Source organism: Peromyscus leucopus, chromosome 3 (genome assembly GCF_004664715.2).
Source record: "Peromyscus leucopus breed LL Stock chromosome 3, UCI_PerLeu_2.1, whole genome shotgun sequence".
Taxonomy (NCBI): Eukaryota; Metazoa; Chordata; class Mammalia; order Rodentia; family Cricetidae; genus Peromyscus; species Peromyscus leucopus.
The window spans coordinates 138,464,056-138,535,773 of NC_051065.1; the positions used below are offsets into that span (position 1 = coordinate 138,464,056).

At 47.4% G+C, this 71,718-nt stretch overlaps 1 protein-coding gene across 1 annotated transcript; it reads right to left on the reverse strand.

Moving 5' to 3' along the window:
• Positions 1-21,744: 21,744 nt before the first annotated feature.
• On the reverse strand, positions 21,745-56,208 carry Gprc5a (G protein-coupled receptor class C group 5 member A). The gene is made up of 7 exons (XM_028894478.2): positions 56,150-56,208; positions 41,182-41,251; positions 40,572-40,767; positions 40,227-40,367; positions 25,731-26,657; positions 22,959-23,017; positions 21,745-22,704 (listed from the first exon to the last, which is right to left on the reverse strand). The coding sequence occupies exons 1-7, from the start codon at positions 56,206-56,208 to the stop codon at positions 22,612-22,614; spliced, it is 1,545 nt and encodes a 514-aa protein (XP_028750311.2). The 3' UTR covers positions 21,745-22,611.
• Between the last annotated feature and the right edge of the window lie 15,510 nt (positions 56,209-71,718).

Consider the following 71,718-nt stretch of genomic DNA (forward strand, 5'->3'; position numbering starts at 1 on the left):
TACCCATTTGCCACTCTTCAAAGATAAAATATTTTAAAATTAAGTTGTGTTTTATGTGAGATACTTCAGAACTGACATATTTAGAGGGCATCAAGGTGGCTCTCTCAGGAGCACAAAGATGCTCTGTAGCTGGAGGTTTTCTTGTGTCCCGCCCAATCTGCAGCCACTCCGTCCCAAGTAAATACACAGAGGCTTATTATATTGATTACAAGCTGTATGGCCTATGGCTCAGGCTCATTATTAGCTAGCTCTTATAACTTAATTCAACCCATTTCTATTAATCTGTGTTTTGCCACATGGCTTCATGGCATTACCTCTTCTCTCACATCTCACTTCTGGCAGCAACTCACAGCGTCTGCCTGACTCCACCCCTCTTCATCTCTGTCTTCAGTTTGAATGTACCGCCTAACCTTATTCTGCCTCACCATTGGTCAAATGGCTCTATTTATCAACCAATGAGAGCAACACATATTCACAGCTTACAGAAAGACATCCCACAGCACTTCCCCTTTTCTGTCTAATCAAAAAGGAAGGTTTTAACTTTAACATAGTAAGATTACATATAACAAAACAGTTATCAAGCAAGAATTATAGTTGTAACACCTAGTCTATTTGTATTTGGCAAAATTAAAGAAAATATTCTATTATCTATCCTATTTTTGTGAGTCTAAAGTTTCATATCTAATTTGCCTCTTGTCATGACTAAGGAAAACTATAATTATAACTATATAGTCTTCAACTCCATCAAAGACCCAGAAGGATATTACCTAAGTAAACAGGAAGTTCATTGTAAGCAACTTCCAAAATATTGTGCCAGGGGCCAGCCACATAGCCTATAAAGCTGTGCTACTTTGCCTGCCTAAAACACCTGATTGGTCTAATAAATAGCTAAATGACCAATAGCTAGGCAGGAGAGGGATAGGTGAGGCTGGGTGGGCAGAGAGAATAAATAGGAGGAGAAATCTAGGGAAAAGGTCGAGAGGAGAGAGGACCAAGAATGCTCAGTTGCTCCACACAAGGCAGCATTTGAGAGATGATGGGGTAGCTCTGGAGTTAAAGGTGCTTGCTGCCAAGCCCAACCTGAGTTCAATCCCCAGGACCCGCATGGTAGAAGGAGAAAACCAATTCCCACTAGGTATTCTTCTACTTCAAATGTGCACTGTGGCACACACAGAGATCATACACATATACACAAAATAAATAAAATACAGAAATATTATTTTAATCAGCACTTGAATATTCTTCGCAGGACTGATTCCTGAGATATCTTAAGATATTCAGCCAGGCGTTGGTGGTGCACACCTTTAATCCCAGCACTCGGGAGGCAGAGGCAGGCGGATCTCTATGAGTTCGAAGCCAGCCTGGGCTACAGAGTGAGTTCCAGGACAGGATCCAAAGCAACACAGAGAAACCCTGTCTCGAAAAACCAAAAGAAAAAGAAAGAAAGAAAGAAAGAAAGAAAGAAAGAAAGAAAGAAAGAAAGAAAGAAAGAAAGAAAGAAAGAAAGTGTGATTGGATTGCTTATGATGTCACATAAAAATTTCCTTTCTTTTCTCCATTTTATCTCTTTTTAAGTGTTTTCATTTATTCTTTGTCTATGTGTGCATCCATCCATATGACATATTGTTATCATCCTTCACTCCATTCTCTCATCTTCTTCCCACTCCTCCCTCAATGAGTTCTCTTCTACTTTTCCTTCTTTTTCTTCTTTGACAACCCGCTGGACTTAACTGATGTTGTTGGCATGAGCACCAGGGTGAGGCTATTTACCGGATCAAGGGTAACTCATGAGTAGACGCACCCCTGAAGAAAGTGACTCTCCCTTCCCCTGTAGCCATTAACTGCCAATAGCTCCTCAGCTGGGGATAGGGCCACATCTTCCCTACCCATGCTGGACTATTGATCTTTGTAGGTCGTTAACAGTAACAACAGCTGCTGTGAGTTCCTGAGGGCGACAACCATGTCGTGTCCAGAAGAGAGCATTCCACAGCACTTCTTTCCATCCTCTTTCAGTTCCTCATCCACAATATTCCCTGACGTGGTGATACATTTTTCTGAAAATATCTCTTAATGACAAGAACAGAAATTTTGCCAGACCTTGCAGCCAAGTTAATAGTATGCCATGAGATCATCTAAGATTATGTACTTAACCTGCTGTCCTACCATGTGTTTAACCTGTTTAACACGCCTTTAAGGACAACACATGAACCTCACTATGCCTTGAATTTCCCATGCAATCAGCTTTTGCAACCTAAACTAATCCTAGCTTGAATCTTAAATTAGGAATTCTTGCATGCCACTGACCCAGAATAATGCATGTGTGTGTGTCTTAGCATCATTTGCTAAAAGCAGCCAACAGACTAAAGCAACCTTAAGTGATAAATATCCCAGAAATATTGGGAGCAACATGCAGATATAAGTTCATGATGTGAATATGATGATAACTAATGTCTATTCACAGTTCTGAGTGCTATTCTGGGTCAGTTGGGGATCAGCTCTTCCCCTGTAAAACTCTGGTAATGAGTTCTGTAAAGAGCCCCTGATTTCTCTCCTATGCCATGTTTTCTAAACTGTTCAATAAATGTAGAACAAACCCCAGGCCACGAGGACAGACAGATCAGACACATACAACAGACAGGCAAGCTCCAAACAGACCCATACTCACAAGCTGCAGATAGATGAGAAGAAAGCACGGGGAGATGAGTGGAATTCAGTCTTGGGCTCCCACTCACGGTCACATTAGTCCAAGAAGACTGTGTTCTCAATCCTGAAACATCAACCCATCTGTGTAACTCTTGAGATTTCCTAAATGAGTTAACCAGTGTACCCTGAGCCTTGTGGGGAGATAGCATCAAAACAGAAGTTCTAAAATCGATTAGATTCACCCCTTAAAGGCCTTCTGAGTGCATTTCAGAAATATCATTGATATCACCATGAGGATTTCTAAAGACTGTGGCACTATTAGAACCTATACTATGTTTACAGTAGTTCAGACCTGTAACTCCAGCACTTGGTGAGGCAGAGACGGGAGAATCAGAAGTTCAAGGACAGCCTTAGCTACATAATGAGTTCAAGGTTAGTCTGGGCTATATGCATGACGTTGGCTCAACTGCCTCAAGCAGATACTCTCCCAGAGAACAGGATAGAAGTGCAGCTCGGGCCTGAGGGTAGGGTAGGGCCTGTTAGGCCACAAGTGGTTTCTTGCCACAATCATTGGTGCACCAATTGTAGACAAATTGCTAAATGGTCTTATTAATAAAAAACCTGGAGCCAGATATAGGGATGAAAACCTGAGAGATCAGAGGAATAGGAGAAGCCACAAGCTAACCTCATACCTACGTGCCTTTCTGTTCTGCTCCCTCACTTGTTCTCTCTGCCCAGCTACATTACTTCCTCTTCCTGCCCAGCTCTGTCACTTCCTGTCTGTCTGTACAGACCTCCAGACCTCTATGGTTAGTGCTGGGATTAAAGGCATGTATCACCGTGCCTGGCTCTGTTCCCAATGTGGCCTTGAACTCATAGAGATCCAGACAGATCTCTGCCTCCCAAGTGATAGGATTAAAGGCGTGTGCTACCATTGCCTGACTTCTATGTTTACTATAGTGGCTGGCTTTTTCCTCTGATCCTCAAATAAATTTTGTTGGGGGACATAGTTTATTGGGAGACATCATACATCCCCACAGGAGAAGGTTCTAGACACCAGCTAAGTGTGCATACAAGGCTGCCATCCTGAAAGGGATCATATGAACATGGCAGAGGATCAGGTCCTCTAGAGCAGCCACAGTCCAAACATAGGAAATTGTAACCTCTTTGTTCACAACTCAAAACTTCCCAGGTTTGGTCCCAAGAGGAAAAATTAACTAAAAGACTCCAATTGATGGGCATAATGGCTCATGCTTATAATCCCAGAATGTGGCAGACTGAGGCAGAAGGTTCAAGTCTGAAGCCAGACTAGGAAACATTATGGACTCCAGGCCAGCCAAGGCTGCAGTATGAGACCATGTTAAAAAAAAAAAAAAAAAAAAAAGTGCCGGGCGTGGTGGCGCACGCCTTTAATCCCAGCACTTGGGAGGCAGAGGCAGGCGGATCTTTGTGAGTTCGAGGCCAGCCTGGTCTACCAAGTGAGCTCCAGGAAAGGCGCAAAGCTACACAGAGAAACCCTGTCTCAAAAAAAAAAAAAAAACAAAAAAAAAAACAAACAAAGCTAGTGAGATGACTCAGAGACTACTTGCTAGAGTGGGGAGGGTGCCTGAGCTGGTCTACCCCGGCAATCAGATCAGTGAATACCCTAACTGTCATCATAGAGCCTTCATCCAGTAACTGGTGGAAGCAGATCCAGAGATCTGGCAAGCATCAAGCCAAGCTCCAGGAGTTCAGTCGAAGAGAAGAACTCCTGAACTTTAGACGACAGCTGTAGAGCCCACATGGGACCGGACGAGACGGTCTGCATATGGTGCAGGGGGGAGGGACGTGGTCCTGCCTCAACTGAATGTACCAGGCTTTGCTGACTCCCCATGGGAACCCTTACCCTTTTGGAGGCAGGGATGGGGAGTTGGCTTGGGGGAGAGGCTGTGGGGGGGGAGCGGGAGGAGAGATGAGAGGGGGATCTGTGATTGGTATGTAAAATAGATAAAAAAAATTCTTAAATGAAAAAAAAAGAATTGGAGTTAAGAAACACACACACACTCACACAAAGAGCGCTTGATGCACAATCATGAAGACCAGAGTTCATCTCACAGCTCCCAGAAAACAACTACAAACCGGGCATGGCACAAAAGAGGGTCACTCCAAGGGAGCCAACACTCTCCTCTGGCCTGTGTGTGAGCAGATGTGCCCGCCCACACTCGTGTGCATGCATTTACAAAGACACACACATAAAATAAAACACACCTTCAAAACATGTCCAAAAGAAAAAAATACAAATCCCTCCTTGCTCGGTTTGCACACAACTGTCAGGCCTCATAAACCCATAAGAGGGACCCAGAGAGACACAGGCACACACCGGCTGGAAAGTGAGCTTAATTGGTTCTCTTGTGCAATAGCATGGAATCTGAAGGCAGCCAAACCACAAAAGCCTGTTTTTATTAAAATTTGACGTGCTATTCATTATGGACTCTTTTTCAGCGACTGTAACTTTAAAAATATGGCATCGAATATTTTTCTCAATGCCTGATTTGTGTGTGTGTGTCATGGGCCCCTGAGTCCTGTGGCTGAGGTGTGTGCCTCCCCACCCCAGCCCCACTAATTGGCTTCACGGGAAGAGTGTGACTAGGGTGCCCAGGACCTCTGGCTTTGAGTGTGTGACTGGGAAAGCTTAGTGCTGTCCTTGTCCTGGCCCCACACTGGCCAGTTACATCAGATTCCTGGGAGTGGAGCCCAGTGTGTGTGTTTGGAAATCTCTCCAGGTGACTTTGTTTTGCCAAGCTGCACACCACTGCCTTAAAGAGATATTTAGCATCCTGGGTAGGGGATGAGAGAGAAGACATCGACATCTCGGAGGAGCTAGGTGTGGTGACACACTCCTGCAATCAATCCCTGAATGTAGGAGACGGACACAGGAGGATTGCTGTGTGTTCTAAGCCAGTCTGGCTATACTGTAAATTCTAGGAGACTGTAAAGCAATATCAATAATAACAAAATGGAAGGAGGAGATAGCTAATACCCAGAAATCTGAGGCAAGAGGATTGCTACAAGTATGAGACCTTCTCGAGCCACATAATAAGACCATGTCTTTAAAACCAAATAAAATATTAAAAGAAGAAGGGCTTAGGGGAAGAAATGAGTTTGGAGATGGAAAGGACAGCTAGTGTATTCAGCTCTGACAGGTTCTGTCTGGAAGAGGCAGTATGCATAAGTACATGACTGCAAGGGTCCCATAGATCCACGGGTTGAGAGCCAGCGTGCATGTACAGTCAGAGGACCACCTTCTCTTCCCACCGTAGGATCCAGGGATTGAATGTGGGTTGTCAGATTTGTATGCCCATCACTTTTACCCACTGAGCCAACTCTCTGACCCAGCATACTAATTTTTAATTGTCATATACTGCGAGGTATAGTGGCACCTGACTATAATACAGAACTTGGAAGGTAGAAGTAGACGGGTCAGGAGCTCAAGGTCATTTTCAGTTACACAGAGGATGGGAAGCCAGCCTGGGCTACATGCGATCCTGCCTTAAACAAAAGAAACACCCAAAATCAAGAAACAAGAAGATACATAGTAACTGGGCATCTTTACACAGTACTGCATGGCACTTCAGACATGCATATTGACCAGATCAGAGCAATGGAATCCTATGGCGCACATTCAAAGATTCTGTGTTTAATCAAGGTCCCACTGGTTTCTCAGACTGTGTTGGGAGGCTGTCCTGCATCCACCAGAAGAGGCTTCTGCACTGTTTTGTAGCACAGATGCACCTGACCTTATCCAGTTTGACTCAAGAAAGCAGAAAGAGGTTGACATAATCAATGGGGAGAGATCATGACTGTAGCATGTCCTGGGGGACATGCAGCCTCAGAGCTGCATCTCTTCCTGATCCCTTCTGGTGTGTCCTTGTTCACTACACCAGGGTTCACACCACCCTGGACCTATGACACACTCTGTAGTGGTATTGTGTTCCCCAAAATATTATACACCCTAATAAACTTATCTGGGATCAGAGAACAGAACAGCTACTAGATACAGAGGCTAGAAAATGGTGGCACTCACACCTTTAACCCTAGCCTTCTGGAGGCATGGATCTCTATGAGTTCAAGACCACATTGGAAACAGCCAGGCATGGTGACTCACGCCTTTAATCCCAGAAAGCAACCCTTTAATCCCAGGGAGTGAGGGCAGAAAGCAGAAAGGTGTATAAGGTGTGAGAACCAGAAACTAGAGGCATTTGGCTGGTTAAGCTTTCAGACTTTCGAGCAGCAGTTCAGCTGAGATTCATTTTGGATGAGGACACAGAGGCTTCCAGTCTGAGGAAACAGGGTCAGCTGAGAAGTTGGCCAGGTGAGGTTAGCTGTGGCTTGTTCTGTCTCTCTGATATTCCAGTGTTCACCCCAATACCTGGCTCAGGATTGATTTTATTAATAAGACTCTTTAAGATTCAAGCTGCAACACTCAGCCAGGGTTTAAACGGAGCAGCTCAGGCCTTGACAGCTTGGAAAGGTAAATCCTCTCTGAGCCTGTCTGCAGGCTCCCCCATCCACTCCCAGTTCTGTTTACAGAATCTGGTGGGTCCTTGTTCAACTCTACTAGAAACCTACTTGAGGGAGATGTGGTTGGTGTCCATGGGCTCAGACCCTGCCACTTCTCTGAGTTTATGCCTGGGGAAGTACATCTCTTTTTCTTCGTATTTCAGATGTGGTCTTCTGTAGTTTTCCTTGGAAACAGTGCTTTCCCAAGTGCAATAAAGCAAAACCTTTGGGAAATAAATAATCCAGGACGTGATAAAATGCTTTCAACCAGAGGTCTGAATGATTTCCTCTCCTCCCTCAAGTCATAGGCTTGAGAATTGCTTTTGTCGTGTTGGACTGGTGTTCTTGTTTAGAGGGGAAAAAAATCTGCTGACTGATCAGCTGAAGCCATGGGAAAGCATTTGAGGACTAGTTAGCACTTGTGGCACCCAAGCAGACATGAGGGAAACCTGAGCACTGTGTTCTTGGAGTAATACCACCATAATTCTAATTTGTCAAGGGTGTGTGCGTGTGTGTGTGTGTAAAACAAACTTTTTCTCAAGAAGTTCACATTGAAAACCAGATTTGGTGGCTCATGCCTTTAATTCCCCCACACTGGTGAAGCTGAGGCAGGAGGATTGCCATGAGTTTTAGAGCAGACTGTACTTACATAGTGAATTCCAGGCCAGTCTGAACTGAGACCCTGGGCTGTGATTTGAATGTGAAATGTTCCACACACACTTGACTCCCAGCTAGTGGTGATGTTTTGGATGGGTTTGGAACACTCAGGAGGTAAAGCCTCCATGGTATTTCACAGTTCAACCCACTGATAAACCAGCCTGCCTCCATCTTGGGCTTAAAAGCCATCTTATAGTAAAGACACACTAGGTTCATTCCTGTTTATGACTAAATCTGTTTCTCAAGGATGGCGCTCTGTCCCAATCTAGCCTTAACTACAAATGATTCTTTACTGCCTGTTCCAGGAAACAGCCAACTGTGCCTTCATTTCAGAAGATTGTTTATGGCCAGCTTGTTACACTTATGCTTTTGTAACCCCTGCTCATTTGCCCGCCAAATCCCCCATTTGGAAACCCCTTACTCCTGAGACATACAAACCTTATGTTCCCCGTGTCCAGGGCTAATCTCTTGAACCCTGCCTCGGGGGAGACAGACAGCCTGTGTGCATGAATAAAGCTGGCTTTAATCAATTTAGCTATGATTTGGGCCGATGGCTTTTCTCACCGCACTATGGGATTAACACCACCCACCCACTTTCACAGACAAAACTCTGGAAACTGTAATTTAATATCTTCCCGAAACTCTTCTCTTGAGTTGAACCTCATCCTAAAATACTTTGTCTTGATGACTTTGCCAGGCCGCTGGTTTCAGGGCTCTCCCTGCTGCTGAGCAGCTAACACAACCCCACCCCTCCTACTCTGCCACCCCCCCCCCCCCCCCCCCCCCCACCCCCCCCCCCCCCCACCCCCGCCCCCCCGCCGCCCTCCCACTTCCACTCCCACAGTCTGCCATCCTCGGACAGTCTCGAGTCCCATCCTCCCTCGCCCAGCGAGTGCAGTCAAACTGGACTCCCGTTTTAGCTTCCCAGTACGCAGAGCTCGTGGGCCTGTGAAGATGACTAAACTCCTGCTACACAAATTCAGCCCACGGCCCCTTTTGATTTTGCTTCCTAACACAAATCACAGGGTTTCTTCTTATGCAATTAGTCACCCTCAGAGAACAGCATGGTGTAGCCTTTTATTCTATTTTATTTTATGTATGTTGTCTTGGTCAGGGTTTCTATTGCTGTGATGAAACACCATGACCAAGAAAACTCGGGGAGAAAAGTGTTTATGTGGTTTACACTTCCAGGTGACAGTCCATCACTGAAGGAAGTCAGGACAGGAACTCAGGCAGGGCAGGAACCTGAGGCAGGAGCTGATGCAGAGCCCATGGAGGGGTGCTGCTTACTGGCTTTCTCGTAGAACTCAGGACCACCAGCCCAGGGATGGCACCAATTTTGATGGGCTGGGCCCCATTGCTGTGGGATGGTCTGTATGTCAAATTGCTGTGATTGGTCAATAAATAAAACACTGATTGGCCAGTGGCCAGGCAGGAAGTAGGTGGGACAAGGAGAGAGGAGAATTCTGAGAAGCGGAAGGCTGAGGCAGAGAGACACTGCCAGCTGCCGCCATGACCAGCAGCATGTGAAGACACCGGTAAGCTACCAGCCACGTGGCAAGGTATAGATTTATAAAAATGGGTTAATTTAAGATATAAGAACAGTTAGCAAGAAGCCTGCCACAGCCATACAGTTTGTATGCAATATAAGTCTCTGTGTTTACTTGGTTTGGTCTGAGCGGCTGTGGGACTGGCGGGTGACAAAGATTTGTCCTGACTGTGGGCAAGGCAGGAAAACTCTAGCTACACCCCATCAATCACTAATTAAGAAAATGCCCTACGGACTTGTCCACAGCTGATCTTATGGGGGCATTTCCCTCCTCTCAAATGGCTTTAGTTTGTGTCAAGTTGACCCCTGGGTCCTTGCTCCCTTGTCCCCCCACCTCACATGTTCCTGTCACCATGATGTTCCCAAGTACATGGGGCCAAGTGACCACACACTGACCCCTCCAAAACCATGAGCATTACTGATCTTTGCTCCCTTATGTCTTTCTGCCAGATGTTTGGTCACAGCTGTGAACATAGCAACCAAAACACAAAGCTAGGAAGAGGAGAATTATTCTGAAAAACACAAGTTTCAGCCAGAGGGTGGACTGCCATATCACACTAAAAGGGTGGGGGGGTACATCCAAAAACACAGAGAAAAGCGTCTCCATCCTCATGGGAAGGCCTGAGGAAGTACTTGTGTTGCTGGTGGAGGGAAGGGAAACAGCACTTTAAAACTGTCAGGCAGCCGGGCGGTGGTGGCCCATGTCTTTAGTCCTAACACTCGAGAGGCAGAGGCAGGCAAATCTCTGTGAGTTCGAGGCCATCCTGGTTTATAGAGTTCCAAGATAGGCTCCAAAGCTACACAAAGAACTCTGTCTCGAAAAACAAAAACAAACAAACAACAAAAAAAAAATCTGTCGGCCTTGGGAGATGGCTCTGTCAGTAAAGTGTTGGACGTACAAGTATAAGGACCTGAGTTCAAACCCCAGGACCCATGTTAGGGGGGAAAATGGTGGTGCATGCTTGCATTCCAGCACCACTGAGGCAGAGATAGGTGGACCCCTGAAGCTCTTTAGTCAGCCAAGCAGTGGATGAACTCTAGGTCAACAAGAGACCTGTCTCAAAAAAATTCAAAAAATAATCTGGGCCAGTGAGGGGATGCCAAGTCTAATGATCTAAGTTTGATCCCTGAGACTCACATGGTTAAGGAGAGAGCAGGCTTCAATAAGTTGTCCTCTGACCTCTGTCCTCTGACCTCCACACATGCGCCATGACACACACATGACCACACACGCAAAGTACTAAAAATGTTTTCAATATAAGGTGGATGACATTTGAGGAACAACACTCAAGGTTGTCCTCTGGTTTCCACATGGATGTGCACACATTTGCACGCACACACACACACAAATAAAACATAATCACACCAGATAAGCCCTCCATGAACAACCTAGGAGAAATCTGGATGAGCCCTCCAGCTGAGCCTGCTGTTAGTCACTTGACTTCAGTAGACTTTAATAATCATGGACTGAATAATGGTGGTCACACACCCGACAATGTACCATATGTCTCCCATCAGCCACGCTGTAGTTGATGCCTCTGACACCAGGTTTGTGATGGTATCATTGCCTTGGTTGCCTTTTAGGGATTCCAAGGCTGTTTTTGTTGAAAACTTCCTTTGGGCTGAGTGAGTGTGGGTTGGATGACATCAACAGACCAAGAATATCGGTGTTTTGTTTTACTTTGTTTTGGTTTGGTTTTTTGACAATATTACTATGTAGCTCTGTCTGATCTAGAACTCACTCTGTAGACCAGGCTGGCCTTGCACTCACAGAGACCCACCTTCCTCTTCCTCCTGAGAGCTGGGATCAAAGGTGTGCACCATCACACTCAGCAATACTGCCATGTTCTAAGCATGCGTTCTGTGAAGAGCCGTGAAATCTGGACACATACCTACATACTGCCAGCTGCCTTACCTCTGACCCCTCAACACCTTTCCCCACACCTCAGACCACTGTGTGTGTGTGTGTGTGTGTGTGTGTCTGTGTGTGTGTGTCTGTGTGTCTGTGATCTCTGCCTCCCGAGCGATAGGATTAAAGATGGGTGCCACCACTGCCTGACCTCTATGTCTAATCTAGTGGCTGGCTCTGTCCTCTGATCCTCAGGCAAGTTTATTAGGGTACACAATATATCACCACATAAAAATTCCTGGAACCTGAATTACAAGTGGCTGTGAGCCACCATGTGGGTGCTGGGAAACAAGGTCCTCTGGAAGAGTAGCCAGGGCTCTTTCCAACTGAGGCATCTCTCCAGTCCCTGAATAAACTTTCTCTTTTAAAAAAGAAAAAAACCCCATTCTTGTGTTTTAATTGGGATACTACAATAGGTAAAAGTGGGTCTGATTTGGTAACATGTGGCATTTATCTTCAAATACTAGAAATAGTGCTAGGCATAGTAGTGTGCACAGAAATCCCAACAGTTAGGATGTTGAGGCAGGAGGCCCTTGAGTTGCAGGCCAGCATAATGTTTCTGGGCTGCATAATGTCTGTGTCTTAGCTGAGTCTAGATCCTGTTAGTTGGCAATCAATATTAACCACCATAGCTTCCCAGAGCCTCAAACTCTAAGAGCTCCAAGACCCTTGGAGCTTACCTAGTCCATCATTGCACCAAACACAGAACCCCACGACAGCCCCAACAGAGCATCGCTGGACTTGAACACCCCTAGCAAGAGAAGCTCAGCTTCACAAGGAGCTGCTTTCGATTTAGCTCCCTAAAGTGCCTAGCCACTGGGCACCACCTCAGCAGTGATTTTCAGACATCCAGGAGGCAGCACACTGCTGTCAATCTCAGATCTGAGACAGCCCACCCAGCCTGACTGCCAGCCCCACTGCCCGGGGGGACAATACCCAGTCTCCTGGTGTTTCAGGTCTGCGGGCACTAATACAAGGGGTGTGTGTGTGTACAACAATAATAATAATAATCCCTAAAGTGTTCCTATGAATTTATTTATACAACTATCGTGCTTTAAGCCTGTGATGATGATGGTGCCCATGGCATTCTCTCCTCGCCTGTCCTCTCTGGATGAAATGTCTCCAGACCCATCTGCCAGTCTGTGTACCTCAGAATTCTAAAAACAGCTCCCACAGGCAAGTGAGATGCAGATAAATGGATTCAATATTCGGTGTAGGGTAATGTGCCCGCCTCCAGTTCAGAGGGACCAGCACAGGCCTTGGCCTAGACTTCCTCATGGTACCAGGGCTGCCCGGGCTGCAGTCTCAGCACTGGTTCACAGCAGGCTCATAGACATCTAAAAGCATCAGAGTTGGTTTTTTTTTTTTTTTTTTTTCATCAAAGCTGCTGTCAACCAATGTTTTTCTAGCATATGTTTATGTAACTATTGGAGACCATGAATACATTTACATATATTAAACTAACATCTAACTTCATTGCATCATGTTAGTGTTCTGGTTTTATCTTTTCTAATTCGGTTGTCATGTTGGAAGTGTGGTGTGTGTTTTATTTTGGGCCGAGTGATTGATAAGGCGTTAGCCCAGCATCCCCACAGACGATCCATTAGAGATGTCTGACAAAGGAACTCCTTCATTTTTTCACATTGGTCTTGTGTTGCATAATGTGTACCTGAGCCTGTGTGCCATGGACACATGTGGGGGTCAGAAGACAGCATGCTGGAGTCAGGTCTCTCCTTCCATCATGTGGGTTCCAGAAAGAGAACTCAGGTCATCAGGCTTAACAGCAAGCACCTTCGCCTGCTGAGCCATCTCGCCGGCCCACAGCCCACGAATGTTTAACTTGTGGCTCTGTCTTCTTCTCAACACTATCTCTGTCTTTTTCTATGCTGATCTTACAGACACCACACTGGGATCAATACGTGCCTTTTCTATTTCAACTCCTTGTGGGTAAAAACATCTAAAAATCATCCTTCCTTCTTCCTTCCTTCCTTCCTTCCTTCCTTCCTTCCTCCCTCCCTCTCTTCCACTGAGGCATTTTCATTTTATTTTTTTCTAGCTACGTTTGACATTGATAGAAGAATCATCTAGGATTTTCTGTCCTGTGTGGGTTTTTTATTTTCATTTTATTTTGTGTGTGGGTATTTTGCCTGCATGTATGTGTGTGCAGCATCTGTACGCAGTGTCCAAGGAGACCAGAAGAGAATATCGGATCCCCTAGAGCTGGAGTTAACAGACAATTGTGAGCCATGTGTGAGTGCTAGCAATCAAACTCAGGTCCTTTGGAAGATCAACCAGTGCTCTTAATCACTGGGCCACTTCTCCAGCCATCTTCCTGTGTGTTTTTATCTTGTTTCTTCATGGTCCTTGATGTCCACAAAGGTTGTCAGTACCACAAAATCAAGCCGAGAGGATGAGAAGAGATTATTCTGTCATTTTCTAGGTCTTTGAGCTGCACATCGAATCTGGGGCCACTCATCCACGTTTGTTTAGCGTGCCCACGAGGCTGGCAGTGCTCCCGGATGTGCTCGTCAGTGATCTCAGACTAACCAGCGTAACTAACTGGGTTTGTCTTCATAGTTAGAAGAGGAACTGTGGCTTTGAGTGTGACCTGTAAGACCCTGCCATTTGTCTCTTTTCAGCCTTATTGATGCTCTTGAGAGGACCAGGCAAGGGCATTCATGTGAGCCATTATGGCAACACAGACAGACGGCAGCACAGCACAGCTATTCTTTCTTAAAGAGGAAAGGGCTGTGGCACAGCTCTATGTAGATACGGGGGAGACATGGTGCTAGCCTCCAACATGGTGTCTCTGAGCTCACAAATAACTACACTGAGTCACCAGAGAGGTGCTTTGAGTTGAGTTGAAACAAATCCAGCAGAACAGCAGAACCAGTGTATCATCACATGGAAGAGGCCAGAGGGGGAGGCAGGGACGGGGCGGGGGACGGGGCGGGGGGCGGGGGGGGGGGTGCGTGTGTGGTAATGGATCCCATTAAAGTGTCCTCTTATTTTTTTTTCCGCTTACTTATGTAAATACAATTTCTCACGTAGTCCAGGCTGCTCTTATGCTAAGTAGGTGAAGATGACCTTGAACTCTTGATCCTTCTGTCTCCTAGGTACTACGATTACAGGTGCACACCACCATACCCACTAAAGCTTTGTTTTCTTTCATTGCTTCTTCTTTTGGGGGATGTGGGAAAAGGGGTCTTGTATAACCCAGGCTGGCCTTGAACTCCTGATCACCATGCCTCTACCTCCCAAGTGCAGAGATCGTCCCATCTGTCTCTCTTGTGAGGGTGGGGAAGGAGTCTTCTGTATCCCAAATAGCCTCAGAGACTGGTGGCTACCTTCTGGCTTGAGTCTCCTGCGTGCTGGGATTATAAGCATGCGCCACATGCCCAGCTGAAACAAGTTCGTCTTACTGTCTGGCTGGACCTGGGAGTTGGAAACGCATGCTACAGCACCAGCACCCCGGGACAAGTCATTGCAAACCCCATAGTGACATGTAAGGTGGCTTTTTGTTTTGTTTTGTTTTGTTTTGTTTTTTGTTTTTGTTTTTTGTTTGTTTGTTTTTATGAGACAAGGTTTCTCTGTGTAGCTTTGGAGTCTGTCCTGGAACACAATCTGTAGACCAGGCTGGCCTCGAACTCACAGAGATCCACCTGCCTCGGCCTCCCGTGTACTAGAATTAAAGGCGTGCGCCACGGCCAGGCACTTGTAAGGGTTTTCCCGTGATAGTCTCTGTATCAACTCTCTTAGGGGACACAAGCCCCCAGGGATGCTTGTGACCCCAGCACTTGAGATGCTGAGGCAGGAGGATCATTAGTTTCAATCCAGTGTGTCTACACCGCGGGTTCCAGACCAGCCTGAGTTACATAGAATAATCTTGTCAATAAATAACAAAATTCCCAGTTCAAGGTGAATTTCTTCAAAAGGAGCCAAAGTGAGCTTACACTCCACAGGGGATTGAGGCCAGCGGGAGCTCTGTCGTCTGTGGGCACCCCCCGCACCCCCCACCCGCCAAAACCCGCCCCCACCCGCCGCCCCCACCCGCGGCTCCCCTTCCCCCCGCCCCCACCCGCCGCCCCCTTCCCCCCGCCCCACCCGCCGCCCCCTTCCCCCCGCCCCCACCCGCGGCTCCCTTCCCCCCGCCCCCACCCGCGGCTCCCTTCCCCCCGCCCCCACCCGCGGCTCCCCTTCTCCCCTCCCCCCTCCCCGCCCCGCCGCCGCCTCCCCGCGCGCGTGCGCATTGTCCCCCAGCTGGTATCTTGAGAAGCTCTTCTCCTGGTTTAGAGCGCCCTCTCCTGACAGCTGCCTCAAGGCCAGGAGGAAGAAATGGTCGGCAAATCAGACCTGCCCGTGCCCACCAATCTCCTCCCTGTGGCTGCCAAGCCGACTGGGAGAAAGAACCAGAAGAGAGACCCGGAGACAGCTCCCAGTCAGAAGAAGGAAAACCAGAGGGATCCTGGAAATATGAGGTGATCGTGCACAGGCTTGGAGTTTTAGCCTCTTGGTAGTGTCACAAGCCTTCAATCCCAGCTGACAGAGGCCAGCCTGATCTACTGAGCGAGTTCCAGGACAGCCAGGGCTACATAGAGAAACAAGCCTCACAAAGAAGGAGGAGAGAAGGAAGGAAAGGAGAGGAGGGGAGGGGAGGGGAGGGGAAGGGAAGGGAGGGGAGAGGAAAGGGTTCTAGAATGGATCAGGCCTTGACAGCAGAGAGAATGAAGAACCAGCGATCTGGTCCTTACCGTGTCTGCTCCCCCAGACTCCCCCACTCCCCAGTTTCCTGTTAATGACAGCTACAGGAACACCAAGCAGAGGGTCTCTGTGACCTCCTTAAACTACCCAGGTCTGAGCCCGGAGATGACCCTCTCTACGGAATCGGCAGCACTGTCAGCATTGGGGAGTTGCACCGTCAGGATCAGGAACCACTGCGTTGCCACCCAGACCCAACCATCTGTGGACATCAGCAGAATCCAGGGAGGGCAAATCTGCCCAGCACAGAAGGAGCTCTAGAGCCAGACATGCTGATGCAGGCCTGTGATCCCAGCGCCTGGAAGGCTGAGGCAGGAGGCCTGAGAGTGAAAAGCCAGCCTGGGAGAGAGAGTGAGTACCAGGCCAGCCTGGGCTACACAGTGAAACCCTGTCTCACAACTAGCTCAGCAAGAGTGTTTGCTGTGCAAGCCTGAGAGCCTGTGCTCAATACCAAAACCCCACGTGAAAAACTGTGATTGAACATGTCCCTGCAACCCCAGCACCACGAGGGAAAGGTGGGCAGAGACAGGAAAGTCGCTGCGGCCTGCCAGCCATCAGCCTAGCTCCAGCTCCAGCGAGAGACCGTCTCCAAGGAGCAAGGCGGAGATACAGAGCAGGGCATTCAGTGTCTTCTTCCAGCCTCCATGCATGCACACAGGTGTAGGTACCCACCGACCCTGACACACACACACACACACACACACACACACACACACACACACACTCCAAAAGCAAGCCAGGCATGGTGATATACACCTGTAGTCCTAGCACTTGGGAGGTGGAGGTAGGATCAGGGGGTTCAAGGCCAACCTTGCCTACAAAGTGACTTTGAGGCTAACCTAAGCTACATAAGATCCTGTCCCCCAAAAAGCTAAGAACTGGGGCTGGAGAGATGACTCAAGGGTTAAGAGCACTAGCTGCTCTTGCAGAGGACCAGAGTTGAGTTCCCAACATCCACACGGCAGCTCACAACCAGTTGCAGCTCCAGCTCTAAAGCACTGGACCCCTTCTTCTGACCTCAGAGGGCACCAGGCACACATGTGATACACATATGTTGATAAAAACACTCATAAATATATATATATATTTTTCATATATATATATATATATATATATATATATATATATATATATATGAAAAAAAACACACAGGCGAGTGAAATGCCTCAGGAAGTAGAAATGCTCACCACCAAGTCTGACCTGGGTTCTGTCTCTAGAGCCCACGTGGTGGAAGGAAAGAACTGAGTTCTACAAGTTGTCCACTGACCTCACACACATGCACACACACAAACACACACACACACACACACAAATGAATAATAAACAGATAATAGATAGATAGATAGATAGATAGATAGATAGATAGATAGATAGACAAATGCAATTAACAATTTTAACACACACGGATTTCCAAAGACAGCAACCTACACACTGAGGCCAGTTTCCCCGGGTGCTCAGTGGTCAGCAGCGGATTTGCTGAAGCGGCTGAAGCAGGGCTGCATCTGAGGCTGGGACATCAGTGAACCTGCCAGCCCTGCTAGCAACAGAAAGAGGTGCGCAGGAAAGCGAAAGCCCAACAGGGTATTCAGTGCTCAGCAGCAGTAAGTCTAGAACGGAAGGAAACTCGGAACATGTGGGAGGAAGGAGGGGGCGGGGGAGGAGGGGCTGGATCTCCAGGACCAGCCTGTACTTTTTTGTTTTGGCACACTTTTCCTGACCAGAAGCCAATGTTCTCACCACATAAATACCAGACGACATTAATAAGATCCGTCTATGAGACATTACCTGTCGTGATGCCAGGTTGCAAGCAAACGGGCTGGAAAACCTCAGAGAGCTTCATAAAAATAAAAGCAAGGGATATGGGAAGCGGCTTTAAAAGCTGAGGGGTGGGGAAGAGACAGCTCAGAGGCACGCTTGCCTCCAGCCTGTTTACCATCTACCTGCTCGGTGCCCTCAATCAGAAGGCAGCTATGGGATTCAGAGTTTCGGCTCGCGAGGGTTGAACACCGAGGCTTCACTGCCATCTAGTGGAGATTCAGGGTATGGCAACTAAAGCTGTAATTACAGGAAGGAAGGTGGAACCCTAAGTCTATTTCATAGGTTTAAAAAAAAAAAAAGGAGAAGACTGTTGGGCTTGATCCTCACCCACTTAGTTCGAAGGAGATGGCACTCTGCTTCCAGACCTCAATCAACTGACACTGCTCAAGGGCCAGCCTGGACTAAATCTTCACATTCCACTTTCCTCCAGGAGGAGATGGAGACTGGAAGACCTCTTCCATAGAATTCTCACCAGGTGGTGGTGGCACACACCTTCAATCCAGCACTCAGGAGGCAGAGGCAGGCGGATCTCTGTGAGTTCAAGGCCAGCCTGGGCTACAGAGCAAGTTCCAGGACAGCCAGGGCTACACAAAAAAGCCCTGACTTGAGAACCAAAATAAATTATTATTATTATTATTATTATTATTATTATTATTATTATTATTACTCTCAAACACTGAACCTCTAGCCCTGGAGAGGTCTCTCCTTGACCCAAAGAGCTTATGTGTGAACAGAAGTGACAATGAACTACCTACCAGCCATGGGCAGCGACCAGTGCTGCTCACAGAGTGTCCTTCTGCTTCCTGAAAGGGCACGGACTCAGAACATAGTGACCACTTGTTCAGACTCTGGAGACCACTTTATCTCTTGAACAAAGACAACTCCAGAGACGGAGATGGTGCCATTCCCAGGTCCTCTTCGATGTCTCAATGGCCAAGGGGATAGAAACTTTCCTTTCCCTGATGACAAAAGGGACCAGAGCATTCTGTGCCATACTATTCTCAGCTGGGGTTGGAGGTCAGCCTCGGCCACATGAAACTTTGTCACGAAAGATACACCTTTAATCCCAGCATTCGGGAAGCAGAGAGAGAGGCAGGCAGATCCCTGAGAGTTTGAGGCCTCTGGGGGGTGGGGAGCGGGAAGAAAGGAATTTTCCAACTGACTTTTCAGTCTTAAGACTCTTTATCCAGGGATATCCTGCCCCATACCTTTCAATGAGGCACGTTAGACCTAAGAGCCAGAGGAAGCTGGGCATGCTGCCCATTATTCCCACACTGAGCAGACTGAGGCAGGATTGCCACAAGTCACCTTGGGCTACATAGTGAACTCCAAGCCATCTCTGGCAGTACACTGATTGAGACCCTGTCTGGAGGGCAGGGAGGGGAGATCTGAATACACAAAGCCTTGCAGCCACGCCCCCTCCCCACCTGTCTATCTGCAGACCTGCTGGGCAATACCAACTCCATACAAACTCAGGACACAGTCCCAGAAAGCTTCAGGCGGCTGCATGCTTGGCCAGTCTTGCTGAGTGGCGCACAAAGAGGCAGGAAGGTCCAGGCAGCCCCTCCCATGCCTCGTCCGTTCATCTCTTCGTCTGTATCCTCGGCAGCAGCCTTGATAACAAACCCAGAAACATGCTCTCAACTCCTGGGAGCCACTTGAGCGAATCAGTCCTGAACAGGGAAGCGTGAGAAGCCCAGTTTACAGCAGATAAGTCAGAACCACAGATCAGACACCCAGGGCCCAGACTGGCAACTAAAGTGGACATCAGTTTTGGACTCTGGGCCCTCTCAACCTATGAGAAGTGATAACGTCTCCAGGTAGATACAGAAAGAACGGAGTTAAATTAGAGGTCACTTAGCGGGTGTCCAGTGTAATACCGTTGGTTCCCTGGCGAGGAGGAAGCCTTACACCTTCTGAGGTCAGAACACTTCTCTGTGAGTTCTTGTGTCGTGAGAACAAAAAGGAATACACATTTAGTGGGGAGTCAAGACACATGATCCTACATGGTAGCCCAAGCTGGTCTTAAAATCATGGCAGTCTGGCTAGGTGGTGGTGGCGGCGGCGGCGGCGGCAGCGGCGGCGGCGGACGCCTTTAATCCCAGCACTCAGGATGCAGAGGCAGGTACATCTCTGTGAGTTCAAGGCCAGCCTGGTCTACAGAGTGAGTTCCAGGACAGCCAGGGCTACCCAGAGAAATTCTGTCACACAAAAAAACAAAAAATCAACAATCATGGCAGTCCCCCTGCCTCAGCTTCCAGAGTGTTAGGATTACAGGTGTAAGCCACATGACGGGCTGGGACTGTATATCATTTGTTTATCTGCACAGGTGTGTTTATCTGCACACGCATAGTCTGTGCAGGGAAGTCAGAGGACAACCTGTGGGAGCCGGTTCTCTCCTTCCACCGTGCACGTCCCGGGGGTAGAACTCAATTCAGCAGGCTTGGCAGCAAACGCCATTTCCCTGTGAGCACCCTGTGAGCACGTGCCAGCCCAGGGATACACATTTACTGAGTGTGTGACAGAGAATAATGGCAAAACCATGTTATTTTCTCCTTGCAGCGAACTCCACTGGGGGATGGCTTCTCGAGAGAAACCAGTCTAGCAGGATTCACACTGTGAGGTGCTGTCTTCCCACACGGCTTTTCTAAGAGCACATTTATTTACTGTGCGTGTCCACGTGTCTGAGTGCACACAGCGTGTGCGTGTGCGTGTGCGTGTGCGTGTGCGTGTGTGTGTGTGTGTGTGTGTAGGTCAGAAGACTGTGCTCAGGAATTGGCTCTTGTCCCACCATATGGATTCCAGAGGTTGAACTCAGGTCGTCAGACCTGGCAACAGGCATCTTGATTCACGGAATCATCTTACCAGCTTGGTCATTCTCCTTTTCAGTGAGTATACAAACCCCTAGAAATGTTAGCACAGTCTACCAAAAAGCCTTCGTGAGCTATAAATACCCATCATTCTTCATGACCTCAACTCACTTTTCTGTTGGTTTTGTTTGTTTTTATTGTTGTTGTTGAGACAAGGCCTTACTCCATAATTCAGGCTGGCCTCAAAAATCGTGGCCATCCTCCTGCTTCAACATTCCACATGCTGGGATTACAGGTGTGAGCCACCCTGCCAAGACTCTGACCTAGTCTCGCTCTGCAGACCAGGCTGGCCTTGAACTCACAGAGCTCTGCCTCCTGCCTCCGAGTGCTGGGATTAAAGGCACATGTCACCATGCCCAGACCCATGTGAAGACTCTTAAAGGGCAAGTTCCTAACTAAGCTAATGTTGGCATATTGTTTGCACCTGATATGGCTAAGTACGATGAGCCTAGTTCGTCCATAAGAGAGAGTTCTAATCATCTGCCCATGAATTTCAAAGACATCTCCTGACCTCCCCATGGCATGTGCATACCCACACCCAGAAGAAATCTTTAAAATATAATATTAATTTTTTTTTTTTTTTTTTTTTTTTGTTTTTTGAGACAGAATTTCTCTGTGTAGCTTTGCACCTTTCCTGGATCTCGCTCTGTAGACCAGGCTGACCTCAAACTCACAGAGATCCGCCTGCCTCTGCCTCCCGAGTGCTGGGATTAAAGGCGTGTACCACCACCACCTGGCCAGACGGCCATGATTTTAAGACCAGCTTGGGCTACTGTATAGGACCATGTGTAATATTAAACATTTTTAAGAAAATCGATGGCAGGCGGTGGTGGCACACACCTTTAATCCCAGCACTCGGGAGACAGAGCCATGCGGATCTCTGTGAGTTCGAGGCCAGCCTGGTCTATAGAGTAAGATCCCAGACAGGCACCAAAACTACACAGAGAAAACCCTGTCTTGAAAAACCAAAAGAAAAAAGAAAATCGACATAAATCAATAAATTTAAATTTAAAAAATAATTGCCATCACATCTTTATTGCATACCCAGGTGAATAACTTATCTTACAACAAATGCATCCCACCCCAAGAATAGACACTGCTCGCTTGCGGAGTTCGAGGTGAGCACAGGATAGATCTATTACTGAGGCTGGGGAGCAACGGGAGAGAGGAGTGTGTGTCGGGAATGTACGGCAAGAACAAGGCTGAAATTCTCCTGGCAGGGAGACACACTTGTCTCCTCCAGGAATGTCCAGAAGAGCTCCTGGAAAGCACAGGAGGCCTGGGGTCGGCAGCAAGTTTGGAGGTGAGAGGAGAAGGACACCCTTGTAAATCAGCGTCCACGCTGCTGAGGCCATCGTGGGCAGTGCACTGAGCAGACACTTAGTGACCTTTAGCCTCTCCTACCCAGGCAGGAAGGCCTAGGAGGGCGGAGCTTCCAGGGTGGACTGATACGGACAGGGTGGAGACCCACCCCTTTCTGAGTTTGTGCAAACTGCAGTTCTGCTCTGTGCCACGTGATCTTCATGGAACCCACCCTGGCTTAGATGAACCGGCTTCCGAAGATGAGCAAGTCAGTGAGGAGTCAGATGAGCAGATGTTTCCTGACATTCAGGGGAGAGGGGAGAGTCCCGCCCTGAGTTGCCCAAGACTCCCACCTCCAAGAAGTATCCTAAGAATGGGGACAAAGAAAAACCGGAACACTGCGAAGAAGCAGTCTGTTAAGGCAGCGAGCGGCCCCAGACGGAAGGACAGCAGTGTGCTGGGAGCAAGTCTCTCATGTACAGTTCCCCTAGGACACGGTTCACATCTGCAGGACTCCTGGCTGGACCTGCCGCCTGATTCTGGTTGTCCCATTCTTCTCCAGAGAGTTAGCTGTCCCCTTTCCGTCCTTCATAGTCATTGTACGGACTGGCGGGGGCCTGCGCCCTCGGGATAGAGAAATCATTTCGAGGACTCCGATTCTGTAAAGGAAGCAATCATATGGTTAAACCTTCTATGGCCAGCTCAGTGAAACTCCAATGCCCTTTTCGAAAGATCTCTGAAGTCCTCTCCGAGCCTCTGTGCTACCCCAACCCCAAGAGGCACGGTAGAGGAAAGAAGACATGCCACCCTACAAGATGGCCACTTGGGAGCCACTAAAATGGTGACAATATCTATTCCCCAAGGACAACTGTCCCTGGGAGTAGGGGAGTGAGGATGATAAAAAGGCACTTACCTGCAGCTGAAAATGAGTGGAATAAGGTGCATAGAGTGTGTCCCCTGTCTCCTCAAGACCTGAAACAGAGGGAGAGGAGAAACTGAGGCACCTAGCCACCCCTGTGTTTCCTCCCTGTATCACTTGTCGTAGTGTCTGTGACAGTTGGTCCCTTTGGGCCTCAGCAGTTCAAATTTCTTGCAGGGAAAGACCATGCCTTCCAGCTCCAAACCAGGCCCTGCCATATCATGGGGCCACGGGAACTTATTCATTTCCTAAACTGGGAAGAGTTTATGAGTGACTGTATTCTGTGCATTTGGGGGAAATCACAGGGTGTTTGAACTTGAGCTGGCTTTAAAACAAGTCATTCATTTCCTGACAAATTTATCAGTCTCCATCCCCTTACTAAACACTTCTTGACTTAAGATAGTGTGAGGACCTGGGCACGGTGGTGCACACCTATAATGACCTTACCAGTCATAGAGGCTGGAGGCCAGGGATGACATGATTTGTCTGGGCTGAGACAGGCCTCCGTTGTGGAAGACCTCATTGCTTATCCAGACCCGACACAACAGGATGTGGGGAGCCGGTGAGAAATGTGCGCAGCAACAGACAGTGACCAGAAAGATGTCTGAGAAAGGAAGCAGCCAGGGGCCCAAAACATGAAAGGCAAGCCTTCAGTCCAAAGACAGAGGTGGGAGGATTAGCCTATAGAGGCCAATCTGCTCTTCACAGGGAGTTCTAGGACAGCCAGGTCCACATAGCAAGACCCAGCCTCCAAACAGGGATGTCTTTTATACATGAGACCAACCTCAACCACATACCACTGGGGGTTTTCCTCTCTTGTATACCTTTTTATTCTGGTTCAGCCTGTGTGGAACTGTGTAGAAAGTACTGGACAAACACTCGAGAGGCTAGCTTCCAGTCCTACTTGACTACAGCTGGATCTTTCAGGGAGCTACTAAGAGACTGTCCTGAGTCTCAGGAGAGACTTTGGGTGTTTGAATAGTAAATAGGCTATGGGGACTTCTGACACTGGACTGAGTGCACTTGGCATTATGATATGGCCATGAGTAGACTGGTAGGGCCAGGGAGTGGGTGTGGTGGTTTGAATGAGGATGTCTCTCATAGGCACAGATGTTCAAATACTCCGTCTCTAGTTGGCGGAACTATTTGGGGAGGATTAGCGGGTGCAGCCTAATTGGAGGAAGTACATCACTGGGACTTTGAGAGGTTAGAGCCTCACCCCACCCACGTCCAATCAGTTCATTCTCTGCTTCCTGTTTGTGTTTGAAGATGTGTGCTCTCGGCTTCCCTGACGTGATGGACTCTTCTCCCTCTGGAATCAGATGCCGAAATGGTTTGCTTCAGGTCTTAGTGTTTTGTCAAAGCAACAGAAAAGTAACTAATACAGATGTTGGTGTACTCAAGATCAGAATCTGTAAATAGCTTGGGAGCTCCTTATAGCTTGGGGGTTTTGTTGGGGGGGGGTGTTGTTTGGATTCCAGATCTCTTTATTTTAATTTTATATGTATAAGTGTCTTGCCTGCACAGAAGTACGCTGCATGTGTGTCTGGTACTCATGGAGGCAGACAAGAGGGTACCAGATTCCGGGAGCTGGAGTTGCCAATGGTTGTGAACGTCAGTGTGAGTGCTGGAAACAAACCCGGTCCTCTGCAAAAGCAGCAAGTCCTCTTCACCGGAAGCCACCCCTCCAGCCCCTGGTTTGGTTTTGTGTGCTTGTCTGCTTGTCTGTTCTTTTGTTTTCTGAGACAGGATCTCATGTACCCCAGACTGACAATGAAATTCTGATCCTCTCTTCTCTGCCTCCCAAGTGCTCACTATAGGGATGAGCCTCCACACCCCAGGATTCTTACAGTTAGAACCCATGATTCTTCCTCTGCTCTGTCTGTCTTTTCTCAGTTTTTGCTTCTGGGTTTGGGGGTGTTTTGTTGTTTATTTTGGTCCCTGTCTCTATTCTCCTTTCCATAACTGGGATTATAGGGTGGCTCCAGGTGCCTTGGCTGGGATTACAGTCTTATTGAGACAAAATCAGGAGACATTAGGGCAGTTGGGAAATGTCCTTTTGCTGTGAAGGGAATGGATGGTGTGATGTCTAGAAAATTACAGGTTTTATAGCTAGGAATGTTTTGTGGGTTTTTTGTTTTGTTTTATTTTATTTTGTTTTGTCTTTGAGATAGGGTTCCTCTATGTAGCTCTGGCTGTCCTAGAACTCACTATGTAGACCAGACTGGCCTAGAACTCACAGAGATCCACCTGTCTCTGCCTCCCAAGAGCTGGAATTAGAGGTGTGCACCACCACTGCCTGGCTTCTTTTTGTGTTCTTGAGACCACCTCATGTACCACAGCTGGCCTTGAAATCCACATGTCACCAAAAATCATCTTGAACTTTTGATCCTCCTGCCTCTACTCCCCAAGTGCTGGGCTTATAAGTGTATGCCACCATACCCACTTTAGTGGTGCTGACGGCCCTCTCTGACTTTTCATTCATGCTTAAACAAGCTCTGTACTGACCTTCATGCCCAGGCCACAAAGGTTTTGGTGTTCTGAGAGACAGTCTTTCTACATGACCCAGGCTGATGTTAAACTCACGATCCTCCTGCCTCCATCCCCAAAGTGCTGAAATCAGAGCAGGGTGTGTGTGTGTGTGTGTGTGTGTGTGTGTGTGTGTGTGTGTGTGTGTGTGTGTGTGTGTCTGTGTGTGTGTCTGTGTGTGTGTGTGTACACATGAGCCTGCACTACCATGCCCAACTTCTCCCCTCATCTTTATACCTTGGGTGATTTCCTCTTGGGAGTAGGCTCTGTTCTCTACACCATAGCTCTGCTTCATGAGCTGAGGTTGACAGAAAGCATCTTCAACTGGGTAATCTGTGGGACTTCGTTGCCTCGGGAGCCGTAGAAACTCGGGGAAGACATAAAATGCAAGGAAAACCCAGCCATTGGCAACCAAGGCCGTGCTGAGAATGGTGTCGTCCCACTCAGGGCCGATGTCAGGAATCAGGAGCAGGACGATCCAGGCCACCCAGACGGCAATGGAGAGGAATGAGGTGAAGCATATATGGGCCCCGTGCCTCTTCCAGCCAGAGAAGGATCCGCAGAAAATGAAGAAGGACGTGAGGAAGGTCAGCACCATCAAGAAGAGCACATAGATGAGCAGCATGACGAAGTCCTCGTTGCGCCGAGGGGCGGGCATCTCGGGGAAGACATTGACGTCGGTCCTGTTCATGGTGAGGACCAGGTATTCAATGGCAATAACGTCCTGGACCAGGCTGAAACCCACCGCCAGGCTCAGGATCACAAGCCATGACAGGGGCTTCCACCCTCTGACCAGCTTGATCAAGTTGAAAGCATGGACCAGGAGGCAAGAGAAGCAGATGGCGAAGAGGACACCAAAGAGGAAGAAGCGTGTGGGTCCTGTGACCCCATCCAGCTTGATGATGAAGGCGAAGGTGAGGCCAAAGACCCCTAGCACTCCCAGAAGGAAGAGGAACTGGGTGGGGAGCATCTTTCGCCTGTTGGAGTCCTGCACTTTGCAGATGAGGACCAAGAGGGCAAACATGAAGGCCACTGTGGCCACAGCCCCCACTGCGGCCAGTGTCTCCAGGGCGATGCCCCAGCCTTCAGCCAGGTCACAAAGTCTGTAGTACCGGGAATCCAGGTCGGAGCGGCAACCTCTAGGGGCAGCCATTCTTGGTGGTCCTGCAATTAATAAAAAAAAAAAAAAAAAAAAAAAAAAAAAAAAAGAGGAGAAGGAAGATGAAAAGGAGGAGGAGGAAGAGGAGGAGAAGGAAGAGGAGGAGGAGAAGAAGAAGAAGAAGAAGAAGAAGAAGAGAGAAGAGAGAAGAAGGAAGGAGAAGAAGAAGAAGGAGAAAAGCATTATTAGGGACCAGGCAAGCCTCTGAGACACAAGATGGACATGGGACTGTGTTTACTCAGTCTCCCTTATAAACTTGCTACATTAAAACTAACCCAGGGGAGGGACTCAGGCCTCACTCTCTGGGAGTCTACAGGTAGCTAACATTGCTGGGAGGGTAAGATGGTTTTCTTTTGTGATAGAGCCACTGGTAAGTGTTCATGCTTCTGTAAGTAACCCTGATTAAACTCCCTGGACCCACCCCCACCCACCCCTACACATCCACACACCCACACCTGCAAAACCTAATTTTTCTGTACCTCCTGTGACAAATTCTAAGGGCCAATGAAGAGAGGGAATGAATTTTATATTTCCCATTTAACTACTAATCTCTTTTGATTTGGTTTTGTTGTTGTTGTTGTTGTTGTTTGTTTTTTAATTTGGGTTTGTTTTTTGTTTTGTTTCATTTTTATTACTCTTGCTATATGAGGTACGGCCTCTCTATGTATCCCTGATTAGCCTGGCACTTGATATGTGCCCAAGTTGGCCTTGAACTTACGACGATCCTCCTGCATCAGTCTCTTAAGTGCTGAGATTGCAGGTGTGAGCTTCCATGACCAGTTTGGAGGGTTATTGGCTTATTGTCTGTCTTTTGAGAAAGATCTTTCTATAAAGCCCAGGCTGGCCTCCAATTCTCTGTCTTCATCACTCAACCTCCCACATACTGGAAAGGCTAGAAGCTCCCATCTGAGGGATGACCCACAAACAGGGAACCTGCTCACCCATTACAATGGGACGGCCTACATGAACCACAGCTGACTTCCTGTCTGTCCTTAACTCCTCAGGGAAAAAGCCTTTTTTTTTTTTTGGTCCCACACTCTCATTGCCCAAACCCATGACTTCTAAACACCCCGCACAACAGGAAGACAAACTACAAAAGAGATAGGGATTTTCATACGGCGAAGCCTGTGTCAGAAAGACACTAAAATTCAACACGGCTAGATATGGCTGTCTACGATCCTGAAAGTCTTAATAAACTAAAAATCCTATCTGAGTTACTAAGACTTCTTCTACACTCCCCCTTTTGCTTTATTGTTTGTTACTTGTACGTGGAAAATTTTTTTCTCATTAGTTTTTCTTTCTTATTTTCTGTTTTGTTTTATTGTTTCTTGAGGCAGGGTCTCATGTAGACTAGGCTGGCCTCAAATGAGCTTTGTAGCTAAGGGTGGCCTTGACCTCCTGCTCCTCTGCTGGCTCCTCCTGAGTGCTGGGATTACAGGCCTGCACTAGCGTGCCTGCCTTCTTTCTCTCCTTAGCTTTCTTCCTCCCCCCCAAACTCCCCTGTGGGTTTGCTCAGTCTTCAGCAAGTCAAGAGTCCACTCAAGAGTCCGGGGGTGGATTCTACAACCAGCTCTGATCTGGCTGGGAAGAGTGGAGACAGAGAGGCCAACTCTTTGAAGAAGCATAAGCCTCCTCTAGTGTGGGATACAGAATAGGGAGGGAGAAGTCAGAAACAAGAGGGACACCGGGCTTGGGAAGCATTGAATGGAACCAGTACACAGCATCAGCTGAATCAGGGCCTCTTTCCAGGAAGCAGAAAAAAACTGAGTCCGAGTGTCCTCACCACATAGCAATGCTTGCAGATGATACTTTCTGGCCATGTTACACAGAATGCCTACTGCTGTGGGACACTGTGCCCATCCAAGAAATAAGGACCACCCTTCCTTCTCAGATCCCATGTCTTTATGATCAATTCAAGAGGCAGAGCGAGCCATTTCTCACTAACCCAAAGAGCAGCCTCATCAGCATGGACAGAATTCAAATACCTGCCTTCTCTAATGATGCACACAAAACCTAAAATAAAATTACTTAGGCAGCTAAGGCAGGAGGATCACTGTGAGTTGGAGGCCAGACTGTACTACAAGTTTTAAATTAGCTTGGGCTAAAGAGTGAGCCCCCACCATGAATAAATAAATAAAAAGTTAGGTGAGACAAGCCATCCTACAAAATTATTTTCTTCATATAGTAACAAGCAAATAAATATGTAGATGAGTAACATATATACACATGAATTCACTTATGTAAATGCATACTATATACATTGAATTTTTAAGAGTTTATTATTTTTAATTATGTGCATGCATGTGTCTATGTGTGGGTATGTGCATGTGAGTGCAGGTACTCTCAAAGGCCAGGAGAGGGTGCCAGAGCCCCTGGAGCTGGAGTTACAGGCGCTTGAGTACCATGAGTGCTAGGAACTGAACTCCAGTCCTCCAGAAGAGCAGCAGCTTGGTTTGCTGCTGAATCATCTCTCCATCCCCACACACCAGAACTTTGTGTGCAGTGTGCTACAATAAATGTTTGACTCTGGCTCCTGAGCTCTTAATGAAATCTGACTCGCTAAGGTTCTCTTTACATTTTACAATGAATCATTCAACAATGTTCACTACTGTGGTCTCTGTAGACTTGTCCCCTCCCACTCCACAGCTCAGCTAAACCTCAGGCCCACTGTGAGAGAATAAGAGAGTGGAAACTACCGGACATGGCTGTACATGCCTATAATCCCAGCATTTAGAAGGGGGAGGTAGGAAGATCGGGAGTTCAAGGCCAGCCTCTGCTGCATATTGAGTTGGAAGCCATCCCGAACTACACAAGACTGCGGGTGGCTCAAAACCCCAAACAACAGGAGGTCACTTGTCAGACCAGGGCTTTAAATGGCACCTTGGAGGGTTTGGGGGTTAGATAAGGTCGTTAGCATAGCGTGCCCATGGTTGAATCCTGGTTGCTGTATAAGAGGGAGGGAAACCAGAAAAGATCCATGTGAACTCACAGGCTTCCTGCTCCATGCTGTGAGATGCCCTATCATGTGATGTCTTGTGGTACCATGAGACTTTGCCAGCAACCCAGATGCTACCCCTCACTCTTGGGCCAGGCCACCCAGCCTCAGCTATTTCAATATAGCAATGAAAAATAACATCAGCAGATTTCCTGAGTCCACTGTGTGCCAATCACAAGAACTCTGGACACAGTCTCATCTCAGGGTAGAAGGGCAAGACAAGGGACACAGGTCTGGCATGTCACCTCACCCCTCCCTGTTCTTTTAGATGCATCACAAAGGTCCCTGTTGGGAACGGTTCTTCTGTTTCTCCATGTTCTCTGACCCTCCTCGTCAACTGCCACCTCACCCCTCAAGGTTCCGCTGTCTGCGGACAAGCAGCTGTTAATCATAATTACTTGGTGTTTAGGAAGGACTTTGAACCTGATGACTGCAAACCTTGACGGAGGTCGGTGACCCCTGGCCGACATGACAGTTGCAGCACTGAACAAAGGGACAGAGGCTTTGGTCCCTGGCATCACTGTAGCTGGGCAGGAGTGCACCCTGCTTGGCATCTCCCGACTCCGAAGACCAGAGCTCACTAAGGGCAGGTGGTGGTATGTGTTTTAAATATCAAGCACCCATCTAGTTAGTGTGTGTGTGTGTGTGTGTGTGTGTGTGTGTGTGTGTGTGTGTGTGTTATGTATTGAACCCAGGGCCTCATACATACTAGGTATGTGCTCTACCCCTAATGCCAGAAATAACCTTTTAGAAAAGGTATATGTTTGTTTGTTTGTTTGTTTTTAATGACCCAATGCATTTCATTGGGCTGCATATAGGAAGACGTAGTTATTGAAGAAAATGCCTACCCCCTGACCCTCCAGCCCTACCAACCAGTAACTATGCACACATCCTCAGGGAGGTGGGGGCCTTGTGAGTTCCTCGCCTTTCATAATAGGGTGCATAATAGGGTGTGGACGAGCAATGATTTGTTTTTTTGAGACAGGGTCTCCTGCAGCCCAGACTAGCATCAAACTTGGTCCTTCCTCTCCCTCCCAAGTCCTGGGATTACGGGCCTGCACCACCCCAAGCAGCAGCAACAGCAAAAAGCCTTAGTGAGTATTTTGTGTGGGGGTGACTAATTTTTGGGGAATCACCAATATAATTCACCTATTAACCCTCCTCCACCCTTTCCCCAGCTGGCTGGGATTACTCACCAAGTCTAAAAGTGTCCTAAGTACTTTGAACTTAGTCAGAGGAACACAAAACTCACTTTAAGAAGCAAGGGTGTACTAAAAAGCTGCTGTGGCACCAGAATACGGTCCTGAGAAAAGAAGAAACCAGAAAGGTGTCGAACACAGGTTCTCAGCTTTGTTGTAGGGTTTTTCTTTGCTCTTTTCTTTTCTTTTCTTCTTCACACCTATTTATTTACTCACGGATTTGGAGCAGGGTGGCCATGCCACAGCACACATATGGAGGTCAGAGGACAACTTGCAGGAATCAGTTCTCTTTCCACCATGCAGGGCCCAGGACTCAAACTCATGCTGTCAGACTTAGCAACGAGCACCTTTACCCACTGAGCTGTCTCCCTAGCCCAGCATATTTGTTTTTTGAGACAGGGTCTTACTTTAGCTGAGGCTTGCCTGGACTCCTGGCAATCCTCCTGCCTCAGCCTCCTGAGTGCATGGATTACAGACCTGAAACACAGGCTGCAGGATGGGAAATAACTTGGTGCTGCCTTAAATCCTTTTGGAATGAGTTGGGACAAGAAAGTAAGGTAGGAAAACACAATTGCAGGGTGAGGGTGGGGACGGGGAGGGGAGAGAGGGGAAGAGGGAGACCGGAAGGGAGGGTCTTTCTAAGCTCAATCCCAAACCCTGTTTCCCCTTCATAGTTGGAATAGTTTGAATATGAAATGTCCCCCATTGGCTCATGTGTTTTCATACTTGGTACCCAGCTGCGGGCCAGCCTTCCTGTAGAAGTGGGCCATTGAGAGTGAGCTTTTAGATCTCTTAGCCTAGCCCAACTTCCTGTCCAACTTCTCTGCTTCCTGATGGTGGGAACAACGTAACCAGCCACTCATAAACTCCTGTCACCACGCCTTCCCCACCATGATGGGCTGTAGCCCCTCAAAACCCTTCCCCTTCTTCACAGGTCTTTCTTTGGTCACAGCAATCAGGGAGGTAACGAGCAGAATTGGGTTTCAGGGGCACTGCGTCTGGACCACGTCACTGAGCCCCCTGAACCTCTGTTTGCTCTCCTATGAAGCAGGGGAAGACCTGCTGAACCAGGGAAACTGAGCCCTCGGTCAGCCACTGCTCACCCGCTGGGCGTTCCATGCAGGCAGCTTCCACATCTTTCTCCCAGCCCCACCTTGCTCCTCACCCCATCTCCCATCATTAAAATATGTATCAAAAACTTCTAGCCAATCCAAAACTGGGCCTAGGGGTGAGTGAGGTAAGGCCAAGATGGCCTGGGAGCCTTGGGGACAAAGACAAAGTCCTGTGAATAGTGCTGACCCTCGGCGTGGCCTTGGCGTGTGGCACTGTCGTGTGTAAGGACAGAAGGCAGCATTGGATCAGCCCTGGCTTCTGTCGTCCACTTCCAGACTCCTCCTCAGGACTCCAGTGGTAGGGCTCCCACTGGCTTAGACCTGGACGCTGCCTCTACATGGCCCTTCCTAGCGGATCTCCCAAATGAACATGTTGAGGAACTAAGTCAGCTCAAAGTTGATTCTGTCTTCCTTCTTGTGAGAGTCACCTCACTCTGTCACCAAAAGTGACCACAGCGCCTTCCTTTGAGGACTGCCCTGGGGGTGATAACAAGATCTCAGCCCTGCAGACTTGTGACTCTGTGGCATTTTTATTTTCTCTCTATTTTCAAATTGCTATATTCAGTCACAGTATCATGAGGAATTAAATGATATCTGCTGCCACATACTGGATCGGCACTCTGCTGAGGGTTTATGCTTTATCACGCATTCTCCTATATATATATGTTTTACATATTATCTCATCTACTATCCTAATAACCTACTTACAGCTTAATTCTTGGGAGATAAAGTTAAGGATAAAGCTATGGTCCAGTGGATAAGGTGCTTGCCACATAAGCGTAAACACCTGAGTTTGATTCCCCAGGACCCAGTTAAAAGCCCAACAGAGCAGCCTGTTGTGAAATATTAGTTATAAATGTGTTACATTCATTTATGTTGTGGAATATTTGTTTAATGATGCAAAGATGTGTTACATTCTTTTATATTGCATTAACTCTGTAAAGCTGTGTTACTTTCCCTGTCTAAAACAACTGATTGGTCTAATAAAGAGCTGAATGGCCAATAACTAGGCAGGAGAGAGAAATAGGCAGAACTGGCAAGCAGAAAGAATAAATGAGAGAAGAAGGAGAGGAGAAGTGAGGAAAGGAGAGGAGGCGGCCAGGGGCCAGTCACCCAACCACACAGCCAGCCATGGAGTAAGAAAGAGAGATAAATAGAATAGAGAAAGGTAAAAGCCCAGAGGCAAAAGGTAGACAGGACAATTTAAGTTAAGAAAAGCTGGCTAGAAACAAGCCAAGCTAAGGCTGGGCATTTATAAGTAAGAATAAGTCTCCATGTATTTATTTGGGAGCTGGGTGGCAGGCCCCTCAAAGAGCAAAGAGTAAAAATAAACCTACAGCAGCCTATAGCGAGATGGGAGGCAGAAGAATCTCTGGTCACTCTTGGGCCAGCTAGTCTGATGTATGTAATGGTGAACAACAAGAGACTCTGCCTCAAAGAAAGTAGAAGGTGGGATCAACACTCGAGGATGTCCTCTGGCCTCATCCCAAGGTGCAGGCACCTCACACATGAGCATAATTTTTTAAGTGACGAACTTATATATCCAGTGTCACAAAGGAAAGATATTTATAATTCTCTATTCGGCTAGGCTTAGAGGCCCATACCTATAATCCCAGGTACTTGCAAGAGGATCATAAGTTTGAGGTCTGCCTAGACTACATAGCAAACTCAAGGTCAGCCTGGGAAACTTAGTAAGAGCCTGTGTAAAATACTTTTTTTTAAAATTAAATTATATGTGTGGAGAGCAGTGCAGAAGAGAAATGAATAAGGACAATCTATAAGGCCAGACATGATGGTGACTGCTTTAAAGACCAGTGGGAAGCAGAGAGGCAGTCAGATCTCTCAGTTCAAGACAAGCCTGGGCTACATAGTGAGACCCTGTCTAAACTAAGAAAAAAAAAAAAGAACAAAGTATGACGTATGTCTGAAAATGCCCATAACCACACAAGCACATAATTAAAAATAATAAAATAAATCTATTTTAAAATACATAAATTTCTTTTCAGAGGGCTGAGGCTGGGTAGAGTGGTTTCCTAGCAAACAATTTCATCCGTGGTTCACTTCCTCTCTCAGACTCCAGCACGGTCTCCAGAGCCTCCCCCCTCCCCCCAGCTTCTCTCTACAGACTTCACCCTTGCTTTTCAATGTCTCACACTGCGACCCTTTAATACAGTTTCTCAAGTTGTGGTGACCCCCACCCATAAAATTATTTCGTTGCTATTTCATAACTGTAATTTCTACCGTTATGAATCATAATGTAAATGTCTGATAAGCATGACGTCTGATATTCGACCCCTGCAGAAGGGGTCTTGACCCACAGGTTGAGAACCACTGCCCCACACCATCATATAGTCAAGCTCTGACTGCCCACGGGTCTCCAGAACAAGCAACCCAGTGGGTAGTCAATCTCCCTCATCAACAAGCACTAAGTGGACAAATCCCACAAAACCAAAGCGTGGCTGCTGCCCTTGGAGAACCAACAGAGTAGGTCTGTCAGATGACTAACCAACCGTCCACGTAAGCAGTTGGGAATCACGGAGAGCATGCACGTGGAAAACCGTGATCTCCCCTACCTAATCAGGAGGGAGGTATAGTAGGACCTGGGAGAAGAGGCCTGAGAGACGACCAGAGGATGTGAGCTTATGGTGAAGGTAGGAGAGAGAGACCGGGAGGAACGGGCAGAGGGCTGGTCAGTTCCTAAACTATCTTGAGCAACTTGGTGTCATCATTGTCACAAGACTGGGAGCAGAGACACTAAGTCTAGCTTGGTTGGAAATGTAAGACATGCAAGTGAAGCTGTCTAGGATAATAGGAGCCCAAATTCTAGTAAAATTTTATTGTGCATCTACATTGAATCCTCATGGCCCACTTTAACGCTTGTTCGTTTTTACAAAGGGTCTCATGTAGCCCAGGCTAGTCTTGAAACACACTACGTAGCTGAGGACGGCCTTAAACATCTTGATCCTTCTAACTCTACCTTCAAGCGGCAAGATTACAGATGTGAGCCACCATATCTAATATTTTATTACTCCCTTGACAGCTGAGAAAACTGATCCAGGAAGAAATCAAATATTTGTCCAAGGCCATGTGGTTCTTTACATGTCTTTTATGGGTTTTTGACATCTGAACATTACCCAAAAGTGTCTACTTTTATTTTTTTTTTAAACAAAAGTTTTAAAATGTGTGTGTGTGTGTGTGTGTGTGTGTGTGACACATGTGTACAGGTGTTCACAGAGGCAAGAGAGGGTACCTGTCAGACCCTCTGGAACTAGAGTCACAATCGGCTGTGGCATACCCAATGAGGATTCTGGGAACTGAGCTCAGGTCTTCAGAAGAACAAGTATCTTAACAACTGAGCCATCTCTCCAGCCCCTCCCTCCCTCTCTCCTTCCCTCCCTTCTTCCTTCTTTCCTTTCTTTCTTCCTTCCTTTCTTTCTCTTTTTCATCTTTTTGGCTTTTCAAGACAGGGTTTCTGTGTGCAGCCCTGACTGTCCTGGAACTGGATCTGCAGATCTAGCTGGCCTTGAACTCAGAGATCTGCCTGCCTCTGCTTCTTGAGTGCTGAGATTAAAGGCGTGTACCGCCAAGCCTTTCTTTGCTTTTTTAAAGACAGGGTCTGGACATGTAGGTAACCTAAACTGACCTCAAACTCACAATCCTCCTGCCTCCATCTCTTGAGTGCCAGGATTCCTGGTGTACACTACCACGCCCGACATTCCAAAAGTGTTTTCTATGTGAATTGGAATTCAGGATTGTTCAGGGGCCTTCTCATACAAAATCATGCTTTGTGCCTCAAGTACATGAAATTATTGTAGTCAGAAAGTCCCTTCCCCTCCTGCTCACAATCCAGTGGTATTTCTTCAAAGTGTGGTCCCAATTTAATCTCTACTGGGAATTTTTACCACATTATTATTAATCCACCTCACTCTGAATGTCTAGATCTCTTCCTAGACTTGACAATAAAGTACTCGTTTCCTATGTGCCCAGTAGTAACTGTACATGACAGCAGTGCTCACCAGCCTGCTGGATAACAAGTTCCATGAGGACACAGGGCTGGTGGCTGGTGGCATCTCTCTATCCATCTCTATCTATCTACGCAGCGGACCTGAGCAAGTATTTTGGACTACGATTAACTGCTGAATCCTCCAGGTGTGAGTAATGGTGATGCAGTATTTACTTGAGACAGGGTCTCACAGAGCTGGGGCTCCCAACCTTCCTGCCACGGGCTCCCAGGTAATGGGCTCTCATTCGTGAGCCAACACACCCAGGTAAAGGAGTAAGAAATTTTAAGACGAATCTGTGCAGATGTTTTCTGACCCTCCTACTTTTATCCAGGCTGAGTTCTTCCAAGGGAGGAGTCCCACAAAAAAATGTCTCTGCACTTGAAAAAGGATTAGTATAGATGGGAAGTACCTCTCTGCGAACCGTGGACTGGATGGCCATCCCAGTTCCCATCACATAAACATGACACATCCTGGCAGCGTCCTGTGAATAATGCCTTACTAACATAACCGAGCTGGGTTTCTAGGTAGTGACGGAAGGAAAATACATCATCATGTAGCCAATGGAGACAAATTTGACAAGTTTCAGGCTCATTTTTCACTTTCATACAGTGCTCAAAGCAAGTAGACTTCAGATTAATGGGAATGTGCGATAAAACACTAGAAACCACTGTGTGTGACGGCATACCCCTGGGATCTCAGCGCTTTCAAGGCAGGTGGGTCTTTGTGTGTTTGGTTTACATAATGAGCTCCAGGCCAGTCAGACATACATAGTAAAACCTAGTCTGAAAAAACAAAACAAAACAAACAAACAAACAAACAAAACTGCGATGCATCATGGTAAAAAAGAAAAAACGCCATAACATAAGAATGTTTAAAACAAAAGCTACAGGAAACCAAAAGAAATAACCAAGTTACAGCCTATTTTCTTGGTATAGTGTATGTATCCCATGTGTATGTGAGCATGTGCTTACATGCAGAGGCCAGAGGAGGACACTGAATGTCTTCCTCCACTGCTCTCTATCTTATTCGCTTGAGACCGTCTCTCAGTATACCTGAAGCTCAATGTTCTGGTGGACTGGCTGGCTAAGAAACTCCCAGGCTCTGCCCATCTCTCCCCGACCCTGGGGTTACAGACATGCATGGCCATACACTGCTATGCCCCGGGTTTTACGTGGGTGCTTAGGAGTCTAATTCGGGTCTTCGGGCTCACGCATCAATCACTCTCATCCATCTGAGCCATCTCCTCAGCCCCCATAGACTTTTAAAACCTGGTCCTTGGCAGACGTCATACATAAAATAAATAACCAACAAAATCTCAAAAATGTTCTCTGGATACTTCAATGGAAACACTGCCTATCTTCATACCATTCGTATCTCCGGTGTTAAGCAAATAATTCAGCCCCTCTGAAAGTCAAGCACTCTCTATAATGCCAGTAAGTAGTGTGGGCTCTAGAAGACATGACTTTGTAACATAAAAGCCACAAATAATACAAAAACAAATGAGCATTAATGTCCCCAGGAAACTCTTTAATCCTCAGCACTTGGGAGGCAGAGGTAGGAGGATCTCAGTGAGTTCAAAGGCAGCCTGGTTTCCAAAGCAAGTTCCAGGACAGCCAGGACTTACACGGAGAAACTCTGTCTCAAAAAAAAAAAAAGAAAGAAGAGAGAGAGAGAGAGAGAGAGAGAGAGAGAGAGAGAGGAAGGAAGGAAGGAAGGAAGGAAGGAAGGAAGAAGGAAGGAAGGAAGAAGGAAGGAAGGAAAGAAGAAAGAAAGAAAGAAAGAAAGAAAGAAAGAAAGAAAGAAAGAAAGAAAGAAAGAAAGAAAGAAAGAAAAGGAAAAAAAAAGAAACTCTTTATTAAGAAGGAAAAACAAAGCTGCAGGTCATTTTGGACCACAGACCATAGTTTGCTACCCCTGCCTTACTGAAGGAATTTATCCAAATGGTCATGAATGTTTATCAAAAACTGAGTGTCATTTAGAATCTAAATCTAAAATAAGCAGGCAGACCCAGAGCGGTGGGTCACACCTGTTCTCCCAGCCACTTGAAACAGTCACAGTGGAGAAGCATTTGAGCTCTGGAGTCGGAAATGCTCCAGGGCACCTGATATAGACTTGGTCTCAAAGTGAACGGAAGGAAAGAAGGAAAGAAAGCCATAAGAGCAAGAATAAAGTGGGCATGGTGATGCACGACTTGGTCTCAGCACGTGGGAAGCAGAGAGTTCAAGGCCAACCTGCTCTATATGGTAAATTCCAGGCCAGCCTGAGCCACAATGAAACCTTGACTCAAAAAAAAGGGGTGGGGGAGGGGTAAAAATACAAACCCTGAGCTTTCGAGGGGTAGCTCAGGCCTGGAATCCCAGCGCTGAGAATACAGAAGAAAATCTGATTGGGGGCAACCTGGTCTACACAGTGAATTCCAGGCCAGTCAAGTCGATTAGAATCCCTTTCCTAAAACAGTAACAAGAGCTGAGAAGACGGCCCCATGGTAAAGGCGAGTTCCGCACACAAGACACACGGTGGAAGAGTAAACCAGTTCCTCACGTTGTCCTTTGACCATCCCATGTGCACTGTGGCATGCTCACACCTACAGACAGACAGGGAGGAGGCTCACACAAACAAGAAAAAAGTTAGCCTTGCCCTGGAGGTCAGATCCCCTCCAATGAAAATCCTGCTCAGTTTGATCGCACCGTTCCCTCTGTGGATCTCCAGAAAGAACAAAGTCCACAATCAGCATTCCTCTTCACACTCTGTTATCCTCAATTACCTCTCAAGAATGGAATGGAATTGAAAATGCAAGTTTTCAACCACCCTCGGAAGGAGACCGTGCAGCCACCGGAAAGCAAGCATCTACACACAGAAAACATGCTTGGGGCACCCCCAAAGACACCCTCGGCATAAGGACCTCAGGGAGCAGGTGGTTGCTTGATAAATCACATGTTTCTGCAGAACCCCGGAAACATCGGACTGCCTGGGGCTAGGTAGAGACCTCTTCTTGGGAAATCACAGAGATGGCTCTGGCCATTCCGTTTGGGCCTGGAGGCCAGCCTCCATTTCTGCTTTGAACCTAGGGCAGCACCTCCCAATCCTTCCTCCCCTTCCTTCTCTCTCTCTCAGTGCTGGCCTCACCCTCCCCTCCAAGTCCCCCAGCCATTGTGTCTGAAGTGGCTAAAGAATTCTCCTTCAGGAATGAGCTCAGAGCAGTGGCTGATTCCAAAGGACCCTTCACCAGGCTTCAACAAAAGAAGAAAGCTAGGCTGGAATGTTGGTCCTTCCAATTCCTGGATCCAGGCAGGCTTTGCCACTTAGGAGCCTTCACTACAGGTGTTTAAGAGACAGTTTCGGTCAGGCGTGGTGACTGATACCTATAATCCCAGCCCTCTGGAAGCTGAGGCAGAAGGATGGTTATAAGCTTGAGGCCAGCCTGAATATCTAAAAAAACAAAAACAGCAACCATGGTCTTCAGATTCAGTGAGATCAGCCAGCCTCCTGCTCCTGCCTTCAGCCATGCTTCTCCTCTGGGAAGATGAGCTTTGCACTTCTTGCCGGCCAGGCAGGAGTTAAAAGGGAGAAAAGTCTTGGAAAGTGGGGACACTAGGAAAAGTAAAGAGTGGGGTGGAGGAACACCAAGGACTCCCCTTGTTTTTGCTCTGACACACACATGAGCCTGTGTTTCGAGGAAGATCTGGAAGTTACTCTTTTGGGGAAGTTACTTCCTTTGGGAAGGAAGCGGCTCATACTCTCTTCCCCAACCCACTCTCTTCATTCACAATCCCTTGAAACTCAGATGGGAGCTGAAAGCTCAGTAACCACTCGTCTTTCGCCAGGGGCTCCCTAGCTCCTGCGAGTAGCCTAGGGCAGTTCAAGACGGATCTCTTTTCATTTCAATATTTAAAAATATTGTTTTGTATTTTGAGACAGGGAGTAATGTAGCCCAGGCTGACTTGGAACTCACTATGTAGTCGAAGCTGGCCTAGAACTCTTGATCCTTCCGCCTCTACCTCTCAGGTGCAGGATTACAGGCCTGTGTTACAATTCCTGACTGCTTGTTTGTTGGTCTTCCTCTCTGTCTTAGCCTGGGAAGCCCAGAGAACGTATTCCTCGAGGTGAGTGAAGCTAAAGGCATTCCTTTCTGCGTTTCATTCGTTTCTCCCAGGCAGCTGTAGTCCATCACAGGCTGTCCACACTCTCCTACCCCACCGGCTCCCCACTCTCGGGATTTAAAGCTGGGGCCCCGCGTGCTCCTCGGTACGCCCGCCCCTCTTACCTGGACGCCGCGGCTCTGCGGGTGAACCGAGACCTTGCAGCTCGCGCGTGGGAGGGAGGGGAGAGCGTGCGACCCCTGGCTGCTGGGCACGTCCCGGGACACCGATCCCGCCTTGGCCGCGCAGGGCAGTTATAAAGGCTTCTGTCGCCGGAGGGAGGGAGAGGGTGAGCCGAGGGACAGGGGGCGGGGGCGGGGCGGGGGGAGAGGACACGCCTAATCCAGTTCCGCGGCACTTCTCGCTGTTATGAAAATAAAGTCGCCGTGCCAGAGAGTGAACCGAAAGCCTCCCTGACGTCAGAAGCACAGTCACTCATAAAATAGGTGGCGGGGTTGTGGGGGAAGCACCCGCCGAGTCTGCCAGGAGCAGCTCCCCACGACAAGCGCTCCCGGCAGTCCCAGAGCGCCAGTAAGCAAAGGGCCACACGGTGAACCCAGCTGTGGATGGGCGCTGCCGGCTGTCACCTCCTGGAGGGAGCCACACCCATCCTCCCCGAGGTGGCCCCAAGGGCAAAGACCTAGCCAGCAGCTCCTTTGTTACTTTCTGCGGGAGACGTTGGTCTTTATCTCTCCTTGGCGTCACCTGTCTCCCCCATCACTCCTTTCTCGGGTGCGCAAGGAGGAGCCAGGCTTAAACGAAAAGAGGTGCCCCCCCCCCGTTATGGGTCCCCAGGTCAAGGCGAAGGAGGTAAAGACCAAGGAAAGGTCCCCTGGGGACCCAAAGATGGTTCAGCAAGGCCACTTGGTGGAACTGTGGTCGCATAACCAGGTTAACATAGCCCTGGGCTGAGGGATCTTTCCCAACCACCTCTCCAAATGGTTGACAAAGCGGGCTGATAGCAACGAGAAGCCAGATAAAATTGTGAAACCAAGGAATTTGCCTTTGGTGTCTGATTCCACCTGTCTAGGCGGGTGCCCGCAGCTCTTCCATTATCAGGCCAGTCTGGCTGAAACTCACCTGCTCAGTGGTCAAAAAGTCCTGGAATGTGTTATTGGGCCAGGTTCTACCCTGTCGTCGCCTCGGTAGGCTGAGGGAATTGGACATTTAAAGTGGTAAGAAAGGCCTGGGGCAGTGTTCTCCATCTTCCTAATGCTGTGGCCCGTTAACACAGTCCCTCACATTGTGGCCCTAACCATAAAATTATTTTCATTGCTACTTCAGAACTGTAATTTGGCTACTGTTATGAATCACAATGTAAATACCTGTGTTTTCCGATGGTCTTAGATGACCCAGTGAAAGGGCTGTTGGACTCCCAAGGGTTTTCCACTCACTGGTTGAGAACCACTGACCTAGGGCAACCAAAAAATCTCCCTTCTTATCTCCACACCCTTAAGTGCTTTTAAAATGTAAGGAGCTGGGCATGGGGGTACACCCCTGTAATCCCAGCACTTGGGAAGCAGAAGCAGGAGGATCAGGAATCCAAGGCCAGTTTCTACTACACAGGGCTTTGAAACTTCTGAAGTCACCCTGGAATACAGAAGACCCGGTCTCCAAAAATAAAAACACAAGGGTGCTTGCTGCAAATGGCAGTGTGCGCCTGTAATCTCAGCATTTGGGAGACGGGAACAGGAAGATGGCCACCAGCCTGTACCACACAGGGGATGTGGGGCAGTGGGGGCCACTGGCAAGAGCCTGTCTCAAAAAGGCTTCAGAGACGGCTTAGCCAGGAGAGCATGAGCTGCTCATCCCGATAACCCAAAATCCACATGAAGGTCACCGGAGTTGAGAAGAGAACCAAGATTACAAAGCTGTCCCCTGAGCTACACACAGTGACCATGGTGAGTCTCTCTCTCTCTCTCTCTCTCTCTCTCTCTCTCTCTCCCTCACACACACACACACACACACACACACACACACACACACACACACACAGCATTAGAAAAAAAAAAACAACCAGACAGAAAGACTCTTCATGAACTTATGTTATGGTGTGCAAGGTACTGAGTTCAAGCCCCGGGACCAGAATACTCTGAGTCTTTGGAGACCATGCCCCTGTTGATCTCATGCCCAGGAAACCACAGCCAGTTGCTGTGGGATGATTTGTATGTCCTGTGGGAGCCCTTCTTGGGTTCTTTGTGGCGTTACCCAGCAGGACCATATAGAGGATGATTAGGACCATGGGCCTGAGTGCAGGTGTTTGAGATGGTCTGCACTTGGCTGTGCTGGGGGATGGTCTGTATGTCAAGTTGTTCTGATTGGTTAATAAATAAAACCTGATCGGCTGTGGCTAGGCAGGAAGGATAGGCGGGACTAACAGAGAGGAGAAATAAAAGGACAGGAAGGCAGAAGGACTGGCTGCAGCCGCCGCCATGACCAGAGACACTGCAGCCGCCGCCATGACCAGCAGCATGTGAAGACGCCGATAAGCCACCAGCCACGTGGCGAGGTATAGATTTGTAGAAATGCATTACTTTAAGATATAAGAATAGTTATTTGTAGAAATGCGTTACTTTAAGATATAAGAATAGTTAACAAGAAGCCTGCCACGGCCATACAGTTTGTAAGCAATATAAAGTCTCTGTGTTTACTTGGTTGGGTCTGAGCGCTGTGGGACTGGCGGGTGATAAAGATTTGTCCTGACTGTGGGCAAGGCCGGAAAACTCTAGCTACAGCCAGTCCCTTAGCTTGGCCATTTCCCTAGAGGCCAGCAGGTCAGAGGCCTTCAAGCACACTCTTCCTCTCCTGGGGTTCACCAAGGGACAGGGGCCTGGGGAAAGTACTTTGAGAATGATGGGCCTGGAAAGGGCTTCTCTCTGAACTTCCACTGTCTCGTCTATAAAAACCTGAACCAGACCATTGCACAACAGAACCATAACCAGTCTGCAGATTCTAGGCATGGGTTCATACATTGAACAGCACAGTTTCCAGCAACTTCAGAGTTATAAGAAGTAAAAAGACATAGGGGAGCTGGGCATGGTGGCTCACACCATTGTCCCAGCACTTGAGAAACGGAGGCAGGAGGACTGTTGTCGATTCAAGCCTACATATTTAGCGCCGTACCTGAGCTATAAAGTGAGACCTTATCTCAAGAAGAAGGAAAAAATGAAGGAGAAGAAATGAGAGAAAAAGGAACTAACTTTATCATGTATTTAAACCAATAGATCCCAAATAGGGTCATCTCAACACGTTATCCATCTTCTAGAATATGAGGTCAGAGGGTGAGGGGGCTGGAGAGATGGCTCAGCAGTTAAGAGCACTGACTGGTCTTCCAGAGGACCTGAGTTCAATCCCAGCAACCACATGGTGGCTCGTAACTGTAACTCTGAGTTCAGGAGACCCAGTGCCCTCTTCTAGCCTCTGTCATGAATCCTGATGTCCCCAGTTTTATCCCTGAGTCCCACATAATAGAAGGAGAGAAACAACTTCTGCAGATGGTCCTCTGACCTCCACATGTATGGCGTGTACTCACACACTAAATAAATAAGTGCACACATAAGTGTAATTTTAAATTTGTTTTAATTATAAATAAATAAAATACAAAGCTAGACATGATGACATATGACCACAATCCCAGCACTCAGGAGGCTGATACTGGAGCATACTGAGTTCAGTGATATCCTGAGCTACATAGTGAAGCTTTGTCAAAAAAAAAAAAAAAAAGAATTATTGAGTTATTTTGCATGACTTTGTCAAACCATGTCCTCAAAAGTCCATGCCAGTTTAGACCAGCCACATATCAGGGGATCAAAAGTCGTGTGTGGCTAGTGGCTGCCACCCTGGACAGCACAGACGTAGTTGTCATTGAGGGCACTTCTAGCCCTGGCAGTTTAGGGTCTGAGTCACTATGTCTGGGGTGAGGTTCATGACATCAAGCGTAAGATGTCAGGTCTGAGGAAGCAAGAGCAGAGGGCACAAGATTTCTCTTTTGCCACGGCCACTTTCCCTGATGCCTGTAACTCTCTAGAGTCTAGAGTCTAGATGATGGATGGATGGTCAAGACGTAAGGCTAAGAGACCCCTTGTATGGGAAGTCTCTCTCTCTCTCTCTCTCTCTCTCTCTCTCTCTCTCTCTCTCTCTCTCTCTCTCTCTCATTCTTCTATTTCACTTTGCCATTGATTCTGGATGTCCTCCTGTCACGCAGGAAATTTCCTCCTAATTGAAACATTTCCCTCCTTGAGGAAAATCCGTGAGACCCAGGGAGCCAATGAGAGTTACACAGCCCCACCCCACGGTTACCTAAGCAGTTAATAATCATTAGAGAGTGGAGACTCTCTGGTGGAGATGCCTGCAAGCCGGGCAGGAAGCACCAAGGATATTTTTGAGTCATCACCTGGTACTGGAGTGAACTTTTTAGTGAAGCAGCTGCCTTTGAGTCACTCATGCTCCTGTAAATCACCCTTTAACCACGCCCCTGCAAGCAACCCAGTGAGCTCATTGGTTACTAGGCTAGACTTGGGTGGAACCGTTTCTTCTAGTCAGTGCCCTGTCTGGACTGAGCAGACCTTTGATTATGTCTCCCCGGGAAAAGTCCTGGCACGCTTCCTTGGCCTCTAAGCACTCTCTCCCATCCTCCTTTGGTTTCTTAAAATGTATCTTGTTTCATGCGCATGAGTGTTCTGCTTGTATGTGTGTATGTATGTGTACCATGTACATTCCTGGTACCCAAGGAGGTCAGAAGAGGATATCGGATCCCCTGGAACTGGAGTTGCAGATGGTTGTGAGTGGCCATGTGGTGTTGAGAATCAAACCTAGATCTTCTGTAAAAGCAACCAGTGCTCTTAACCACTAAGTCATTTCCTCAACCCATGGTGTTTATAAAGTGGGCCTGTGAGTCACCCATGGTAGTTCACACATGGGAGGCTAAGGCAAGGGGATTGCTATGAGTTTGAGGCCGTCCTGGGCTAGACCATGAATTCAAGTGTTGTAGAATAATCTCTTTGCACATGTGAAGATGTGTCACTCTGATTGGTTTAATAAAAGGTTGAACGGCCAGTAGCTAGACAGGATTTCCAAGCAGAGAGGACACTGAGAAGAAGAAACACAGTGTCGCCAGCCAGATGCAGAAGAAGCAGGGTGGGCAAATGGAGATGGAGGTAGTGAGCTTATGAGAAAATGTAGACTAAAAATTATGGGTTAGCAGAAAGACAAACATGGTATGTACTCACTCGTAAGTGGATATTAGATGTAAAGCAAAGGCTAACCAGGCTACAATCCACAACCTCAGATAAACCAGGTAACAAGGAGAAGTGGGGGGATGGATGGAGAGGGAGAGCAATGAAAGAGATATCTTGATAGAAGGAGCCATTACAGGGTAAGGGAGAAACCTGGTGCTGGAGAAATTCCCAGGAATCCACAAGGATGACCCCAGCTAAGACACCTAGCAATAGAGGAGAAGGTGCCTAAAATGGCCTTCCCCTGTAATCAGATTGATGACTACCCTAATTGTCATCATAGAGCCTTCATCCAGTGTCTGATGGAAGCAGATGCAGAGATGTACAGCTTGGCACAGGGCCGAGCACCTGAAGGAGAAATTGTATGAGCAGGAGGGTTCAAAATCATGATGGGGAAACCCACAGAGACAATTGACCCAAGCTAGTGGGAGCTCACAGACTCTGAATGGACAGCTGGGGAAGCTGCAGAGGACCGCACTATGCCCTCTGAATGTGGGTGACAGTTGTGTGGGTTGGTCTGCTTGTGGGGACTTGGATTTATCCCTTGTAGCTGGAGATTTCTCCAGTCCCACCAGGGCCCACAGCCACTCAGATCCAAATAAACACACAGAGACTTATATTACTTATAAACTGTATAGCCGTGGCAGGCTTCTTGCTATCTAGTTCTTATATCTTAAATTAACCCATTTCTATTAACCTATAAGTTGCCACGTGGCTTGTGTCTTACTAGTACTTTACATCTTACTTCTCATGGTGGCATTGGCTGGCAGCTTCTCCTGACTCAGCCTTCTACTTCCCAGAATTTTCCTCTCTGCTTATCCTGCCTATACTATACTTCGTACCTGGCTACTAGCCAATCAGCATTTTAGCTATCAATCAATCAGAGCAACACATTCACAGCATACAGAAAGATATCCCCAGTAATCCCTGGTGCCTACACATAAAAATAAAAATAAATCTTTAAAAAAAAAAAAAAAAATCATGGTGTAACCAGAGCAGTGGTGGTGCACACCTTTAATTCCAGCACTCAGGAGGGAGAGGCAGGTAAATCTCGGAATTCAAGGCCAGCCTGGTCTACAGAGCGAGTTCCAGGACAGCCAGGGCTATGCAAAGAAACCCTATCTCAAAAAAAAAAAAAAAAAAAAAAAAAAGTAAACCGGGGACTGGAGAGATGGCTCAGAAACTGAGAGCACTGACTGCTCTTCCAGAGGACCCAGGTTCAGTTCCCAGCACCACATGGCAGCTCACAACTGTATGTAACTCCAGTTCCAGGAGATCTGATGCCAATATACATAAAATAAAGTTAAATAATTTTTTAAGTAAACTGATTAAAATTGAAGAAAGAACTCTTTTTAAAAAATCGGGGTGAATCTGTAACTCCAGATCCAAGGAAGCTGATGCCTTCTGGCCTCTGCAGACACTAAATACCCATGTACACATACATACATGCAGGCAAACATTCATACACATTAAAAAGAAATAAATCTTTACAAACTGTTAAACACCGAATGTGGCATCCTCACCAACCCCAAGGGAGAGGGAGCAAGAGCCCTGTGAACATAAAGCAGAGGGCCTCGAAGCTATTCATGCCTGCTTGGGCAGTAATGCAAAGATGTCTGATTTCTTGTTTCAGCCTCTATATATGCTACCTATTTGACTGTATTGAGTATTTTGTAACAAATGAAAACTATAAACACTGAAAACAAAAATATTCAGGGCTTGGTAACACACATTCCTGCAATCCTACCACCTGGGAGACTGAGGCAGGAGGACCAGGTGTTCAGGGTCACCCTTGGCCATGTAGCAAGTTTGAAGCTAGCATGGGCTACATGGGACTTCATCTCAGAGAGGGAGAGATTGGGGGCTAGGGATGTACCTTACTTAGTGGTAGAACACTTGCCTAGCACACAAGGGACATGAGGCCTTGGTTCTATGCCCGTACCACAAATAAATAACTTATAATAAGTAAATAATTTTTAAAGTTATAAATAAACAGTAAGATTAAACACACAATGGGCTATGAAAGCAAAGACTTAGGAGTCAGTGAAAGAAATAATCTGAAAGGAGTCTGGAGACCTAGATTTCATCCAACTCAGGCTGTCTGCCCTGGCGTGTGACCACATGGGGGATAGTGTTGTTGGATAAGGAACAAGGGAAGTTCGCCTGACTGGAAATGAGGATGAGAGAAAAGAGAGCAATGTCAAAGCCCCTCCTTCTGCTATGGGCCAGCTGGGAGCCTTGGGGTCCCCAAGGCTTGCCTTGGTTTGGGGTCTGGGATCTCATACTTTGCTGCCACCTTCATGGATGGCCGCCCACAACCCCCCACATGATCTCTGCTCTGGATGGCAGAAATTCAGTTGCTCTATCCGTGGTATCATCTTGACTCCCTCACCAATGCTGCCTTGGACACTTGGCTTGGCTCTCCTCTTTTGGAGGGCGGGGCGGGGGATGGTAACAGGGCTGGTTTCCAACTCCCTGTGCAGCCAAGGCTGGCTTTGAGCTGCTGCCTCTTGCCTCTGCCTCCCAAATGCTAGGACTCTCCTTTCTCTTCACAAGCAAGAGGGAGGGTGCTGGTGCTTAGAAATGGCTTGTCCTGCTCTTGTGAGGGCCTGGCTTTGAGTCCCAGCACCCATATCTGGCAGCACATAACTCCCTGTAACATCAGCTCCAGGAAAACCAGACACACACACACTTCAAAATAAATCTAAATTTAAAAAGGAAGACGATGAAGGGTGCTACTGAGTGTGGTGCCCCACACCTGAAGTCCTAGCACTTGGGAGATAGAGGCAGGAAGATCCAGAGTTCAAGACCATCCTTAGCTATATGTCAAACTGGGAGATACCTGAGTTACCTGAGATCCTGTGCTTCATCTTGTTTTGTTTTCAAGACAGAGCCCTGGCTGGCCTGGAATTCACCATGTAGACCAGGCTAGCCTAAGAGAGATCTGCCTGCCCCTGCCATTAAGAGCTTATACAACCACATCCAACATTTTTTGATTTTTAAGTCTAGGATAGACTCTTCACAGTCTCTGTCCTCTGAAGGGGATTTTCATATTTATGCAGCCATTAGTGAGCTATATAACTATAGGGTAAAAAGTCCAAGCTCACTTCCAGGTTTTGAAAACCCACCAGTCCCTGAGCTCAAAAACCCACCAACCCCTGGGCCCACCAAGCTCAGGATTTCAAATCCACCAATCCCCACCCTACAAAGCTCCACCGTGGAAAACTCGACCCCCAAAAAACCCTATATAAGCCTGTCTCCCACTCAGTTCTCTGCTGTTTCTCATCCAAGCAGAGGTGGCCAAACACTTGTGTCTTTTCCAATAAATCTCTTGTGTGAGGTTTGCTGTGTAGTATGATTGTGTGGTCTTCCTTGGTTCTCAACTGCCAGGCTGCCTTTCCCCTCAGAGCTGCAGCACTTCCAATAATTGTGCTGGGAATCAAATGAAGTTGTGTATAAGGGGCTCTGTCGGGCAGGGAGACGGAAGCAATAAAACAGAGACCAATGTATTGTGTTAGGCGTCATACTGAAGAAAACACAAGGACCCTAGCCAGGCACCAAAGGGCACAGTCAAGAGTCCCTATGGAGTCAAGCCTAGTCCTCCGTGTCTGTAATCCCAGCTACTTCTGAGGCCACTGAAGGAGAATTACAAATGCAAGGCCTGCCTGAGCTCCAGAGTCAGTTGAAGGCCAGCATGGGTACTTCAGCAAGACCCCTGTCTCAAACTATAAAGTAAAAAGGAAACTGGAAATGTAATGCAGTGGAAGAGTACTTGCAAGGCCTTAGGTTCAATTCCCAGTACTGCAAGAAAGGAAAAGGATAGGAGAAAAAGGATTCTCTGTGGAGAACAGGCTAGACCCCACTGAGGAGAGAGGCCTAAGGGTGGAAAAGATGTGAAGAATGGGAAGAGAGAAGGGCATTCCAAACAGACAGTGCACAATGTGGAAAAACACAGAGGCGGCAGCAGCCCAGCCATGACTAACCTGGGAACATGAGTGAGACATCGAGGCTGAGGCTGGAGGGGGAGCCAGCGGGCAGCTGGAATTTCCAGATGCTTCTCAGAGGCATGGAAGGCCTGCTGCTGGGAACTACCACCGCCATCCATTCAGTGAGTAGGAGGAGAAGACCACAGTCATGGAGGAGGCACACACAGAAGGTCTTGGAGAGACAGGGGCAGAGACAGGAGTTTGGGTGCCACAAGACGAGGAACACCAAGACAGATGGCAGCCACCAGAATTGGGAAGACAGCTTCCAGAAGGAAGCCATCTTGTGGACGGACACACTGACTGCCGACTTCCAGCCCCAGAACTTGGAGAAAATAAGCTCCTGTGGCCTCGAGCCATCCATTTGTCATACAGCATCATCCTTCATTGCAGTAGTCTAACCTGTGACCTCCACACCTCAGGAATATGGACAGCATCTGCATATTACAGCAGGTAATGGGACTTCTCGGAAGAGCCAGAGGCATGCCAGGAGTCTCTGGCTTAATCTCCAAGTGGCCACGGTTTCACCTCCCCACCCTGCCCAGGTGGAAGTGAGAGGACTGGAGTGCGCAGGGGTGTCGGGTGACACCTCAGCTTCGGAATGCAGCCTGCAAGGTCCCAGCACTGTGACCGGTCAGCATCAGGCTGGCCAGCCCCCAGCTGCAGCCCTGCAGTCTCGCCTTATCAGACTGTTCCAACAACGCCCTGCTCTCAGCTCAGCTTTCCCCAACTTTTCTTCAACGCACTTCAACTGTGAGCTGATTCGGGGCTTCATCCCAAGGCAAGGTACTGCCCTTCTGTGTGCTCGGCTTGGCTGTTGAGACAGTCTCCTGGTGTAGCCCAAGCCGGCTTCGACTGGAGGCTGTCCACCGGCCTCGGCCACTTGAGAGCTGGGATTGCAGGCATGCGCCATGAAACACTCCACTCCGAGAGCGGTTCCCAACCGAAGCCTCTGTGCTGAACCCTAAGGTGCTGCCAACCGAGCCGAGGCTAGGTTAGGGAGCCCGGAAAGTGCTCTGACTGGTTCCGTGACATGAAACCCAAGGCAGCTCCATGAGTCTCCTCTTCCCGTCCTCAGAACAAAACAACTCCCCCAGTGGACGCATCTGCCCTGATTTCTCTCTCCCTCTTCTGCGCAGCTCAGGGAGGCAGACAGTTGTGCCTGGCCAGGAAGGCCACAGCATGCCAGGTCATCTTTCCTTCAAGCCTCTTTTTTTTTTTTCTTTCTTTCTTTTTTGGGGTGTTGTTGCTTTGTTTTGTTTTTGTTTTTCAAGACAGGGTTTCTCTGTGTAGCTCCGGCTGTCCGGGAACTCGCTCTGTAGACCAGACTGGCCTCAAAATGAGACCAGGTTTTATGTAGCCCAGGTTGTCCTCAAACTCCTTATGTAGCTGAAGATGGTCTCGAACCCCTAATCCTGCTGCTTCAGCCTCTCAAGTGCTGGGATGACAGGCATGGGCTTCTAATACCCGACTTCAGCCCGGGCTTGCTCAGGCCCCACACACCAGTCCGTCTCTGTTCATGCTATTGAAAGCCTGTCACCAGACCATAAGGCAATCTCTAGTACTCACATGACAGCTTATGAGAATTGACTCTCTCCTTCTATTATGTTGGCTCCAGGGATTGAACTCAGGTTGTCAGGCTTGGCCGCAAGCACCTTGAACAGACAGGCCATCTCACCAACCCCCAGGAGTTTTCTCTATTGTTTCCCAGGTAAGGCGGTGGCACCGGTTCAGCTGAGCTGGACAGGGGGACACTTCCACGGTGAAACAGGCGTCTGGTGGCACAGATGTTAGGGTACAGAAATTCAAGCTGGGCATGGTGGCTTGTGTCTGGATGCCAGCACCTGGAAGACTGAGGCACAAAGGTCTTGAGTTGGAGACCAGCCTAGATTAGGTGGCAAGGCCCATCTTAAGAAGAGAAAGAGAAGCTTGGGGGGAGGGGGGAATGCCTTTAATCCCGGCACTCAGGAGGCAGAGCCAGGCAGATCTCTGTGAGTTCAAGGCCAGCCTGGTCTATAAGAGCGAGATCCAGGACAGGTACCAAAACTACACGGAGAAACCCTGCCTTGAAAAACCAAAAAAATAAAAATGAGAGAGAGAGAGAGAGAGAGAGAGAGAGAGAGAGAGAGAGAGAGAGGTGAGTGGGAAGGACAGGAATAAATTAACATGAATTTTCCAACCCTTAGAGAAGTTTGGAATTAATCAATTGTCGCTTCTTCAAAGAGGGAAAGAGGAGGGAAGCGTTGTGAGGACCAACTGCACCAGGTCCCTTCGCGAAGCAGTAGAACTAAGGAGGGCTGATCAAGCACTCTCTGCACACTTGTGCGGCTCCTGCTCTGTGCCGCGCACAGGCAGGTGTCCCATGAAACCATGCAGCAAAGGAAAGGGCTGCCTCACGTCCGCCAAACGTCCGCCTCACAGTGCCCTTCTGTGAGAAACGCAAAGTGTAGCCACTTCGTGACATTTCTTCCTTGGGTGGCTAAGTCTATGTGTGGGTGGGAATCCCAGAACAGCCGAAAGGGCTGGGTTGGCCTCCCGGAGGGGATGGCGTCAGAGGGCTCCCCACTCTGTTCCCCAGTCCCTGAGCAATGTTTGAGTCCAGTTCTGTCCGCCTCCCAGCAGCACCCTGGACACAGGATCCTGTCTGATTAACTGACCAATTCCAAGAACAACACAGACCCAAGGCAGAGTGAAACTCCTGTGGGAACTCTGGGCCAGTAAAACACCTCAGGCCCCTTCGGGGACACCCTGTGGTGGCACCACCCAAGCCGCCCTGTCCCGGGCAGGCAGGCAGCAGAACAAGAATACTTTTGGGTTCTGAACTCACCTGCCAGCTTTTTCCTTATTTCTCTTGCGGTACCCCAAACCACTGAAACACCTTTTTAAGAAGCTGATGGGTGTGGCCTTGGAAGAAATCAGTGTAAACAGCCCACCCCCCCATCCCCCCACCCCCCACAAAGGAGCTCTGGAAAGAGAAGGCCAAGCTAAACAGAAGATCTCAGATACTCCCAGCCTGACTGTGGTTTCCCTCGTAATAAGCTAATGAGCGGTGGGTGCCCTGAGAAAGAACTTAGCAGAGACCTGTGGGAATCTCATTTCCATGACAGACAAGGAGATGTCGTCCCACAAAACTGCAGAGCTGGGCAGGCTTTTGCACTTGCTTAAGCATATATACACGCGCATGCGGAAAACGTCAGGCATTGTAGTTGTCCTAAAGCTGGAGCGTTTAAGTTGGCATAGCTATGTCTGTCTGTCTGTCTTTTCAGATGAGGTCTTATCAAATAGCCTTGACTGGCCTAGTCTGTGATCTGCAGATCAGACTGATCCTCCTGCCTCAGCCTCCCCAATACTAGAATTATAGTCTTGTGTCTTTTTCTTGTTTTGCTTTTAATTACATTTATTTACTTACTTTTCTTGGTTTGCTTTTTGTTTTGTTTTGTTTTGAGACAGGGTCTCTTTACATAGCCCTGGCTGTCCTGGAACTCACTATGTAGACCAGGCTGGCCTTGAACTCAAAGAGATCCACCTGCCTCTGCCTCCCAGGTGCTGTGATTAAAGGTATGTATCACCATGCCAAAGTTTTTTTTAAATTTGCTTATTTATTATGTGTATGTATGTTTTGCTTGCTTATATGTCTCTGCATCACATGAGTGCCTGGTGCCCTCAGAGGCTAGAAGGAGACAGATCCCCTGGACCTGGAGTTACAGACTATTGTGAGTGTGTGTGTGTGTGTGTGTGTGTGTGTGTGTGTGTGTGTGTGTGTGTCATGTGCAGCATGCCACAGGACAGAGAGAGCAGTGGAGATCCAAGAAGCACTGCTTCTCTCTTTCCAGTATGAGGCTCCTAAAATCAAACTCAGGTCATCAGGCTGGGCAGCAAGAGGCTTTAATCTCTGAGCCGCCTTGCCAGCCCATGGTCTTTTAAATATTAATAGACTTATTCAGTGTGTTTGTGTGACTGTACAGGAACACAGTCTCACAGTGCTCAAGCCAGCACATGAACACAGAGGCTAGAAAGGGCCCTGGGCGTCCCCCTCTGTCCCTTTCTATTCATTCCTTTGAAGCAAGGTCCCTTCCTGAACCTGGAGCTCATGTTTTCTTGGTTAAGCTGGAAGTCAGGCCGCCCCTGTGCTCCTCCTGTGTCCACAGCCCCCGGAGCTGAGGCTGCAGATGTGTGGGATGTCCAGCTTATTTTTACTCCGTGGCTGCGCATGTCAGAACACTGGTCCTCATTCTTAGTGGCTGAGCCATCTCCTCAGACCCTTTTCTTGTTAGTTTATTTTTTATTTTTATTTTGCCTTTGTTGCTGTGGGATGGTCTGTATGTCAAATTACTCTGATTGGTCAATAAATAAAACACTGATTGGCCAGTGGCTAGGCAGGAAGTATAGGTGGGACTAACAGAGAGGAGAAAAGAAAGAACAGGAAGGCAGAAGGAGTCACTGCCAGCCGCCACCATGACAAGCCGCATGTGAAGACACCGGTAAGCCATGAGCCACATGGCAAGGTATAGATTTATGGAAATGGATTAATTTAAGCTATAAGAACAGTTAGCAAGAAGCCTGCCACGGCCATACAGTTTGTAAGCAATATAAGTCTCTGTGTTTACTTGGTTGGGTCTGAGCGGCTGCGGGACTGGCAGGTGACAGAGATTTGTCCTGACTGTGGGCAAGGCAGGAAAACTCTAGTTACACTTGTTTTTGGTTTTTAAGACAGGGTCTCATGCTATCGTCCTGAACTCCCTATTCAGCTGTCCTCCTGCCTCAGCTCCTTGAGCTCTAGGATTGCAGGTACCTGACACTCTTCGAAAGACTTTCCCACACTTTCAAATTCTCACCACACAACTGTGATGTCAGAACAACCGTATTCAGCAAAAGCCCAAAGTTGGCAAAGCATGAGAGCTGACTGTAAATTGTTCTCTAAGCAACTGTGTGACCTTACACAGCTAAATAATCTCTCTATGACTCCGTTTCCTTATCTGTAAGTGGGAACAGTAAGTCTTGCTTTTTAAAATAAGCCGGTAATCATAAGGGAAGAAGGACTTAGCACAGTGTCTGGCCTGTGGTAGGGCATCCGTACACAGCAGCGTCAAGTGGGACTAAGCTTAACCACTGAGACCGCAGAAGTTCAGACAGACTACATGCTGTATTAGGCCCTGGTCTGGTCTCTAGACTCCAGCTCCAGAAAGCCAGCTATAGTATTACCCGTCTAAGGATAACTTTTCTTTTTTAAAGCAAGTCCCAAGGCTGGCCTGGGAATCCCTATGTACCCCAGGCTGGCCTCCAACTTGTGTGTAGTCTTTCTGCCTCAGCTTCCCAGGTGCTAGAATTACAGGCATGAATCACCACATTCTCTGTGTAGCCCTGGCTGTCCTAGAACTAGCTCTGTAGCCCAGGCTGGCCTCCAACTCAGAGATCCACCTGCCTCTGCCTCCCCAGTGCTGGGATTAAAGGTGTGCATCACAACTGCCTGAGATTTATTTATTTTTAATCTATGTGTATGAGTGCTGTTGCACAAATCCTAATTGATCTTATAATAAAAACCCAGAGCCAGATACTGGGTAAATGCTGAAAAATCAGAGGAAACAAACCATAGCCACTTCTCACCTCGCCAACTCTTCAGCCAAAAGGGAAAGATCCTGTCTCCACAAATCCTCAGACAGAATGCCTCTGAGCCCTCAGCCAAAAGGGCCCCCAAACTCCTCTCTCCTCCTGCCTTATATTCCTTTCTCTACCCAGCCATATCACTTCCTGTCTCGACCTTCCTAGTGCTGGGATTAAAGGTGTGTGCCACCACTGCCTCTGTTTCTTTCCTAGACTGGATCAATCTCATGTAGTCTAGGGTGGCTTTGAACTCACACAGATCCAGACAGATCTCTGCCTCCCGAGTGCCAGGATTAAAGGTGTGTGCCACCTCTGCCTGGCCTCTATGTTTAATCTAGTGGCTGGCTCTGTCCTCTGATCTTCAGACAAATTTTATTTGTTAGGACGTCCAAACAAAGTATCACCACAGAGTGCTTTGCCTCGATGTATGTCTATGCACCACTCAACTACCTGGTGCCCTCAGAGACCAGAGGAAGGTAACAGATCCCCTAGACTTGTTATAGATGGTTGTGAGCCACCATGTGGGTGCTGGAAACCAATCCCAGGTCCTCTACACGAGCAGCCAGTGCTCTTAGCCTCTGAGTCAATCTCTCCAGCCTGGAATAGTAGTTTTAAATACTAAACTCTGCCATTCTGCCTTTCCAGACAGGGTTTGCATATGGAGTCCAGGCTAGCCACAAACTTTCACAGATCTTACCTCTCTTTTTTTTTATTTTGCATTTTCTTCGCTTTTTTTTTTCAGTAAAATTTATTTATCTTATTTTTAAAGCAATAAAAAGGAAAAAGAAGACGGAGGGGAAGATAACTGTCTAACTGTCCCACAGACATTGATGGACTCCAGTGTTCAGCAGAGCAAGGTTCACAACCGCTGCTGTGGACCCATCAACACACAAATCCACATGTTGACGTCTCAACCCTTGAGGCATCCCAAATCTGAGTTCTTTGTTCACAGCTTGGGGGGGAAACTGAGAAACAGGATCTAGTAAAAGGAAATTTGTGTGTGTGTGTGTGTGTGTGTGTGTGTGTGTGTGTGTGTGTGTGCTCATCCACCTAGCCAGTAGCACGCATACATTCCATAGAAAAGACTGAACAAGGGCAGGAATATGTAGATTAGCTGGGAGATAATCTCTCCCCCTCGGGCAGTTTAATTTCTGCTTTGGCAGTCCTCACCCTTAACCTCACCCAGTGATGGGATTCCCTACAAACATTTTAATTACTTAGGGTTCCTACTGATAGTAAAACGGCGCTGGTTGGTGGCGCTGGTTACCAGCAGAAAAGTCACGGTCCATGGCCGCGACTACCAGAGTTAGAAAGAGCTTTGTTAGAAAAAAGGAGGGGATAGGAGGGGAGCCAGGCCTGGGGGAGGGAGCAGAGCAGAGAGGAAACACAGAAATAGAGTGTGGGGGTCCACATCTGGCTTTTTAAGGCGGGGATTGCGTGACCACGCGGCTGGTACATAGTCACCAGCTGATGACGTAAGACGCTGCGCATGTACAGGATCCTAACACCTACTACCTTGCTACAATGTGATGATATCTTGAGGCAAGGCCATTAGGAGTCACTGGGTACAGATGGGGTCACAGGACAGGGCTTCATGATGGCACTGGTGTCTTCGTAAGAGTAGACACCAAAGGCTGGATATAGCTCAAGTGGTAGGGTGCTCGCCTGGCAGGCACAAAACCCTGGTTTGTCCTCCAGCACCGCATAAATGGCTTGTGGTGGCACACTATGCTACTATGGACTGAATTGTACACCACTCCGCACATACTCATATGTTGTTGAAGTCTAGCACTCAGGAGGCACAAAAATCAGGAGATCCAGGCCAGGCTGGACTACTTGAGACCCAGTCACAAAAACAAGTAACAACAACAACAGACAGGAATGAATATGATCAAAATGTACTACATACATGTACAAAAATGCCACAAAAAGACACATTAGTATGCATAACTAACACACTAATAAAGAAAAATTTTTAGTAGGCATTTGATGTTTGGGGAGAAATCAATAAAATTCCCCAGTGGGTTTCAAAAAGAAAAAGGAAAGAAGAGATATGTATGGTTTTTTTTTTTTAAGATTTATTTTTAATTATATGTATTTGCGTCTGCGTGAGGGAATGTGCATGTGTGAGTGCAGGTGGCTTCAGAGTCCAGAAGAGGGCACTGGGTCCCCTGGAGCTGGAGTTACAGGTGTTGTGAGCTGCCCACACCGGTGGGAACTGAACTTAGCAGTTAGTGTGCGAACCTCATGGCTAGGTCATCTCTCCAGCCCCAACACAGAGCTTTTAAATTTTCTTTTTATTTATTGTGTGTGTGCACATGTGCCATGGCATGCCAATGGAGGTCAGAGAACAATTCAGGGATCGCTTCTCTTCGTCTACCAGGTGGGTCCAGGGAACTGAACTCGGGCTTGGTGGGAAGCACCTTTACCCACTGAGATATCTTGCCAGGCCTGTGTACAGCCTTTTTTTTTTTTTTTTTTTTTTGGTTTTTCGAGACAGGGTTTCTCTGTGTAGCTTTGCACCTTTCCTGGAGCTCACTTGGTAGCCCAGGCTGGCCTTGAACTCACAGAGATCCGCCTGCCTCTGCCTCCCGAGTGCTGGGATTAAAGGCGTGCGCCACCACCGCCCGGCCCTGTGTACAGCTTTTAATGTTAGTGTTATACACTCTTCAAGTGACATGAAGTGTGCAGTGGTGATGTGTCAGACAAGAGTGAGAAAGACAGAGTCAGCCCTGGAGAGTAAATGTTTCCCTAGTTTTGGCATTTTGTGCAAAACTTATTCTTATTACAAAAGAAAATTATTTTTAAATTATAATCTTTTTCTTTTCACTGAAATGTACCATAAGAATATACATAAGAAACAATATGGGCTGGAGAGATGGCTCAGAGGTTAAGAGCACTTCCAGAGGTCCTGAATTCAATTCCCAGCAACCACATGGTGGCTCACAACCATCTGTAATGAGATTTGGTGCCCTCCTCTGTATAAATAATAAATAAATAAATCTTTTAAAAAAAAAAAAAAAAGAAAAAAAGAAAGAATAAGCAGTTTAGTGTGTTTTTTAAGTGTGTGTGTGTGTGTGTGTGTGTGTGTGTGTGTGTGCGCGCGCGCGCACATGCGTGAATGCAGGTGTCTGGGAAAGAGACAGCCATCAGATGCCCTGGAGCAGAAGTTACATGGTTCTGGGAACTGAACTCAGATCCTCAGAAAAAAACAGCTAGCACTATTAACCGACTGGCCATCATCCAGCTCCAAGAATAGTTTTTGTTGTCTTTTTGTTTGTTTGTTTGTTTGTTTGTTTGTTTTGTTTAAACCAGTTTAGTTTCTATTACGTGACAATGACATTGGGTAGCCAGAATCTTTGGTTTCCCAAAAGACTTAAAGTTGTGCCTTATTTTTTATCAGGTCAAAAACTCTACAAAGTGCCCATTCACTGTCTTCACTCTACTTTTGGTAGTTTTTGTTTGTTTATTTGGTTTTTGGTTGGTTGGTTGGTTGGTTGGTTGGTTGGTTTGGTTTGGCTTTTGAGACAGGGCTTCATATAGCCCAGGCTGGCCTTAAACTTGCTATATAGTCTAGGCTGCTAAGCTTGCTTTGAACTGGTGGTGACCCTCTTGTATCCCAAGTGCTGGGATTTTAGGCACGAGCCCACCAGGCCAGCTACAGGACCTCAGGGTGTACATAATCACTAAAAGATGCTACTGTGATCACTGGGCCCAATTACAGGACCTCAGGGTGTACATAATCACTAGGAGATGCTACTGTGACCACCAGCCCAGGTACAGGACCTCAGAGTGTACATAATCACTAGAAGATGCTACTGAGACCACCAGGCCCAGCCCCTCAACACAGTCACGCCATCTTCCTCTGCATCCTTCTGTCCCCTGGGAGATCATCTGGCCCACCCGTGGCTGACTCGATAGGACTTAGGTGGCTGTGCCCTCTGCCTCGTTCTCCCTGGAGAACTCAGTGGCCTCCCAGGCCCCGCCCTGCTGAACTCCTCATCGCTGGTGATGCCTGGGGCTCACTCTTGGTCTATTTCCTAGACTGTTGGGTTTGGCAGCGTTGAAGCTCCTCCTGGAACTTCTCTTTCCCAAGTGAAAATAACTGGCACAGTGACCTCACCGGGGCCAGGCTGGCATCTCTCAGCCAACGCCTCCACCCACGGCTTGTTTTCCATCATTTGTGTGGGCGAGGTTACTCAGTTTCTCTGCGCTCCACCACACAGGGCAAGGCTCTCCAATATTGCCCTGATTTTGTGTTGACCATGGACAAGGCCTCATTTCTTGGGGTCTAGAAGCCATTTCAGGTGAACTGTCTATAACACACTGGGAAAGACGTGCTGGTAGATTTGCAGCTCAGCCACGCCCTGTGTGTCCCTCTCAGGCAGTCTCTGTCCTCTGAATACCTGCCATCTCTAACCTGCCTCCTCGTCTTTATCCCAGAAATACGTTACTTAGTTTGTATATTGACACCTCCTCCCCTCCTCCCCTTCCTCTCCTTCCTCCCCCACCTCCTCCTCTTCCTCCAGGACAAGCAATAATTTATTCTGGAGCCAAACGTGAGTGGCCATGGCCCAAGAACAAATACATTTTCACGACACACTAAGTGCCCTCTCTCTGTCTTTCCCTGGTGGTTTCATGTAGCCCAGACTGGGCTTCAACTTGCTATACAGCTGAAGATGGCCTTGAACTCCTGATCGTCCTGCATCTCCCGCCCCAGCGCTAGATTACACCACTACATCCGGTTTTATGCAGTGCTAGACACCAAACTCAGGCTTCCTGATTGTTAAGCAAGCACTCCACCAATTGAGAAACATTCCCAGCTGTTTTATTTATTTTTTTGCTTATTTATTTATTTATTTACTTATTTATTTATTTATTTATTTATTTATGTGCATTGGTGGTTTTTTTCTTTCTTTTTTCTTTTTTTTCACCTTTTTTATTTATTTTTCTATTATCAGCTTGATACAGTATAAATTCTTATCCTAATTGTGAAATGTTTCATTGACACTTGCCCAGTGATTGAGTAAAACTAAAACTTATTATAAGCCACAGTCATCTTAGGGTCCCCCCTGCTATATAGACTCCCTGGTTCTGTGGGTTGCGGTCTGATTGTTCTTGGCTTTATATCTAGAATCCACTTAGGAGTGAGTACTTACCATGTTTGTCCTTCTGGGTTTGGGTTACCTCACTCAGGATGATATTTTCTAGTTCCATCCATTTGCCTGCAAATTTCATGCTGTCATTGTTTTTCTCTGCTGAGTAGTACTCCATTGTGTATATGTACCACATTCTCTTAATCCATTCTTCAGTTGACGGGCATCTAGGTGTTTCCACGTTCTGGCTATTATAAATAGTGCTGCTATGAACATAGCTGAGCATGTATCTTTGTGGTATGATTGAGCATTCCTTGGGTATATGCCCAAAAGTGGGATGGCTGGGTCTTGAGGTAGTTCAATTCCCAATTTTCTGAGAAACCGCCATACTGATTTCCACAGTGGTTGTACAAGTTTACATTCCCACCAACAGTGGAGGAGTGTTCCCTTTGCTCTACATCCTCTCCAACATAGACTGTCATTAGTGTTTTTGATCATAGCCATTCTGACAGGTGTGAAATGGTATCTCAGAGTCGTTTTGATTTGCATTTCTCTGATGACCAAGGATGTTGAGCATTTCTTTAAATGTCTTTAGCCATTTGTGATTCTTCTTTTGAGAATTCTCTGTTTAGCTCTTCAGCCTTTTTTTTTTTTTTTTTTTTTTTTTTTGGTTTTTCGAGACAGGGTTTCTCTTGTGTAGCTTTGCGCCTTAACTGGAACTCACTTGATAGCCCAGGCTGGCCTCGAACTCACAGAGATTCGCCTGCCTCTGCCTCCTGAGTGCTGGGATTAAAGGCGTGTGCTGCCACCACCGCCCGGCTACTTCAGCCCATTTTTAAATTGGATAGTTTAGTATTTTGATGTCTAGTTTCTTGAGTTCTTTATATACTTTGGAGATCAGTCCTCTGTCAGATGTGGGGTTGGTGAAGGTCTTTTCCCATCCTGTAGGCTGTCTTTTTGTCTTATTGACCATGTCTTTTGCCCTACAAAAGTTTCTCAGTTTCAAGAGGTCCCATTTATTAATTGTTGTGCTTAGTGTCTGTGCTGCTGGTGTTATATTTAGGAAGTGATCTCCTATGCCAATGCATTCAAGAGTACTTCCTACTTTCTCTTCTATTAAGTTTAGTGTAGCCGGGCGGTGGTGGCGCACGCCTTTAATCCCAGCACTCGGGAGGCAGAGGCAGGCGGATCTCTGTGAGTTCGAGGCCAGCCTGGGCTACCAAGTGAGCTCCAGGAAAGGTGCAAAGTTACACAGAGAAACCCTGTCTCGAAAAACCAAAAAAAAAAAAAAAAAAAAAAAAAAAGTTTAGTGTAACTGGATTTATGTTGAGGTCTTTGATCCACTTGGATTTGAGTTTTGTGCATGGTGACAGATATGGATCTATTTGTAATCTTTTACATATTGACATCCAGTTATGCCAGCACCATTTGTTGAAGATGCTTTCTTTTTTCCATTGTATAGTTTTGGCTTCTTTGTCAAAAACCAGGTGTTCATATGTGCATGGATTAATGTCAGGGTCTTTAATTCGATTCCATTGGTTCGTATGTTGGTTTTTTTTACCAGTATCAAGCTGTTTTTGTTACTATAGCTCTATAGAAGAGCTTGAGGTTAAGGATCGTGATGCCTCCAGAGGTTGTTTTATTGTACAGGATTCTTTTAGCTATCTTGGGTCTTTTGTTTTTCCATATGAAGTTGAGTATTATTCTTTCCAAGTCTGTGAAGAATTGTGTTGGGATTTTGATGGGGATTGCATTGAATCTGTAGATTGCTTTTGGTAAGACTGTCATTTTTACTATGTTAATCCTACCTATCCATGAGCATGGGAGATCTTTCCATTTTCTGATATCTTCTTCAATTTCTTTCTTTAGAGATTTAAAGTTCTTATCAAAAAGGTCCTCCACTTGTTTAGTTAATGTTATCCCAAGGTATTTTATATTATTTGTGGCTATTCTAAGGGTGATGTTTCTCTGACTTCTTTCTCAGCCCTTTTATCACTTGTGTATAGGAGGGCTACTGATTTTTTTTGAGTTGATCTTGTATCCTGCTACTTTACTGAAGGAATTCATCGAATGTAGGAGTTCCCTGGTAGAATTTTTGGGGTCAGTTATGTATACTATCATATGATCGTGCATTGGTGCTTTGCCTGTATGTATGTCTGTATGAGGGTGTCAGATCCCCTGGACTAGAGTTACAGACAGTTGTGAACAGCCATGTGGTTGCTGGGAATTGAACCTGCATCCTCTGAAGAGTAAACAGTGCTCTTAACTGTTGAGCCATCTCTCCAGCCCATATTTTTTAAATTACTATTATTGTTTTTGCTAGATTGATACAGGTTCTCATACTGTAGCCCAGGCTAGCCTGAGCCAATAGCAATCCTCCTATCTCAACCTTCCAAACTCTAGGGTTATAAGCATGCACCTGCAGGGTACTTCTCTAGATTCGTTGTCTGAGTTGACTGTTTCCTGGGATAGGAAACAGAAGTCAGGTGTGGTGGCACACACCTATGACCTCAGCAGTCAGGAGACTGAGGCAGGAGGATCTCCTCAAGTTCAGTGCTTGGCTACATAGTAAAATTTAGGCCAACCTTGGTTACCTAGCAAAATCCTGCCTCAAAAAGAAGAGCAGGAGGGACAGGAGGCAGTGAAGAATAAGAAATGGCTGGAGGACAACATAGAGCGAGGGTCTCTGTTGACAAGGACTTGTTTGGGGTTTGATTTATTAACCTGTATCTTTGCTCTGTGGAAATTAAACCCAGGGCTTCACATTCACAGTAGCCAAATACTCCTCCACTGAGGTCCACCCACAGCCCCGCAGCATGATTTATGAGACATCATCGGTTAAGTGGCTTAACTCCTGGGTACTGTTTGGAGGTGAAGAGTTGAGACAGATGGTCTCTCTTTGTGGTGATATATTGTATACCCTGATAAAATTTGCCTGGAAGATCAGAGAGACAAAGGAACAAGCCACATCTTTCCTCTAGGACTCCTCAGCCTGAAAAAACTTTAGTTCCTATCTCCTTACGCCTTATATATCTTTCTTCCGGGATTAAAGGCGTGTGTGCTTCCTAAGCAAAGGCATGAGATCTAAAGTGCTGGGATTAAAGGTGTGTGTCACCACTGCCTGGCTCTGTTTCTCTCCTAGACTGAGTCAATCTCATATAGTCCAGGGTAGCTTTGAACTCACAGAGATCCAGACAGATCTCTGCCTCCTGAGTGCCAGGATTAAAGGTGTGTGCCACCTCTGCCTGGCCTCTATGTTTAATCTAGTGGCTGGCTCTGTCCTCTGATCTTCAGGCAAATTTTATTAGGGTTCACAATATATCACCACATCTCTTCTCTTCCCTTCCCTTCCGGCCAAAGATTGTAGCACTCCAGAGATCACGGAAAGTATGTGTACTTGACATTTTTTTCAGAGGGAAAATTCTATAGCTCAGATTTACCAGTGATTAGGAAGACTGCTTCACAGATGTGTGCTGTGAGATAAGCCCACATATGTCAAGGCACTTTATATATATACACATACAAATGGAAGTAATTTATAAGCATAGAAGAGAAAGAGAGTCCTCTTTTTCTGTACCATCTGTCACCTAAGCATGCTGAACTGGTGTGGAAAGGAAAGAGCTTTTGACTACTGGCTTTTACCTTCTGGTCCCCTCTGGTCACCACCACGGAATGATTATCTAAGTTTACCCTCAGGCATCTTGCCAATCAGAAAGGCCCAGCAAGTGATCAGCCTTTGCTTAACTGGGGCCATTGGTGTTCACTGTCACTCCTGTATGTCAGCTGCTTGACTTGTTCCCTTGGCCACATGACCGTCAGGATTAATGGGGTTTTGTTGTTGTTGTTGCTGTTTGTTTGTTTGTTTGTGGAGGACTAAGTTTTTTTTTTTTGGGGGGGGGGGTTGGTTTTGGTTTTGTTTTGAGACAAGCTCTCACTCTGCAGCCCAGGGTGACCTGGCACTCACTATGTATACCATGCTGGTCTTGAACTCACAGACATCCACCTGCTGCTTCTGCCTCCCAAGTGCTCAGATTATGGTACACCATGCCCAGCTGTCTTTATATTTACTTACTTATTTACTTTGAAACAGGTTCTCACATAGTCCAAGCTGACTTTCAACTCTCAGCATAGCCAACAATGACTTTGACCTTCTGGTTCTCCTGTTTCTGCCTCAGCAGTGCTGGAATTGTGGGCATGTGCCACCATGTGCCATCATGAGCCATCATGAGACACCATGTGCCACCATGCTCAGTTCATACAGTGGTGGAGATGGAAACCAGGGTTTAGGTCATGCTGGCAAGCAAGCACTCTTCGGAGCTACATCTCCAGCCCCAAGGGACATCATTTTAATTACACACACCCCTATAGAATTTAGACAACACTCAGCTTAGCCACCTGTTCATTCATTCACATATTTAGTGAGCAGCCACCTTCTTCCCAGAGGTCAGGCTCTGGAGTGGAGGGTGTAAGTATATCCCCTGTCCTTAAGACCCTCACCAGCTCCTGGAGGAGAAAGATGCAAAAGCACATGATTAGAACAGTAAGTAAACGAGGAGAGGTGGAGAACCTGGGAATTCACAAGGAGAGGGTGATTTCTTCTACTAGGATGAAGACGGCAGGGGAGATTTTAAAGTAGACATGATGACCTTCCCTCTGCCTTTCCTTTCTTTGTGCGTTCACTCAACAAACCCTAGTCCCACACCTTCTCAAACTAAACACTAACTTCTCTTTGTCTGCTACACTTGGCAGGTGCCGTCATAGATAGACAGTCAAATTGCGTGTGGGTGTGGCCTGCTCCTCTCTGCAGAATGAAGCTGCTTTGCATTGCAAACACTGGAGACACTCTTGAGGAACAGCAGGGGACCTGTGAGCCTGGGAAGTTTACTAGAAAAGCTAGTCAAATGAAAACCAGCCCCTCGTTGTCCTCAGATGCCTGGCCTAAACATTACTAAGGGTCCAGTTCTAAAGTGTGTCCATGCTGAGCCTGGTGTGGGGGCTCATGCCTATAATCCTCGCACTTGGGAAGCTGAGGCAGGATGACAGTCCAGAGTTTAAGGCAAGCCTGGGCTACATTCGCCTAGCCATTAGGTTATTAGCTAATTGTGCTATGTCATGGGAGCCCAGAAAACAAATGTGAATGAGAGGAGGGTACTGCAGCTAGGGAGGGCAGTGGAAGAAACTTAACCAGCTGGTTGACAGTGTAGCCTTGAGACACAGCCCGTGAGGTGGGATTGGTGAGCCAGCCCACCACGTCCGGCTTTACTGCGGCCTCTTCCCTGTTATGTCTTGGGCCTTTAGAGTCTGCTCCTCACTGCACTATGAGGAAGGCTGCACCCACATCTCCTCACTCTCTCCTCACAGCCCCAGATGGAGGGCTGAGGATGTAGCTCAGTGGTCGGGCACATTCCTGGTGTGCACAAGGCCCTGGGTTCTAGCAAACATCCAGAGAGCGTAAGGTAAGGGGCTTAATAAGGTAAATAAAATGGCCCAAGGTAGAAACCTAGCCAGAAAGCCAGCCAGGATAACCCCAAGTCTCACTGACCAGAGACTGGGTCTGTCCTTGTACCCAAGGTAACGGTTGATGCGTTCCCCTTCCTAAGACCTAGGATTTCAGTCTAGATCTCTGTGTCACAGAAGCAGAAAAATAACCAGGACTTGATGGCTCACATGTATAATCCTAACATTTAGGAGGTAACAGCAGAAGAATCAGGAGTTCAAGACCATTCTCAGCTACATTTGAAGCTAGTCTGAGCTATAGACATCTCAAAAAAACTCAAGCACACTGAGGAGAAGACTCATTCTGTAAAGCACTTGCCTCCCAAGCTTGATGCCCTGAGTTGGGACTCTCAGAACCAAGGTTTGGTGGCACATGCTAGACATCCCAACAACGGTGATGTAGTAAGGACAAAGGCAATGTGACATCATCAGTATCCAGGTGTGCATCTGTGACTCTGTCATGGCCCTGTCACATAGACCACACAGTGGAAATGCATGCTACCATATGAGGGAGACAAAGGGACTACCGTGTAAAGGGGAACCAACAAAGGGCATGTGAGACTACTTCCCCACCACACTCGGGGCCCAGCCTTTGCATGCGAACACACTGAGCCAGCACTGCTGTGAATAAACAGTGCTTCCTGGGAGAAAGCCTCAGGGTCCCGTTCCTCTGTCTCAGCATCCTGAAACAGTGAGCTGAGGAATGGAAGGCAGATCTAGGGCTCACCAGCCAGCTGACATGATGAAGTTCCAGGCCAATAAGAGACCCTGTCTCAAACAAAAGAGATGGAAGGCGCCTGAAGAATGACTCTGGAGGTTGTCATCTGACCTACACATGGACATGCACATGCATGTGCAAGTTTACACACACTCTCAGAGAGAGAGAGAGAGAGAGAGAGAGAGAGAGAGAGAGAGAGAGACCAAGAGAGAGAGACTGAGAGAGAGAGAGACCCAGAGGGGACTAGTCTGCGGTCTGAAAAGGTTCCTCAAGAGAGTTGGAGCTTACCACATCCAGCACCTCTAACCAATGAACCTTCTCTCTCTCTCTCTCTCTCTCTCTCTCTCTCTCTCTCTCTCTCTCTCTCTCTCAACACAGTCCTCTGTGTAGCCAACCTGGGCTAGCATTCATGAACCTCTTGCCTCAGCTTCCTGCATGCTGAGATGAAAGGTGTGTACCACGATACACTGCCCCAAAGGACCTTAAGGAGAAACTGTAAGGATGATTGCTCCCACACACCAGGTCTCTGGAGAGAAGATGTTCCTGTCAGATGTCAACCTGCAAGGGGACAGATCAGCCTAGCCTTTGCAGGGACGCAGCCCTGGGCTGCCTGGAAGCTTCCCACCAGCTTTCCCTTACGTATGTGGTTCGTTATCACCTATCCCACTTTAAAACTGTGATTCGTGGAGCTAGAGCGATGAGTCAGCAATTAGGAGCCCACACTGCCCTTGCCGAGGACCTGAGTTCAGTGCCTAGCACCCACAGGAGGAGGCTCACAACCTCCAACGATCCAGCTCCGGAGGGATCCAGTATGTCTGTCTTTCCCGGCCACCTACACACCTTCGTACACACCCACACACAGACACATAATTAAAATAAAAAGTTTAAAGAATAAAATAATAAATAAATACAAACTGTAATTAAGGGGCCAGTGAGATGGCACAGTGGGTAAAGGTGCTTGCCACCAAGCCTGGTGATGTGAGTTCAATCCCCAGGATTCACTCGGTAAAAGGAAAGAACCAAACCCATACATGTTTTGTGGCTTGTGGGAGCCTGCACATGTGCATGCACACACAAAACAAATTAACGTAATAAAAACTTTAATCTATTGAGATGGCATTGTTCTGAAATTAACCATATCGGTCTGTAGATGAACGGTCTTATTAAATAAGAAACACAGAGCCAAATGCAGAGTTAAAAGCCCAAGAGGTAGCTAAGAGCTAAAAACCCTTTCTTACCCTTCACTGCCGCTGCTGTCCTCCCTCTCCGCAAGAGACCTACTTCCTGTGTGTTGGTCCTTTTCGTTGACTTTCTGTTCTGCCTTCTCATTGCTTGTAAACCCAACCACATGACCTCCTCATCACTGCCCATCTGTACAGACCTCCAGGTCTTCTTTGGTTGGTATTGAGATTAAAGGTGTGTGTCTCCATGCTGGCTGTATCCTTGAACACACAGAGATCTGCCTGTCATGTGATCGGGATTAAGGGTGTGTGCTACCACTGCCAGACTTCTGCTATGACTTGCTATTAGCTCTGACCCCCAGGCAGCTTTATTTATTAACATACAAATAAAATCGCATTTCAGTACAAATAAAATATTACCATATTGGTCTGAAAATATTTAACTTAATTTTTTCAATTTTTACAAGTTAACACAATGTATTAAATATGTAACAGCTACACTGGTTGATGACAGAAAATAATAAAGTATTCTCTTAATAATGAAGAAAAATGCCTGTAACCTAGTTATATATGGTGTCACACATCTGTAACCCCAGCACTCAGGAGGCTGAGGCAGGAAGATGTCAAGTTCAAGGTCAGCCTGGGCTACTTAATGATTTTTGAGGCCAGCCTGGACTATGTAACAAATCTGTGTCTCAAGAATAAAATAAAGCTGAGTATACAGTGCCTACTGTCCTTCGGGGGTTTGTGGAAGCGGACAGAAAGTGGTACAAAGGTGACCTGTGAGACCAGGACAGTGGAAGGAGGCCTCTCTCAGGTGAACCCAGTCCATGCTCTCAGCCAAATCCCACATAGTATCAGATGTTCCCAGATGAAGGGAGAGGTCTGGAAGATCCCAAAGATGTCATTGGCCATCAGGGCCACCTTACTCAGAACTCAGTCTCCACCAGGCTCGGGTCGTGCCCTCAGTCCCAGCAGCCAACTTAGTCTTCCTTGAAGGTTTGAATGGGAACGGTCCCCATAGAATCTTATGGTTATACCCAATCCCTGTTGGTGGACTGTTTGGGAAGGATTAGAAGGTGTGGTGTACCAGGCTTTTCTTTTGGGTCACCAACCAGCTCCCAAATCATGGCACGGAGACTTATTAGTTATGAATGCTTGGCCTAGCTTAGGCTCGTTTCTGGCTCGCTCTTTTAACTTAAATTAGCCTGTTTCTCTTTATTTCTTTCCTTCTGTAGATCTTCCTTTCACTGCTCCTTGTGTCTGGCTGGTGACCGCCTGGCTTCTCTCCTCATTCTCGCCTCCTCCTTCTTCTCCCTCATTCTCTCTCCTGTTTATTCTCTCTGCCCAGCAGCCCCACCTATTCCTCTCCTGCCTGGCTATTGGATGTTCCTCTCTTTATTAAACCAATCAGGTGCCTTAGGTAGGCAAGGTGAAACAAATGCAACACATCTTTACATAACTAAACACACATCCTTACTTTTAGGGCTGAAGAGATGGCTCAGGAGTTAGGAGCACTGGCTGCTCTTATAGAGGACCTGGAGTTCAATTCCCAGCACCCACATGGCAGCTCACAACTGTCTGTAACTCCAGTTCCAGGGGACCTGTCACCCTCACCCAGACACACATGCAGGCAAAACACCAGTGCACATAAAATAAAAATAAATCTTAAAAAAATAAAATAAATTTAAGAACCAGCTGTAAAGCATTTTCTTAACTAATGATTTGCGGGAGAGGGCTCAGCCCAGGAGGGTGGATCCACCCCTGGGCTGGTGGTCCTGGGTTATATAAGAAATAAAGCTAAGCAGGCCAGGGGCAGCAAGCCGGTAAGTAGCACCCCTCCATGGCCTCTGCATCAGCTCCTGCCCTGTTTGAGTTCCTGTTCTGACTTCTTCAATGATAAACAGTGCTGTGGAAGTGTAAACTCAACAAGCCTCCTCCTTCTTGACTTGCTTTTTTTTTTTTTTTTTTTTTTTTTTTGGTCCTGGTGTTTTATCGCAGCAATGGAAACCATAAAACATGCCTTGATCATAATGTTTTAGCATAACAATAGAAAAGTAACTAAGACCCCTGCCTCAGAAGCCCCTCCCCCGTACGGCAACCTCCAGAAGCCACTGTCCCCAGACACCCTCATCTCATCCGTCTTTTCTTATAACAGGGTCTTCAGGACAAACTCGTGCCCACTGAGGATGTTTAGGAAACACAGCCTGAAAGGCGAGCGACACCCCCAACACGGTGGCCAGTCACGTGTAACCGGTATTTTACACGGCAATTAAATGAGAAAATGCAAATAAACGCTCCCAGGCTGACCCAGAGGAGGGCAAATAAGGCGGCCATGAGAAGATGGGGTGTTAGCCAACAACCAACCTGGAGGCCTGGAGTGGGGGAAAATCACCTCCGCTTCAAAGAGAACAGCTCACTTTGTGTAGTCTCCCAGGTGCACGGGTCACTGGGGCACACTGAGCCATTATCGGCCCTCGGAGGCGGAAGCAGGGGAAATGTGCCCTGTACTTCCCACCTACACCACCTGTGTGGGTCACTCCTTCTATATATCTGTCTCTATCAAACGGCACATATTAAACTCAGGCCTAAACAAACAAGCAAAAAAGGTTAATTTCCTGGCAGGAAATGCCTGTGTAATCAGTCAGCAACTCCGGGCCCAGCTTGTCACTAACCAGCACTGTGACCTTTGGCGGGTCCACCCCTCTCCTTACCCATTTAGTCACCCCAACCCTGCAGGCAGCAGCCGGGACACAGAGCCTTCGATTTGGTCTCCTCCACTGGAGACCTGTAATATAGTGTGAAGATCCTTCTAAAAGTCCTGCTCTGGAGCTCAGAGGTAGGGCATGCGCAACGCCCCAGATCCAGTCTCCAGTGTCGCCAGGACTGGTAGGAGGGATCTGGTCCGTACTGCCCTGCTTACGTCTATAATCTCTGGCCTGGGTTTATACATCAGTGATAGAACACACACTTAGCATGCATGAAACCCTGGGCTCAATCCCCAGGGGCACCAAAAAACAAAAACAAAACAAAAACAAAACAAAAACAAAACAAAAAAAAAAAAAAAACCCTTAAATTTAAAATCTGTAGCCTCTAGAAAAACAATAATAAAATCTGTATCCTTTACTCCTGGATGGAATTTGTAATGATTCATATTGCCAACTTGGCAGAATCTTGACTCACCTGGAAGGCAGGCCTCTGAGCTCCCCGGAAAGGAATAATCTGGATTAAGTTCACTGAAGCGGGAAGTACCAGTCCACAGACAGGCGTCCCGGGCTATATGAAGAGGAGAAAGCATACGGAACAGGACAGCCCTCGCTCTGCTTCCTGGCTGAGGATGCAGTGTGACCAGCAGCCTGCCTCCGGATGGACTGACTGGATTCTCCAGCTGTGAGACGATAGAAACCCTTTGTCCTTAAGTTTGCCTTGTTTGTCTGTTTTAAAAATAGGTTTTTGATGGGCGGTGGTGGCGCACGCCTTTAATCCCAGCACTCAGGAGGCAGAGCCAGGAAGATCTCTGTGAGTTCCAGGCCAGCCTGGGCTACCAAGTGAGTTCCAGGAAAGGCGCAAAGCTACAAAGAGAAACCTGTCTCGGAGTAAAAAAAAAAAGTTTTTCAAGCTGAGCATAGTGGTACAAACCTTTAATCCCAGCACTCAGGTGGCAGAGGCAAGTGGATCTCTATGAGTTCGAGGCCAGCCTGGTCTACAGAGTGAATTCCAAGACAAGAAGGATCGCTAAGAGACCCTTTGTTCTATTACTGTGAAGAGACACCATGACCAAGGCAACTCTTAAAAGAGAAAGCATCTAACTGGGAGCTTGCTACAGTTTCAGAGGTTTAGAGGGAAGGAGGAGGGAGAGGGAGGGAGAGGATGAGGAAGAGGAAGAAGAAGAGAGAAGAGAAACACTGACTGGCCAGTATGAGCCCCCCACCCAGTGACACACTTCCTCCAACAAAGCCACACCTCCTAATCCTTCTAATCACATCAAAGTGTCCCAGTCCCTGGAGACCAAGCATTCAAACATATGAGCCTATGGGGGCGTTCTCATCCAAGCCACCACACCCCGACTCATGGAAAAATCGTTTTCAATTGAAATAGAATTACATCACTTTCCTCTCTCCAGCCCCTCTCAGGTACACGTCCCATGCACTCCCCTGGACCCCCAACACTCCCACGTTGATGGTCTCTTTGTCTCTGATTGTTTTTAGTATGTATGTAAGTTTGGATATATGCACAAATATGTCAGCACGACCTGCCAAGTCTGATTTTGTTGTTTGGGTGTTGTGTATGGTTTCAGGGCTGACCACT

Bases quoted from the DNA above. Each gene is read 5' to 3' on its own strand.
- Gprc5a (XM_028894478.2), bottom strand. From the start codon at position 56,208: ATGGACCGTGACTTTTCTGCTGGTAACCAGCGCCACCAACCAGCGCCG. The intron at 40,768-41,181 runs GTGAGTTTCAGC...CGTCTCCCGCAG, and splicing joins ACTTTTTGACCACTGAGCAG to AAAGTAACAAAGGAGCTGCT. The intron at 40,368-40,571 runs GTGCTTCCCCCA...CTCCGGCGACAG, and splicing joins GCTCCTGGCAGACTCGGCGG to AAGCCTTTATAACTGCCCTG.